At 40.2% G+C, this 72,089-nt stretch overlaps 1 protein-coding gene across 1 annotated transcript; it reads left to right on the top strand.

Moving 5' to 3' along the window:
* Nucleotides 1-11,422: 11,422 nt before the first annotated feature.
* On the top strand, nt 11,423-48,705 carry LOC108348097 (vomeronasal type-2 receptor 116-like). Its single transcript, XM_087559635.1, has 6 exons — nt 11,423-12,026; nt 28,131-28,431; nt 31,848-32,654; nt 33,046-33,273; nt 33,582-33,705; nt 47,801-48,705. Exons 1-6 carry the CDS (start codon nt 11,812-11,814, stop codon nt 48,703-48,705), a joined length of 2,580 nt encoding a protein of 859 aa, XP_087415761.1. The 5' UTR covers nt 11,423-11,811.
* The last annotated feature ends 23,384 nt before the right edge of the window (nt 48,706-72,089 follow it).

Here is a 72,089-nt window from a genome sequence, read left to right on the forward strand (position 1 = left end):
GTGGGTTCATTTCTGGGTCTTCGATTCTATTCCATTGGTCTATCTGTCTGTCTCTGTAACAATTCCATGCAGTTTTTGTCACTATTGCTCTGTAATACTGCTTGAGTTCAGGATAGTGATTCCTCCTGAAGTCCTTTTATTGTTGAGGATAGTTTTAGCTATCCTGGGTTTTTTGTTATTCCAGATGAATTTGCAAATTGTTCTGTCTAACTCTTTGAAGAATTGGATTGGTATTTTGATGGGGATTCCATTTAATCTATAGATCGCTCTTGGTAAAATGGGCATTTTTACTATAATAACCCTGCCAATCAATGAGCATGGGAGATCTTTCCATCTTCTATGGTCTTCCTCAATTTCTTTCTTCAGAGTCTTGAAGTTCTTATTGTACAGATCTTTTACTTGCTTGGTTAAAGTCACACCGAGGTATTTTATATTATTTGTGACTATTATGAAGGGTGTCGTTTGCCTAATTTCTTTCTCGACTTGTTTCTCTTTTGTGTAGAGGAAGGCCACTGATTTATTTGAGTTAATTTTATACCCAGCCACTTTGCTGACATTGTTTATCAGCTTTAGTCGTTCTCTGGTAGAACTCTTGGGATCACTTAAATATACTATCATATCATCTGCAAATAATGTTATTTTGACTTCTTCTTTTCCAATCTGTATCCCCTTGATCTCCTTTTGTTGTCTGATTGCTCTGGCTAGAACTTCAAGAACCATAATGATTAAATAGGGAGAGAGTGGGCAGCCTTGTCTAGTCCCTGATTTTCGTGGGATTGCTTCAAGTTTCTCTCCATTTACTTTAATGTTAGCCACTGGTTTGCTCTGTATGGCTTTTAGTATGTTTAGGTATGGGCCTTGAATTCCTATTCTTTCCAGGATTTTTATCATGAAGGGGTGTTGAATTTTGTCAAATGCTTTCCCAGCATCTAATGAAATGATCATGTGTTTGTTCTTTCAGTTTGTTTTTATAATGGATGGTGTTGATGGTTTTCAGTATATTAAACCATCCCTGCATGCCTGGGATGAAGCCTACTTGATCATGGTGGATAATTGATTTGATGTGTTCTTGGATTCAGTTTGCCAGAATTTTATTGAGTATTTTTGAGTCCATATTCATAAGGGAAATTGGTCTGAAGTTCTCTTTCTTTGTTGCGTCTTTGTGTGGTTTAGTTATAAGTGTAATTGTGGCTTCATAGAAGGAATTCAGTAGTGCTCTGTCTCTTTCAATTTTGTGGAATAGTTTAGATAATATTGGTATGAGGTCTTCTATGAAGGTCTGATAGAATTCTGCACTAATCCGGTCTGGACCTGGGCTCTTTTTGGCTGGTATACCTTTAATGACTGCTTCTATTTCTTTAGAAGTTATGGGGTTGTTTAAATGGTTTATCTGTTCCTGATTTAACTTTGGTACCTGGTATCTGTCTAGGAAATTGTCCATTTCCTGAAGATTTTCAAGTTTTGTTCAATATAGGCATTTGTAGTAGGATCTGATGATTTTTTGAATTTCCACTGATTCTGTAGTTATGTCTCCCTTTTCATTTCTGATTTTGTTAATTTCTACACACTCTTTGTGCCCTCTCCTTAGTCTGGCTAAGGGTTTATCTATCTTGTTGATTTTCTCAAAGAACCAACTTTTGGTTCTGTTGATTCTTTCTATGCTTCTTTTTGTTTCTATTTGGTTGGTTTCAGTTCTGAGTTTGATTGCTTCCTGCCTTCTACTCCTCCTGGGTGTATTTGCTTCTTTTTGTTCTAGAGCTTTTAGGTGTGCTGTCACGCTGCTGACATATGCTCTCTCCTGTTTCTTTCTGCAGGCACTCAGAGCTATGAGTTTTCCTCTTAGCACAGCTTTCATTGTGTCCCATAAGTTTGGGTATGTTGTACCTTCATTTTCATTAAATTCTAAGAAGTCTTTAATTTATTTCTTTTTTTCTTCCTTGACCAGGTTATCTTTAAGTAGAGCATTGTTCAACTTCCATGCATATGTGGGCGTTCTTTCCTTATTTTTATTGAAGACCAGCTTTAGCCCATGGTGGTCTGATAGCACGCATGGGATTATTTCTATCTTTCTGTACCTGTTGAGGCCCGTTTTTTGACCAATTATATGGTCAATTTTGGAGAAAGTACCATGAGGAGCTGAGAAGAAGGTATATCCTTTTGCTTTAGGATAGAATTTTCTATAAATATCTGTTAAGTCCATTTGGCTCATGACTTCTCTTAGTCTGTCTACGTCTCTGTTTAATTTCTGTTTCCATGATCTGTCCATTGATGAGAGTGGGGTGTTGAAATCTCCCACTATTATTGTGTGAGGTGCAATGTGTGTTTTGAGCTTAATAAGGTTTCTTTTACGTATGTAGGTGCCCTTGTATTTGGGGCATAGATATTTAGGATTGAGAGTTCATCTTGGTGGATTTTTCCTTTGATGAATATGAAGTGTCCTTCCTTATCTTTTTTGATGACTTTTAATTGAAAATTGATTTTATTTGATATTAGAATGGCTACTTCAGCTTGCTTCTTCTGACCATTTGCTTGGAAAGTTGTTTTCCAGCCTTTCACTCTGAGGTAGTGTCTGTCTTTGTCTCTGAGGTGTGTTTCCTGTAGGCAGCAGAATGCAGGGTCCTCGTTGCGTATCCAGTTTGTTAATCTATGTCTTTTTATTGGGGAGTTGAGGCCATTGATGTTGAGAGATATTAAGGAATAGTGATTATTGCTTCCTGTTATATTCATATTTGGATGTGAGGTTATGTTTGTGTGCGTTTCTTCTCTTTATTTTGTTGCCAAGACGATTAGTTTCTTGCTTCTTCTAGGGTATAGCTTGCCTCCTTATGTTGGGCTTTACCCTTTATTATCCTTTGTAGTGCTGGATTTGTAGAAAGATATTGTGTAAATTTGGTTTTGTCATGGAATATCTTGGTTTCTCCATCTATGTTAATTGAGAGTTTTGCAGGATACAGTAACCTGGGCTGGCATTTGTGTTCTCTTAGGGTCTGTATGACATCTGTCCAGGATCTTCTGGCCTTCATAGTTTCTGGCGAAAAGTCTGTTGTGATTCTGATAGGTCTGCCTTCATATGTTACTTGACCTTTTTCCCTTACTGCTTTTAATATTCTTTCTTTATTTTGTATATTTGGTGTTTTGACTATTATGTGATGGGAGGAGTTTCTTTTCTGGTCCAATCTATTTGGAATTCTGTAGGCTTCTTGTATGTTTATGGGCATCTCTTTCTTTAGGTTAGGGAAGTTTTCTTCTATGATTTTGTTGAAGATATTTATTGGTCCTTTGAGCTGGGAGTCTTCACTCTCTTCTATACCTATTATCCTTAGGTTTGATCTTCTCATTGAGTCCTGGATTTCCTGTATGTTTTGGACCAGTAGCTTTTTCTGCTTTACAGTATCTTTGACAGTTGTGTCGAATTTCTATGGAATCTTCTGCTCCGGAGATTCTCTCTTCTATCTCTTGTATTCTGTTGGTGATGCTTGTATCTGTGGCTCCTGTGTCTTCCTTTGGTTTTCTCTATCCAGGGTTGTTTCCCTTTGTGCTTTCTTTATTGCTTCTATTTCTATATTTAATTCCTTTACCATTTGATTGTGTTGTCCTGGAATTCTTTTAGGAATTTTTGTGATTCCTCTTTATAGGCTTCTACTTGTTTATTTATGTTTTCCTGTGTTTCCTTAAGGGAGTTCTTCATGTCTTTTTTGAAGTCCTCTAGCATCATGATCAAATGTGATTTTAAATCTAGATCTTGCTTTTCTGGTGTGTTTGGGCATTCAGTGTTTGCTTTGGTGGGAGAATTTGGCTCTGATGATGCCATGTAGTCTTGGTTTCTGTTGTTTGGCTTCCTGTGCTTGCCTCTTGCCATCAGGTTGTTTCTGGTGTTACCTTGTTCTGCTATTTCTGACAGTGGCTATAGCTACTATAGTGACTTTAGTACTATAGATATAGTAGCCTGGGCTGGCATTTGTGTTCTCTTAGGGTCTGTATGGCATCTGCCCATGATCTTCTGGCTTTTAGAGGCTGTATTGAGAAATCTGGTGTAATTCTGATAGATCTGCCTTTATATGTTTCTTGACCTTTTTCCCGTATTGCTTTTAATATTCTTTCTTTGCAAACAGAATTTTCATTTTGTGTGTGTGTGTGTGTGTGTGTGTGTGTGTGTGTGTGTGTATGTTTTTATTAAACAGTAAGCTGATAAACCAGTAGTCACTTTCTTCCTGGCTCTGCAGCTTCACTGACCTGTTAGGTTCTAAGACCCTGGGTCAGTGGTTTCCACCACTGGATGCTTTGACTTGGATGGGTTTTCCATGAAGCCCAAAGTGATTCCTGTGAGTGCTGTCCATGTGTTTTTGCACTCTAGCTGGGGCCTTGTCCTCCTTTTTCGCTCTTCACTCTTGCTTCAAGGGGTCTGTCTGGACCTGGTTATGTTTTTTTGGTCCAGCAACCTTAACTAATTACATTATGCCTCCCTCTATGCCATCACTTCTGGCACATCATGCCCATGTCTGTGTCCATGCCACACTTTTGAAATTCTCAAGCACAGTCCTTTTGCTTCTTTGTCTACTCTCAAAGTCATCACTGTGGTCATGGAGGTGAATGTCCCATTCTGTACTGAGAACCCTTGCTTCTACTCTGCCTATGGCTCCCTACCAAAGATCTGCAGTCATCAGGCTTTCTCCTGTACAATTGCACCACATGGTTGCTCCTTGCTTAGACCAGACCGTGATCCACGAGTCCTGTCCCCTTACCCTTGGTAGTGACCACACTGGGTGCTGATGACTTGAGATACAAGATATGCAGTCCTATGTCCCATGTTAGTATCCTAGCCCTTTAGGGAAAATGTCTACAAAAGCCCCCATCTGTCTTAGGCTCACTAGTGAGCCTTGGTGAAAAACCTGAGGCAGCAGATTCACTGGCAGTGCCTATGTACTTCTGCTGCTTCCCACATCGGACAAATGATATGACCCCTTTCTTTTCTACTTAACCTGACACAGCAGCAGCCCAGCTTCCCACAGAGCCTTACTTTCCTCAGGGGCACAGGACATACCACATTCCTGCCCACCTTGGTTAGAGGAACCCACAGACCCTGAGCCTAGAGTTTGCTAAGGCCAACACTAAGATGGTCAAGATCAAACTAATAGGGACATCAGATTCCTTATGACCTGATGGAGGATCTCTTATTTCTGTGTCCCCAGAGGCCTGGGTCCCTTACACTTTCTACACTGCCAAGCTGACACCAGCCATTTCACATAGTACTTTCACCTACCCAGCTGCCATTAGTGCTGCTGCTGCCTCCCTATGTGCTCAGAAGCACTGGTACCATTCCTCTGTTACCACTCAGCAAGGATGGATGTATTGACAGTTCTTTTAGCTTCTCAGTCTTCTCACCCTGGAGTTGGTCCTGGGTTGTTTGGAACCCAAACAGGGCTCTGCCATCACTGACACTTGAAGACAATGTGGAATTGATCCTTCTCTCTAGACACTGTGAATTTTAACCCTGACTATATATATATATATATAGCTGTTGTTTTCTTCCTCAGTTCTCTTAGGCCTTCAGGAGCATTGGGAGGGGCCTTCTTACTGGGATACATAGGCCCAGTTTACAAGCCTCACTTGTACCCAGCACAGTCTGACCTACTCAAACTTGTTTCTGTAGTTTCTCATCAAGGGACATTTAATTTAGCATGTTTATATATTGTGACAGGTATGAATATGTGTGTAAGATCTATTCCCACATTGTCACCATAGCAACAGGTCTTGGTACTGGAGACTTGCCAAGCCTAGTTCCTCCCTCCACTTTTGACTACTACACTTAGCCTCTCTCAAGGAGGCCTGACCCTTGTGGCCCCTTCTGCCTTGAGGGCCCAGGTTAGTTGACTGTGTAGGTCTCCTTTTGGTGTCCTTGACCACTCTGTCTAGTGAATTCTCTCCTCCATTTGTCCACAAGATTCATTGAATTCCACATTGTATTTGGCTGTGGGTCTCTGTATCTGCCTCCATCTACTGCTGGATGAAGCCTCTCAGGAGACAGATATACTATGTTACTGTCCGAAAGCATAGGAAAATATCATTAGTAGTGCCAGAGGTTGGTACATATGATCGGTCTTAAGTTGAGGCATTCATTGGATGTCTCTGCTTTGTCTTTATCACTGCATATCTTGGAAGACACCACAAATTTTGGGTTGAAGATGTTTGGGTGGAATGATGATCTCCTCCCTTCTTTGGAAGTCTTTCCTTGCTACAAGGGGTGGCCATGTTCTCTGCACCCAAATCCCGTGGGAGGGAGAGCTAAACCTTCAGAGAGGCAGACACCCCTGGGAAGCCAGAAGAGACTACACTCTGCCCACATTTCTGACTGCAGAGGAAAACACCAAATGCCATCTGGGACCCTGGTGCACAGGGGTTCCCAGAAAGGGAAGCCCAGGTTCTCCTGGTTGCTGTCCTGCAGAGAGCTCAAAAGCAACAACCATGAGCAAACTTGAGCCACGGGACCGCAGGAAAGACCAACTTTTCTGCTCCAAGCGACCTGACTGGTGGTCTCAGGACACACAGAGGCAAAATTCCTCTAGGACCAGAAACTTCCGGTTTTTAGCTGGATTCGCAACCTTGATGATCCCCACCCGCAGCTCACTGCTCCCAAACCCCATGGGAGAGAGAGCTCACCGCCCTGACAGGTGGGCACTCCTGAGACTGCACAGCAGAAGAGACCACAAATACTGCCCACGCCTGCCCAAAAGCATACAAGAAGCCTACAGAACTCCAAATAGTTTGGACCAGAAAAGAAACTCCTCCTGTCACATAATAGTCAAAACACCAAATGCACAATATAAAGAAAGAATATTAAAAGCAGTAAGGGAAAAAGTTCAAGTAACATAAAGGCAGACCTATCAGAATCACACCAGACTTTTTGCCAGAGACTATGAAAGCCAGAAGATCCTGGACAGATGTCTTACAGACTCTAAGAGAACAAAAAGGACCATAGAAAGAATCAACAGAACCAAAAGTTAGTTCTTTGAGAAAATCAACTTAGGTGTGTGGTTTCCTTTCTGGGTCTTCAATTCCATTCCACTCATCTACCTGTCTGTCTCTCTACCAATACCATACAATTCTTATCAGTATTGCTCTGTAATATTGCTTGTGGTCAGGGATGGTGATTCTCCTGGAAATTCTTTTATTGTTGAGGATAGTTTTCACTATCCTAGGTTTTTTGTTATTCCAAATTAATTAGCAAATTGCTCTTTCTGACTCTGTGAAGAATTGAGTTGGCATTATGATGGGGATTACATTGAATCTGTAGATTGCATTTGGTAAAATGGTCATTTTTCCTATAATAATCCTGCCAATCCATGAGCATGGGAGATCTTTCCATCTTCTGAGATCTTTAATTTCTGCTTTTAGGACTTGAAGTCCAGTTTATACAGGTCTTTCACTTTCTTGATTAGAGTCACATCAAGGTGTATTACTTGCCACTAGGGTCTGTTTCTCTAATATCTTTTTCAGTCTGTTTATCCTTTGAGTAGAGGAAGGCTACTGATTTGTTTGAGCTAATTTTATATCCAGCCCCTTTGCTGAAGTTGTTTGTCATGTTTATGAGTTCTCTGGTGGAATTTTTGGGGTTACTTAAGTATACTATCATATCTTCTTCTCCTTCTTTTTCTCCTTCTCCTTCTCCTTCTCCTCCTCCTCCTCCTCCTCCTCCTCCTCCTCCTCCTCCTCCTCCACATCCTCCTCCTCCTTCTCCTTCTTCTTCTCCTTCTTCTTCTCCTCCTTCTCCTTCTCCTTCTCCTTCTCCTTCTCCTTCTCCTTCTCCTTCTCCTTCTCCTTCTCCTTCTCCTTCTTCTTCTTCTTCTTCTTCTTCTTCTTCTTCTTCTTCTTCTTCTTCTTCTTCTTCTTCTCCTCCTCCTCCTCCTCCTCCTCCTCCTCCTCTTTCTTCTTCTCCTTCTCCTCCTCCTCCTCCTCCTCCTCCTCCTCCTCTCCTCCTTCTTCTTCTTCTTCTTCTTCTTCTTCTTCTTCTTCTTCTTCTTCTTCTTCTTCTTCTTCTTCTTCTTCTTCTTCTTCTTCTTCTTCTTCTTCTTTCTCCTTCCTTCTTCTCCTTCTTCTCCTTCTTCTCCTTCTCCTCCTTCTCCTCCTTCTCCTCCTTCTCCTCCTTCTCCTCCTTCTCCTCCTTCTCCTCCTTCTTCTCCTTCTCCTTCTCTTCTCCTTCTCCTCCTCCTCCTCCTCCTCCTCCTCCTCCTCCTCCTCCTGCTCCTCCTCCTCCTTCTTCTTCTTCTTCTTCTTCTTCTTCTTCTTCTTCTTCTTCTTCTTCTTCTTCTTCTTCTTCTTACCTTTCCTTTCTCATTTATTCCCAGATGGATCATTAATATTAATATCACAGTATTAAACATAAATAACTTTAAAAGCTGCCCACTATTTACAAATTAAACTAGCTCAAACTAGTCCAGTCTCTTTTAAAATATCAACTCTTTAAAAATCCAAAATCTCTTTTAAAAGTTGAGTCTTTCAGCTGTGGGTTCCTGTAAAAATTAAAATCAAGTTCTTCCCTTTTTCTTCAAAAGAGAAGAATCAGGGTACAATCACAATCTGAACCAAACAAAACCAAACTCCAACAGTGTAAATAACTTGATGTTCAGGATCTGTGATTGACTTCACAATCTTCTTGTCTCCTCCAAAGGCTTAGGTCACTTCTCCAGCTCTGCCCTCTACAGCACACACAGCTTGTCTCCTAGGCTGAGGCTGGCTCCACACTATTGCTGTTACTGTTCTTGGTGATCATCCCATGGTACTGGCATCTCCATAACTGTTGGGGTACCTTGCTTCAACTAGGCTGCATTTTCACCAATAGCCTCTCCTGGGCTTTCCACAGGGTCTCCAGCACTGCCATACAGCATGAAGCCTCAGCTGTTGCACATGGCCCCTCCATGCCTTCAACACTAGTACCACCTGGGTGACTCTTAAACTACCAAGTTCAACTGCAGCGTGAGGTACAAACTTGGACAATTCTGGATGAAGACTTCTGTGTAGTGACCCTGAGAAACACTTTCCAAAAGATTTCACATTGGTGATGCTGGTCTCTTCTTTCTTTCTTTCTTTCTTTCTTTCTTTCTTTCTTTCTTTCTTTCTTTCTTTTGTCATCTTTATTAACTTGGGTATTTCTCTTTTTTTCTTCATCTTTATGAAATTGGGTATTTCTTATTTACATTTCAATTGTTATTCCCTTTTCTGGTTTTTGGCCCAACATCCCCTAACCCCTCCCCCTCCCCCACTCTACGGGTGTTCCCCTCCCCGTCAAGAATCGACAAATGGGATCTCATAAAACTGCAAAGCTTGTGTAAGGCAAAGGACACTGTTGTTAGGACAAAACCTACAGACTGGGAAAAGATCTTTACCAATCCTACAAAAGATAGAGGCCTTATATCCAAAATATTCAAAGAACTCAAGAAGGTAGACCACAGGGAGACAGATAACCCTATTAAAAATGGGGCTCAGAGCTAAACAAAGAATTCACACCTGAGGAATGCCGAATGGCTGAGAAACACATAAAGAAATGTTCAACATCTTTAGTCATAAGGGAAATGCAAATCAAAACAACCGTGAGATTTCACCTCATACCAGTGAGAATGGCTAAGATCAAAAACTCAGGGGACAGCAGATGCTGGCGAGGATGCAGAGAAAGAGGAACACTCCTCCATTGTTGGTGGGATTGCAGACTGGTAAAACCATTCTGGAAATCAGTCTGGAGGTTCCTTAGAAAATTGGACATTGAACTACCTGAGGACCCAGCTATACCTCTCTTGGGCATATACCCAAAAGATGCCCCAAGATATAAAAAAGACACGTGCTCCACTATGTTCATTGCAGCCTTATTTATAATAGCCAGAAGCTGGAAAGAACCCAGATGCCCTTCAACAGAGGAATAGATACAGAAAATGTGGTACATCTACACAATGGAATATTACTAAAACAATGACTTTATGAAATTCATAGGCAAATGTTTGGAACTGGAAAATATCATCCTGAGTGAGGTAACCCAATCACAGAAAAACACACATGGTATGCACTCATTGATAAGTGGCTATTAGCCCAAATGCTTGAATTACCCTAGGTGCACAGAACACATGAAACTCAAGATGGATGATCAAATTGCGAATGCTTCACTCCTTCTTTAAAAGGGGAACAAGAATACCCTTGCCAGGGAATAGGGAGGCAAAGATTAAAAGAGACAGAAGGAACACCCATTCAGAGCCTGCCCTACATGTGGCCCATACATATACAGCCACCCAATTAGACAAGATTGATGAAGCAAAGAAGTGCTGGCCGACAGGAACCGGATGTAGATCGCTCCTGAGAGACATACCCAGAATACAGCAAATACATAGACTAATGCCAGCAGCAAACCACTGAACTGAGAATGGGACCCTCGTTGAAGGAATCAGAGAAAGGGCTGGAAGAGCTTGAAGGGGCTTGAGACCCCATATGAACAACAATGCCAACCAACCAGAGCTTCCAGGGACTAATCCACTACCCAAAGACTATACATGGACTGACCCTGGACTCTATCCTCATAGGTAGCAATGAATAGCCTAGTAAGAGCACCAGTGGAAGGGGAAGCCCTTGGTCCTGCTAATACTGAACCCCAGGTGAACGTGATTGTTGGGGGGAGGGAGGTAGTGGGGGGAAGAATGGGGAGGGGAACACCCAAATAGAAGGGGAGGGGCAGGGGCTAGGGGATGTTGGCCTGGAAACCGGGAAAGGGAATAACATTCGAAATGTAAATAAGAAATACTCAAGTTAATAAAGAAAAAAAGGAAAAAAAAAGAGGTGGCCATGAGGGAAAGGAAATTTGAATGGAAAGATATGTATAATGCATTGGAGATGGGTAGCTGGTAAGAAGTATGTAGTCTGCTACAAATCTGGATATGAGACTGGGGGTGAATTTGAAGGAATCAAGGAAGCAATGAAGATGTAAATTTAGCCTACCTGCTTCCCAGGCCAATTGGACAGTGGGTTCAGAGTGATATGTGTTCCATTATAAGAAGTTTATCCTTAGAAGGGGACAAGCAGTAATGCATATGACATTTTAGAAGTCATATGAATGAAGTTTAGTGTCTGCATTGACATTGATGCACAGACTAGAAGTTACTAGACCAAGTATTAGATTAACTTCTGAATTTTATTTATGATTGGTTATCTGTGTTACAAAATGGCATTAATTTTCGGTAGAATCCATAAGTGTGATTACTGTGAAAGAATATACCCATACAGGATACTTTGCTGAATGCTGAAAAGTCAGTATGTGAGACTACCTCTGCATATAATGGATGATGACATCATAATGGGTCAGGTGTTTGCATAGGCCCTGTGTGGAATGGATATGTATGACTTTTTAACCTCATTAACCTCATTTCTTACTTTGGATCCCATGATGAAATTCACATATGAGATTTCAAATGGCTTTCTGACAGAGGCCTGGGACTAACTATCCCCAGAACATCTATGCCATGAACATTAATCAATTAACTACCCTAAGGAAAGAATGGACGATCTTAAAAACATATTTTCCATCTTATGGTTCATATTTACTTCAAATGTAAAGCCCTTGGGCCAATTGTTTGCATTCCTCTAAGGACAGTTGGACAGAGTCAGAAGAAAGTAACTCAGGGAGTTTGTGGTCAGATTGAATGACAAGGATTCATGACCAATTTGAGTTGCCTCTCTAGTCAGTAATGGTAATAAAAACCAGGCACACACGTGTCCATGACTAAATGATCAGAGTGTGTCCATGGGACTGCACATGTAACCTCTGTTCAGGCTTACTGAATGGCAGACATGGAAAAGGCGTACACTTTGATTGTGTTCTTCCTGCTGCTGAGACTTTCTTTCATCTTGTGCAGTTTTCCAGAAGCCAGTTGTTTTTGGAGAATAAATCACAATGAACATCTTGAGAGCAACATGAGGAAGGACTGTGGTTTCATCCTTTTCACAATACCTGTTCATCTAGTGGAAGATTACTTCAGGGTGCTGCTGGATTTTCCGTGAGTGCTTCCGTTGTGTGTTCATGTTTCTGTTACTGAAATATAACTGGGAAGACAGGCATTAAGTGACTCTCCCCGTTTCAAACTCATATCAATTTAGGAAACACTTGTAATTTAGTTTTTCTTTTTTCCCTTCTAGAAATGGATCAGTTTGTTTTGTCTTTCTTTCTTATAGACTTTCATTTATAAAGATGGGATGTAGGAGAGATAGCACCCCCATATTTCTTCTTTATAGATTCCTCCCTTTCTCAAGAGTTGCCATTGTATGCTTGGGGCACAGTTATCTCACTTAGAAATACAATTCAAACCACTGGAATTAGTTTAGCATTAGAAGGCAAAATGTTCCTTCACCTGTCTAACATAATTATGAAATATACAAATCCCAAAAAAGGAGCTAATTGATATTTGTTTTCTTCCTTTGAATAAGTGTATTCATACATATTATGTATTCTTTCAGACAATTTGTATCCCAGGACATCCTGCCATCTATGTCCTGTGGCTTTTAGAGATGAAGTTTACTATAGTTATGAGAGGACTATACACTGATATTTCATGGTTTTTGTTTTCTTTTATTTGTCCCTAGCGTGTAATATCACAATCACTCATTTGTGGAATTCTCAGTGTCAGGTTTTGTTGGGTAGTCTACCTTTGAAAATTCAAATAATTATAAAGTTAATACTTGGAGTTCTGAGAAAACAGAAGATGTCAATGAAAGAAATGATAGCTCTCTTTCAAGTATCTTATATCACAGATGTTACTATGGATAGGTGCCAACATTTTAGAGTAAAAATGGATGTTATAAGTTGTCTTATCTTTGTCACTACCGAATATTCTTACTGTATTATTTTAAAAATACTTTCATGTTATTAATTCTTTTGATTATAATACATTTAATTTTCTTCTTTTGGTGACTTACACACTGTACATGCAAATTTTGTACATTTTGCCCTGTGTACATTTTGATTCTGGTGGCTCATACAAACATTTCTTATGTTAGGTCTGAAGTATCTACCCTTTACCTATTTAAGTCCTGTTCTCCATGCACAAAGGTGGATAATTTTGTTAAAGATGCATATAGTGTGGGGTAATATCTGTTTACTAAAGGTACTATGGTGTAACTTATTCTTTTGAAAGATATTTGAGGATTTTTTGTTCCTCTCTAAATATACCATGGGCAATACATACAATATATACAGAGAAACAGCAGTTTTAAGATGTCTTGGTCAGCTAATAAATTACCCTACGAAGAAATAGAGAGGCAATGGGAGATTGTGGTGAGGTAGAACTGACAAATTTCATGGCCAATGACTTTTGAAACAAATTAGACATCATTTAAATGATAGTGAATGACAATTAAAGTGTACACATTCAGAGTGAATACTTTGTATTGTTTGTGGCTATAGCTTTGGAAGCAAAAATAGAACAGCTTTGATAATTCCCATGTTTCTGTTTTCTATATTCACTCTCAATTTCCTTTGCAAAGGATACAGAACATATTTACTTTAAATATTCCTTTGAATCAGGTACAAACTATAACTGGTAGGCATTCTGTTTCAAAAATGTCAACTTAAATTTTGTAAAAGTATTTTTCATTCTCCTGTTATAATTGCTGTCTTAGTGGCTTAATGCGTCTGCTAACCTAGGTCTGGTCTTGGAAGATTCTAGACTCTGTACAATCTAATCTCAGTCTTTGAGATTTGCTGCTGTGTAACGTTTTCATTTTCCCGAGGAGCTGCATATTTCCATTCATTCTCCCGGCCCTCTGGGCCTCTCTCCTGTTCTTCCTCTACCCTCAGACCTGATCTTTCTTCTTTTCCTTCTCCTCCTTCCCTCTCCCATCCAGGTCTTTCCCTCTCTGACTCATATGATTATTTGGTTCCCCTTTCTAAGTGGGAATAAAGTGTCCTCCCTTGGGTAATGCATGTACTTTTGGTCTAGGATACCTCTCTCAGGATGATCTTTTCTAGTTCTTTAAATTTGCCTGCAAAACTCATAATGTTTTCATTATTTATAGCTGAATAGTATTCCATTGTGTAAATGTACCACATTTTCTGATTCCATTGTTCTGTTGAGGGAGATCTGGGTTGTATCCAGGTTCTGGCAATTATAAATAAGGCTGTTTTTAACATAGTGGAGCAGGTGTCCTTGTTAAATGTTGGAACTTTTTTTTTATTAACTTGAGTATTTCTTATTTACATTTCGAGTGTTATTCCCTTTCCCGGTTTCCAGGCAATCATCCCCCTAATCCCTCCCCCTCCCCTTCTTTATGGGTGTTCCCCTTCCCATCCTCCCCCCATTGCTGCCCTCCCCCCAACAATCACGTTCACTGGGGGTTCCGTCTTAGCAGGACCCAGGGCTTCCCCTTCCACTGGTGATCTTACTAGGATATTCATTGCTACCTATGAGGTCAGAGTCCAGAGTCCAGGGTCAATCCATGTATAGTCTTTAGGTAGTGGCTTAGTCCCTGGAAGCTCTGGTTGCTTGGCATTGTTGTTCATAAGGGGTCTCGAGCTCTTCAAGCTCTTCGAGTTCTTTCTCTGATTCCTTCAACGGGGGGTCCCGTTCTCAGTTCAGTGGTTGCTGCTGGTATTCGCCTCTGTGTTTGCTGTATTTTGGCTGTGTCTCTCAGGAGCGATCTACATCCATCTCCTGTTGGCCTGCACTTCTTTGCTTCATCCATCTTGTCTAATTGGATGGCTGTATATGTATGGGCCACATGTGGGGCAGGCTCTGAATGGGTGTTCCTTCTGTGTCTGTTTTAATCTTTGCCTCTCTATTCCCTGCCAAGGGTATTCTTGTTCCCCTTTTAAAGAAGGAGTGAAGCATTCACATTTTGATCATCTGTCTTGAGTTTCATTTGTTCTAGGCATCTAGGGTAATTCAAGCATTTGGGCTAATAGCCACTTATCAATGAGTGCATACCATGTGTGTTTTTCTGTGATTGGGTTACCTCACTCAGGACGATATTTTCCAGTTCCAACCATTTGCCTATGAATTTCATAAAGTCATTGTTTTTGATAGCTCAGTAATATTCCATTGTGTAGATGTACCACATTTTCTGTATCCATTCCTCTGTTGAAGGGCATCTGGGTTCTTTCCAGTTTCTGGCTATTATAAATAAGGCTGCTATGAACATAGTGGAGCACGTGTATTTTTTATATGTTGGGGCATCTTTTGGGTATATGCCCAAGAGAGGTATAGCTGGATCCTCAAGCAGTTCAATGTCCAATTTTCTGAGGATCCTCCAGACTGATTTCCAGAATGGTTGTACCAGTCTGCAATCCCACCAACAATGGAGGAGTGTTCCTCTTTCATGTTGGAACATTTTTTAGGTATATGCTCAGAAGTGGTATAGATTTGTCTACAGGTAGAACTATTTCCAATTTTCTGAGGAACCTCCAGACTGATTTTCAAAGTTCTTGTACCAGCTTGCAATTCCACTAGCAATGGAGGAGCGTTCCTCTTTCTCCACATCATGTCAGCATCTGCTGTTGCCTGAGTTTTTTGATCTTAGCCATTCTGATGGGTGTGAGTTGGAATCTCAGGGTCGTTTTGAGTTGCATTTCCCTGATAACTAGGGATGTTGTACATTTATTTAGGTGCCTCTCAGCCATTCAAGATTCCTCAGGTGAGAATTCTTTGTTTAGCTCTGTACCCCATTTTTAATAGGAATGTTTGTTCTCTAGAGTCTAACTTTTTGAGCTCTTTGTATATTTTGCATATTCACCATTTAAAGAGTTTTTATTATATATTTCTGTACTTACATTCCAAAGGTCATTCCCCTTCCTAGTTTCCTGTCCGTAACCCCCATTCCCTTCCCTCCCCCTCCCCGATACGGGTTTCCCCCCTGTACATTCCCCTTATTGCCCTTCCCCATATTTCCCTGCACTGGGGGTCCAACCTTGGTAGGACCAAGGGCTTTCCCTTCCACTGGTGCCCCAACAAGGCTATTCTCTGCCACATATGCAGTTGGAGCCCTTGGTCTGTCCACGTGTAGTATTTCGGTAGTGGTTTATTCCCTGGAAGCTCTGCGTGGTTGGTATTGTTCTTTTTATGAGGTTGCAAGCTCTTTTAACTCTTTCAATACTTCCTCTAATTCTTTTCAAGGGGTCCTATTCTCAGTTTTCTGGTTTGCTGCTAGCATTGATCTCTGTATTGGACATGCTGTGTGGATGTGTTTTTCAGGAGAGATATATATCCAGTCCCTTTCCGCATGCATTTTTTCTTAGCTTCATCAATCTTATCTAATTTTGGTGGCTGTATATATACAGGCCACATGTGTGTCAGGCTCTGAATGGTCATTGCTTGAGTCGCTGCTCTAAACTTTGCTTCTATATTCCTTCCTATGAATATTTCCCTCCTTTTAAGAAGGAGTGGGAGCATCTGAATGGATATTAACCCTTTAATGGATGCAGGTTTGGTAAAGATCTTTTCCTTTTATTTATTTATTTTTTTATTAACGAGTATTTCTTATTTATATTTCGAATGTTATTCCTTTTCCTGGTTTCCGGGCAAACATCCCCCTAGCCCCTCCCCCTCCCCCTCTATATGGGTGTTCCCCTCTCCATCTTCCCCCCATTACTGCCCTCCCCCCAACAATTCTGTTCATTTGGGGTTCAGTCTTGGCAGGACCAAGGGCTTCCCCTTCCACTGGTCCTCTTACTAGGCCATTCATTGCTACCTATGAGGTTAGAGCCCAGGGTCAGTCCATGTATACTCTTTGGGTAGTGGCTTAGTCCCTGGAAGCTCTGGTTGGTTGACATTGTTGTTCATATGGGGTCTCGAACCCATTCAAGCTCTTTCAGTCCTTTCTCTGATTCGTTCAACGGGGGTCCCTTTCTCAGTTCAGTGGTTTGCTGCTGGCAATCGCCTATGTATTTGCTGTATTCTTGCTATGTCTCTTGGGAGAGGTCTACATCCAGTTCCTGTTGGTCCTTTTAAGAAGGAGTGGGAGCAACAGAATGGATATTAACCCTTTAATGGATGCAGGTTTGGTAAAGATCTTTTCCTAATCTATAGGTTGCTGTTTTGCCCTATTGACTGTGTCCTTTGCCTTACAGAAGCTTTCCTATTTTATGAAGTCCCATATGTCAATTTTTGATCTTAGAGCCTGAGCCATTAGTGTTCTGTTCATGAAATTCCCCTTGTGCCAATATGTTTGAGGCTTTTCCCCATTTTCTCTTTTATTATATATTTGGTTTTATGTTGAGGTCCTTGATCCACTTGGATTTGAACTTTGTACAAGGAGATAAAATAGATCAATTTGCATTCTTCTACATGCTGATCACCCATTGAACCAGCATCATTTGTTGAAAATGTCTTTTCTTTCCAATGGATGGTTTTGGCTTCTTTGTCAAAGATCAAGTAACCATAGGTTTGTAGGTTTATTTCTGGGTCTTCAATTCTATTCTATTGATCTATTGGTCTTTTTCTGCATTAAAAAATCAGTAGCCTTTCTCTACACAAAGGATAAATGGGTTAAGAAGGAAATTAGGGAGACAGTGCCCTTTAAAATAATCACAAATAATGTAAAATATTATATGTATAAAATGTATAATGAAGCAAGTGAAAGATCTATATAACAAGAACTTCAAGTTTGTGAAAAAGGAAATCGAAGAAGACCTCAGAGGATAGAAAGATCTTCCATGCTCATGGATCAACAGAATTAACCTAATAAAAATGACTATCTTACTAAAACCAATATATAGATTTAATGCAATCCCATCAAAGTTCCAACTCAATTCTTCACAGAGATAGAAAATTTAATTCTCAAATTTATCTGGAATAACAATAACCTAGGATGGTAAAAATAGTTTTCAACAATAAATGAACTTGTAGAGGCATCACCATTCCTGACTTCAAGATCTACTACAAGAGCAAGAGTGGTAGTGTCCACTTGTAAGTGAGTACATACCATAAATGTCTTTCTGGGTCTGGTTACATCATTCAGGGTGATATCTTCTTGTTCTACCCATTTTTTCCTGCAAATTTCATGATGCCTTTGTTTTTAATACCTAAGTAGTAGTCCTTTGAGTAAACGAACCACATTTTCTTTATCCTTTCTTCATTTGAGGGAGACCTGGATTATTTCTAGTTTCTGGTTTCCAGGTTTTTTTAAATCATTTAAATTTATCTATTTATTCATTTATTTATTTATACACTCCAGATTTTATTCCCTTCCTAGTTCACCTACCTTCTCCTCCCCCTCACACTTCCTTCTTCACAAGGATTTCCCCACCTCACCCAGCCCATCAGACCTCTAAACTTCCTAGGGTCTCCATTCTCTTTAGGATTAGGTCCATCTTTTCTGAATGAACCCAGACCCGGGGACCCCTCGGCTGTATATGTGTTGGAGGCTTCATCTTACCTTGTGCATGCTGCCTGGTTTGGTAATCCAGTGTATTAGAGATACCAGGGGTCCAGGTTAATTGAGACTGCCGGTCCTTCTACAGAGTTGCCCTCTTCCTTAGAATCCTCAAACTTTTCCCTAATTAAACCAGAGGGGTCAGCTTTCTGTTCATGGGTTGGGTACACATATCTGCATCTGACTCTTTCAGCTCCTTGTTGGGTCTTTTGGAGAGCAATCATGGTAGTCCCTTTTTGTGAATGCTCCATAGCTTCAGTAGTGTCAGGTCTTCAGGCCTCCCTTTGAGCTAGATCCTACTTTGGGCCTGTTCCTGGACCTTCTTTTCCTCAGGCTCTTCTCCATTTCCATCCCTGCATTTCTTTCAGACAGGAATAATCATGGGTCAGAGCTTTGGCTGTGGGATAAAAACTCCATCCCTCACTTGGTGCCCTGTCTTTCTGCTGGAGGTGGATTCAATTAGTTCTCTCTCCCCACTGTAGGGCCTTTCATTTAGGGTCTCCCCCACTTTGAGTTCTGAGAGTCTCTCACTTCCCAGATCTATGGTACATTCTAGAGGGTCTTCCTAACCTCCTTCCTCTCGAGGTTACCTGTTTCCATCCTTTCTGTTGGCCCTCAGGGCTTCGGTCCATTTCCTCTTCCCAATACAAGATCATGTTCTCCTCTCACCCACCCCCATACTTTTTCCCTGTTTTCCAGTTTTTTTACTTCATACATAGCAGTGTAAAAGCCCTCATGAATCTCTTAAAAATTAAATTTAAGATGGTGCACATGGCTTAAAAATATACTTACAGCTAACAGAGAAACTGTTTTTACCAAATTATTCATCCAACATACTAACCTTTATAGAGTAATATGAGGCCCAAAAAGCTTTACTTTGCCAGGATCAAAGGTCGTTCTCATACTCTTCTTTTGATCACAAAATAGTAGACAGAATATTGTACTTAAGCTCAGAAAATAAATGAATGATAGAAGTTAAAGAATTTAACAGTAATCGAAGAAATAAAGAGAAGTTCTTTGAAAAGATCAACCATAAAAATTAAACATTTTGGTAAACCATTAAAATTAAGTGAAATAAAAAGAAGAATCAATCAATAAGACGAAAGGAAGAAAGAAAAAGGGCGAATGAAAGAGCAAGAGATACCCTTTAAAACAAAGACCAATGAAATATAGAAAACAACACAAACATCTGAAAATACGCTTTATAACAGATTACAGATTCTGAAAAATGATATATCTCTTGATTTATATGCTGTTCAAGTGTTGAACTAAGATGATATAATTTATTTAAATATTTTTTTTCTAGTTTCAATCATTTACCTATAAACTTAATTTTTTTTTTAGTTTTTTTTTTATTAATTTGCGTATTTCTTATATACATTTCGAGTGTTATTCCCTTTCCCGGTATCCGGGCAAACATCCCCCTCCCCCCTCCCCTTCCTTATGGGTGTTCCCCTCCCAACCCTCCCCCCATTGCCGCCCTCCCCCCACCAGTCTAGTTCACTGGGGGTTCAGTCTTAGCAGGACCCAGGGCTTCCCCTTCCACTGGTGCTCTTACTAGGATATTCATTGCTACCTATGAGGTCAGAGTCCAGGGTCAGTCCATGTATAGTCTTTAGGTAGTGGCTTAGTCCCTGGAAGCTCTGGTTGCTTGGCATTGTTGTACATATGGGGTCTCGAGCCCCTTCAAGCTCTTCCAGTTCTTTCTCTGATTCCTTCAACGGGGGTTCTATTCTCAGTTCAGTGGTATGCTGCTGGTATTCGCCTCTGTATTTGCTGTATTCTGGCTGTGTCTCTCAGGAGCGATCTACATCTGGCTCCTGTCGGTCTGCACTTCTTTGCTTCATCCATCTTGTCTAATTGGGTGGCTGTATATGTATGGGCCACATGTGGGGCAGGCTCTGAATGGGTGTTCCTTCAGGCTCTGTTTTAATCTTTGCCTCTCTCTTCCCTGCCAAGGGTATTCTTGTTCCCCTTTTAAAGATGGAGTGAAGCATTCACGTTTTGATCATCTGTCTTGAGTTTCATTTGTTCTAGGCATCTAGGGTAATTCAAGCATTTGGGCTAATAGCCACTTATCAATGAGTGCATACCATGTATGTCTTTCTGTGATTGGGTTAGCTCACTCAGGATGATGTTTTCCAGTTCCAACCATTTGCCTAAGAATTTCATAAAGCCGTTGTTTTTGATAGCTGAGTAATATTCCATTGTGTAGATGTACCACATTTTCTGTATCCATTCCTCTGTTGAAGGGCATCTGGGTTCTTTCCAGCTTCTGGCTATTATAAATAAGGCTGCAATGAACATAGTGGAGCACGTGTCTTTTTTATATCTTGAGGCATCTTTTGGGTATATGCCCAAGAGAGGTATAGCTGGATCCTCAGGCAGTTCAATGTCCAATTTTCTGAGGATCCTCCAGACTGATTTCCAGAATGGTTGTACCAGTTTGCAACCCCACCAACAATGGAGGAGTGTTCCTCTTTCTCCGCATCCTCGCCAGCATCTGCTGTCCCCTGAGTTTTTGATCTTAGCCATTCTCACTGGTGTGAGGTGAAATCTCAGGGTTGTTTTGATTTGCATTTCCCTTATGACTAAAGATGTTGAACATTTCTTTAGGTGTTTCTCAGCCATTCGGCATTCGTCAGCTGTGAAATCTTTGTTTAGCTCTGAGCCCCATTTTTTAATAGGGTTATTTGTTTCCCTGCGGTCTAACTTCTTGAGTTCTTTGTATATTTTGGATATAAGGCCTCTATCTGTTGTAGGATTGGTAAAGATCTTTTCCCAATCTGTTGGTTGCCGTTTTGTCCTAACCACAGTGTCCTTTGCCTTACAGAAGCTTTGCAGTTTTATGAGATCCCATTTGTTGATTCTTGATCTTAGAGCGTAAGCCATTGGTGTTTTGTTCAGGAAATTTTTTCCAGTGCCCATGTGTTCCAGATGCTTCCCTAGTTTTTTTTTTTAATTAACTTGTGTATTTCTTATATACATTTCGAGTGTTATTCCCTTTCCCGGTTTCCGGGCAAACATCCCCCTCCCCCCTCCCCTTCCTTATGGGTGTTCCCCTCCCAACCCTCCCCCCATTGCCACCCTCCCCCCATAGACTAGTTCACTGGGGGTTCAGTCTTAGCAGGACCCAGGGCTTCCCCTTCCACTGGTGCTCTTACTAGGATATTCATTGCTACCTATGAGGTCAGAGTCCAGGGTCAGTCCATGTATAGTCTTTAGGTAGTGGCTTAGTCCCTGGAAGCTCTGGTTGCTTGGCATTGTTGTACTTTTGGGGTCTCGAGCCCCTTCAAGCTCTTCCAGTTCTTTCTCTGATTCCTTCAACAGGGGACCTATTCTCAGTTCAGTGGTATGCTGCTGGTATTCGCCTCTGTATTTGCTGTATTCTGGCTGTGTCTCTCAGGAGCGATCTACATCAGGCTCCTGTCGGTCTGCACTTCTTTGCTTCATCCATCTTGTCTAATTGGGTGGCTGTATATGTATGGGCCACATGTGGGGCAGGCTCTGAATGGGTGTTCCTTCAGTCTCTGTTTTAATCTTTGCCTCTCCCTTCCCTGCCAAGGGTATTCTTTTTCCTCATTTAAAGAAGGAGTGAAGCATTCACATTTTGATCATCTGTCTTGAGTTTCATTTGTTCTAGGGATCTAGGGTAATTCAAGCATTTGGGCTAATAGCCACTTATCAATGAGTGCATACCATGTATGTCTTTCTGTGATTGGGTTAGCTCACTCAGGATGATATTTTCCAGTTCCAACCATTTGCCTACGAATTGCATAAACTCGTTTTTGATAGCTGAGTAATATTCCATTGTGTAGATGTACCACATTTTCTGTATCCATTCCTCTGTTGAAGGGCATCTGGGTTCTTTCCAGTTTCTGGCTATTATAAATAAGGCTGCGATGAACATAGTGGAGCACGTGTATTTTTTATATGTTGAGGCATCTTTTGGGTATATGCCCAAGAGAGGTATAGCTGGATCCTCAGGCAGTTCAATGTCCAATTTTCTGAGGAACCTCCAGACTGATTTCCAGAATGGTTTTACCAGTCTGCAATCCCACCAACAATGGAGGAGTGTTCCTCTTTCTCCACATCCTCGCCAGCATCTGCTGTCACCTGAGTTTTTGATCTTAGCCATTCTCACTAGTGTGAGGTGAAATCTCAGGGTTGTTTTGATTTGCATTTCCCTTATGACTAAAGATGTTGAACATTTCTTTAGGTGTTTCTCAGCCATTCGGCATTCCTCAGGTGTGAATTCTTTGTTTAGCTCTGAGCCCCATTTTTTAATAGGGTTATTTGTTTCCCTGCGTCTAACTTCTTGAGTTCTTTGTATATTTTGGATATAAGGCCCCTATCTGTTATAGGATTGGTAAAGATCTTTTCCCAATCTGTTGGTTGCCGTTTTGTCCTAACCACAGTGTCCTTTGCCTTACAGAAGCTTTGCAGTTTTATGAGATCCCATTTGTCGATTCTTGATCTTAGAGCATAAGCCATTGGTGTTTTGTTCAGGAAATTTTTTCCAGTGCCTATGTGTTCCAGATGCTTCCCTAGTTTTTCTTCTATTAGTTTGAGTGTGTCTGGTTTGATGTGGAGGTCCTTGATCCACTTGGACTTAAGCTTTGTACAGGGTTATAAGCATGGATCGATCTGCATTCTTCTACATGTTGCCCTCCAGTTGAACCAGCACCATTTGCTGAAAATGCTATCTTTTTTCCATTGGATGGTTTTGTCTCCTTTGTCAAAAATCAAGTGACCATAGGTGTGTGGGTTCATTTCTGGGTCTTCAATTCTATTCCATTGGTCTATCAGTCTGTCTCTGTACCAATACCATGCAGTTTTTATCACTATTGCTCTGTAATACTGCTTGAGTTCAGGGATAGTGATTCCCCCTGAAGTACTTTTATTGTTGAGGATAGCTTTAGCTATCCTGGGTTTTTTGTTATTCCAGATGAATTTGCAAATTGTTCTGTCTAACTCTTTGAAGAATTCATTGGTATTTTGATGGGGATTGCATTGAATCTGTAGATTGCTTTTGGTAAAATGGCCATTTTTACTATATTAATCCTGCCAATCCATGAGCATGGGAGATCTTTCCATCTTCTGAGGTCTTCTTCAATTTCCTTCTTCAGTGTCTTGAAGTTCTTATTGTACAGATCTTTTACTTGCTTGGTTAAAGTCACACCGAGGTACTTTATATTATTTGGGTCTATTATGAAGGGTGTCGTTTCCCTAATTTCTTCCTCGGCTTGTTTCTCTTTTGTGTAGAGGAAGGCTACTGATTTATTTGAGTTAATTTTATACCCAGCCACTTTGCTGAAGTTGTTTTTCAGCTTTAGTAGTTCTCTGGTGGAACTTTTGGGATCACTTAAATATACTATCATATCATCTGCAAATAGTGATATTTTGACTTCTTCTTTTCCGATCTGTATCCCCTTGACCTCCTTTTGTTGTCTGATTGCTCTGGCTAGAACTTCAAGAAGTATATTGAATAAGTAGGGAGAGAGTGGGCAGCCTTGTCTAGTCCCTGATTTTAGTGGGATTGCTTCAAGTTTCTCTCCATTTAGTTTAATGTTAGCAACTGCTTTGCTGTATATGGCTTTTACTATGTTCAGGTATGGGCCTTGAATTCTTATTCTTTCCAGGACTTTTATCATGAAGGGGTGTTGAATTTTGTCAAATGCTTTCTCAGCGTCTAATGAAATGATCATGTGGTTTTGTTCTTTCAGTTTGTTTATATAATGGATCACGTTGATGGTTTTCCGTATATTAAACCATCCCTGCATGCCTGGGATGAAGCCTACCTGGTCATGGTGGATGATTGTTTTGATGTGCTCTTGGATTCGGTTTCCAGAATTTTGTTGAGTATTTTTGCGTCAATATTCATAAGGGAAATTGGTCTGAAGTTCTCTTTCTTTGTTGTGTCTTTGTGTGGTTTAGGTATAAGAGTAATTGTGGCTTCGTAGAAGGAATTCGGTAGTGCTCCATCTGTTTCATATTTGTGGAATAGTTTGGATAATATTGGTATGAGGTCTTCTATGAAGGTTTGATAGAATTCTGCACTAAACGTCTGGACCTGGGCTCTTTTTGGTTGGGAGACCTTTAATGACTGCTTCTATTTCCTTAGGAGTTATGGGGTTGTTTAACTGGTTTATCTGTTCCTGATTTAACTTCGATACCTGGTATCTGTCTAGGAAATTGTCCATTTCCTGAAGATTTTCAAGTTTTGTTGAATATAGGTTTTTATAGTAAGATCTGATGATTTTTTGAATTTCCTCTGAATCTGTTGTTATGTCTCCCTTTTCATTTCTGATTTTGTTAATTTGGACGCACTCTCTGTGTCCTCTCGTTAGTCTGGCTAAGGGTTTATCTATCTTGTTGATTTTCTCAAAGAACCAACTTTTGGTTCTGTTGATTCTTTCTATGGTCCTTTTTGTTTCTACTTGGTTGATTTCCGCTCTGAGTTTGATTATTTCCTGCCTTCTACTCCTCCTGGGTGTATTTGCTTCTTTTTGTTCTAGAGCTTTTAGGTGTGCTGTCACGCTGCTGACATATGCTCTTTCCTGTTTCTTTCTGCAGGCACTCAGCGCTATGAGTTTTCCTCTTAGCACAGCTTTCATTGTGTCCCATAAGTTTGGGTATGTTGTACCTTCATTTTCATTAAATTCTAAAAAGTTTTTAATTTCTTTCTTTTTTTCTTCCTTGACCAGGTTATCTTTAAGTAGAGCATTGTTCAACTTCCATGCATATGTGGGCGTTCTTTCCTTATTTTTATTGAAGACCAGCTTTAGCCCATGGTGGTCTGATAGCACGCATGGGATTATTTCTATCTTTCTGTACCTGTTGAGGCCCGTTTTTTGACCAATTATATGGTCAATTTTGGAGAAAGTACCATGAGGAGCTGAGAAGAAGGTATATCCTTTTGCTTTAGGATAGAATGTTCTATAAATATCCGTTAAGTCCATTTGGCTCATGACTTCTCTTAGTCTGTCTACATCTCTGTTTAATTTCTGTTTCCATGATCTGTCCGTTGATGAGAGTGGGGTGTTGAAATCTCCCACTATTATTGTGGTGCAATGTGTGTTTTGAGGTTTAGTAAGGTTTCTTTTACATATGTAGGTGCCCTTGTATTTGGGGCATAGATATTTAGGATTGAGAGTTCATCTTGGTGGATTTTTCCTTTGATGAATATGAAGTGTCCTTCCTTATCTTTTTTGATGACTTTTAGTTGAAAATTGATTTTATTTGATATTAGAATGGCTACTCCATCTTGCTTCTTCTGACCATTTGCTTGGAAAATTGTTTTCCAGCCTTTCACTCTGAGGTAATGTCTGTCTTTGTCTCTGAGGTGTGTTTCCTGTAGGCAGCAGAATGCAGGGTCCTCGTTGCGTATCCAGTTTGTTAATCTATGTCTTTTTATTGGGGAGTTGAGGCCATTGATGTTGAGAGATATTAAGGAATAGTGATTATTGCTTCCCGTTATGTTCATGTATGGATGTGAGGTTATGTTTGTGTGCTTTCATTCTCTTTCTTTTGTTGCCAAGACGATTAGTTTCTTGCTTCTTCTAGGGTATAGCTTGCCTCCTTATGTTGGGCTTTACCATTTATTATCCTTTGTAGTGCTGGATTTGTAGAAAGATATTGTGTAAATTTGGTTTTGTCATGGAATATCTTGGTTTCTCCATCTATGTTAATTGAGAGTTTTTCAGGATACAGTAACCTGGGCTGGCATTTGTGTTCTCTTAGGGTCTGTATGACATCAGTCCAGGATCTTCTGGCCTTCATAGTTTCTGGCGAGAAGTCTGGTGTGATTCTGATAGGTCTGCCTTTATATGTTACTTGACCTTTTTCCCTTACTGCTTTTAATATTCTTTCTTTATTTTGTGCGTTTGCTGTTTTGACAATTATGTGACGGGACGTGTTTCTTTTCTGGTCCAATGTATTTGGAGTTCTGTAGGCTTCTTGTATGCCTATGGGTATCTCTTTTTTTAGGTTAGGGAAGTTTTCTTCTATGATTTTGTTGAAGATATTTACTGGTCCTTTGAGCTGGGAGTCTTCACTCTCTTCTATACCTATTATCCTTATGTTTGATCTTCTCATTGAGTCCTGGATTTCCTGTATGTTTTGGACCAGTAGCTTTTTCCGCTTTACATTATCTTTGACAGTTGAGTCAATGATTTCTATGGAATCTTCTGCTCCTGAGATTCTTCCATCTCTTGTATTCTGTTGGTGAGGCTTGTATCTACAGCTCCTTGTCTCTTCTTTTGGTTTTCTATATCCAGGGTTGTTTCCATGTGTCCTTTCTTGATTGCTTCTATTTCCATTTTTAGTTCCTTCAACTGTTTGATTGTGTTTTCCTGGAATTCTTTCAGGGATTTTTGCGATTCTTTCAGGGATTTTTGCGATTCCTCTCTGTAGGCTTCTTCTTGTTTATTAATGTTTTCCTGTGTTTCCCTAAGGGAGTTCTTCATGTCTTTCTTGAAGTCCTCCAGCATCATGATCAAATATGATTTTGAAACTAGATCTTGCTTTTCTGGTGTGTTTGGATATTCCATGTTTGTTTTGGTGGGAGAATTGGGCTCCAATGATGCCATGTAGTCTTGGTTTCTGTTGCTTGGGTTCCTGCGCTTGCCTCTCGCCATCAGATTATCTCTAGTGTTACTTTGTTCTGCTATTTCTGACAGTGGCTAGACTGTCCTATAAGCCTGTGTGTCAGGAGTGCTGTAGACCTGTTTTCCTCTCTTTCAGTCAGTTATGGGGACAGAGTGTTTGCTTTCGGGCGTGTAGTTTTCCTCTCTACAGGTCTTCAGCTGTTCCTGTGGGCCTGTGTCTTGAGTTCACCAGGTAGCTTTCTTGCAGCAGAAAGGTTGGTCTTACCTGTGGTCCCGAGGCTCATGTTCGCTCTCGGGGTGCTGCCCACGGGCTCTCTGTGGCAGCAGCAACCAGGAATACCTGGGCCGCCCCTTCCGGGAGCTTCAGTGCACCAGGGTTCCAGATGGCCTTTGGTGTTTTCCTCTGGCGTCCGAGATGTGTATGCAGAGTGCAGTCTCTTCTGGTTTCCCAGGCGTGTCTGCCTCTCTGAGGGTTTAGCTCTCCCTCCCACGGGATTTGGGTGCAGAGAACTGTTTATCCGGTCTGTTTCCTTCAGGTTCAGGCGGTGTCTCAGGCAGGTGTCCTGCCGCTCCTGGGCCCTCCCCCACGGGAGCCCAGAGGCCTTATACAGTTTCCTCTTGGGCCAGGGATGTGGGCAGGGGTGGGCAGTGTTGGTGGTCTCTTCCGCTCTGCCGCCTTAGGAGTGCCCACCTGACCAGGCGGTGAGGTCTCTTTCCCGCAGGGTCTGGGAGCAGAGACTTATTTAAATATTTATAACAAGCACTGATACAGAAGCAGTAATAACAATGCTCTCAGTTTTGTTATTTCTATAATGACGACATGAGGCAATTAACTGTATATTAAGAGGATACTTCTGATTCAAGAATGGAATTAGTTCATTTTACAACATTCCAGTGTGAATAGTAGAGGAAAAGTTATTATGAACTTTCACAATGAAACAGTTCTGAATGGTCCCATTTATCAACTATTAGTTCCTAAAAGCATACTGTATATTAATTTACCCTTAAAGTGGATTGTATCAACACAGGAAATTAGGGGATTAATATCATTAGTACATAACACTCATTGTATTCGATTTGAAGATTATTATGTTTGGAGCCATGTCAGTAATTACTGTGTCTTGTTTTCAGTTTGCCAGTGAACACATACCCATATGTTCTGGTAATGCTTTTTGCCATAGAAGAGATCAACAAGAACCCTAATCTTTTACCTAACTCTACCTTGGGATTTACCTTTCTTGGTGACCAGTGTGATATTACATCAACAAATCTCAATAACCTAAACATGCTCTCAAAGTCTGGTGAGATTATTCCTAATTATATCTGTGAGTATAGTGACTGTGATGTAGCACTCACAGGACCAACATGGACAGTTTCTGCCCGAGTGGCAACACTCCTGCAGCTCTTCAAAATTCCACAGGTGATGTTAAATGCATTGGGTAGAGTTTATAACATATGTTCTTTCTTAGTTTCTTTCTTTCTTTCCTTCTTTCTTTCTTTCTTTCTTTCTTTCTTTCTTTCTTTCTTCCTTCCTTCCTTCCTTCCTTCCTTCCTTTCTTTCTTTCTTTCTCTTCCTTCATTCTTTACTTGTTGATATTTTATTTGTTTACATCACAAATGCTGATCCTTCACTGAGTCCTTTGCCATCCCTTCTCTGAGAGGATGGAAACCCCCTGGGTGTCTCCCCACCCTGGCATATCAAGTCTCTGTCAGATTAGTTGCTTCCTCTCCCACTGAGGCCAGATAGAGGATCCAAGAATACTGAGCTGCCTTACTGTTTTATATACATGCATACATACATACATACCACAATATATGCTGGTGGGCCTCATTCCAGGCAGTGTATGTTCTTTTGTTGGTGGCTCAGATTCTGAGAACTGCCAGGGATTTAGATTTGTTGACTCTTTTGGTCTTCCTGCAAAATTCTCATCTTGTACTGGGCCTTTAATATATCCTCCAACACTTCCATTTGTGTCCCCTATCTTCCGTTTAATATTTGGCTGTGGGTAAATGCTTGTTTCCACCCACTGCTGGGTACAGCAACTCAGAGGATTATTATGCTAAATTTCTGTCTGCAAACATAACAGAGCATAATTAATAATGTCTGGGATTAATGCTTGCCCATGGGATGGGTTTCAAGTTGGGCTGTTTATTGATTGGTCTTTCCCTTAGCCTCTTTTCCATCCCTGCACTTCTTTTGGATAGGACAAATTTTACATTGAAATTTCAGTGAGTGGGTTGGTGTCCTTATCCTTCCACTATGGGGTCTTGCATGGCTAAAGGAGTTGGCCTCTGCAGGTTCCATGTCTCTACTGTTAGACATCTCAGGTAAGGTCAGCCACATTGACTTCTGGTAGCCTTCGCTATCTCAGGTCTCTGGGACTTCCTAGAGATCCTCCAAAGCAGCTAAAGATTCCCATTCCTTCCCCTGGTCCACTGGGCCTTTCTCCTGTCTCTTTCTGCACCTGATACATTTTCTTGGAATACTTTTTTCCAGCCCTTTCTACTACTCTGAGGTAGTGTCTATCTTTGTTGCTGAGGTGTGTGTTTCTTGTATGCAGCAGAGTGATTGATCCTGTTCACGTAATTAGTCTGTTAGTCTGTGTTGTTTTTTAATTGTGGAATTGAGTTTATTGATGTTGAGGGATATTAATAATCAATGTTTGTTAGTTCCTGCCATTTTTGTTGTTGTTTGATGTGGTATTCTCTCTCTCTCTCTCTCTCTCTCTCTCTCTCTCTCTCTCTCTCTCTCTCTGTGTGTGTGTGTGTGTGTGTGTGTGTTTGTGATTCTCTTCTATTGTTTTTGTTATGAGATGATGCAATTCTTGTGTTTTCTTGGGTGTAGTTACCCTCCGTTTTTTTAAATTTTCATTCTCATATTCTTTGTAGGGCTGGATTCATAGAAAGATACTGTTTAAATTTTGTTTTGTCATGGAATATCTAGCTTTTTTCCCCATCTATAGTGATTGAGGGTTGTGAGGGAGTATCATAGCCTGGTCTGGAAATTGTGTTCTCTTATAGACTGTATGATATCTGTCTAGGATCTTTTGCATTTTAGAGTCTCTGTTGAGAAATCTGCTGTAATTCTGAGAGATCTGCTTTAATATGTTTCTTAGACTTTTTCTTATAGCTTTTAATATTCGTTATTTTTCTTTATATTTAGTATTTTGACTTTTATGTGGCATGAGAATTTTCTTTTCTTGTCCAACTATCTGGTGTTCTGTAGCCTTTTTTAAAAAATGTGTATGACTATCTCTTGGGTTAGGGAAGGTTTCCTTTATGATTTTGTCAAAGATGTTTTCTGGCCCTTTGCCCTGGAAGTATTCACTCTCTTCTATTCTTACTATTCTTGGGGTTTAGTCTTTCCATTGTGTCCCAAATTTTCTGGATGTTTTGAGTTAGAAACATTTATACTTGGCAGTTTCTTTGAGCAATGTATCAATTTCTTCTATGGTATCTTCTATGCCTGAGATTCTCCCTTCCTTCTCTTGTATTCTGTTGGTAATGCTTAGGTCTGCAGTTCTTGCTCTTTTTCTTAGGTTTTACATCTTCAGGCCTCCTTCAATTTGCATTTATTTTTTTATTGCTTCTATTTCCAATTTTAGGTCTTGGGCTGTTTTTTTAAATTTCCTTTACCTGTTTGCATTTTCCTGCATTTCTTTGAGAGATGTATTTGTTTGCTCTTTAATGGCTTCTGTAGTTTGATTGTGTTTTGAACGGGAATTATTTTCTCCTCTTTAAGGCTTCTATCACATTCAAGAGACAGTAGTTAAGGCTTGCTTTTCAGGTGTGTTGGGAGATCTAAGGCTTGCTGGAGTAGGAGAGATGGGTTCTGATGTTGCCATATTGCTTTGGCTTCTGTTGATTATATTCTTGACTTGCCTTTCACCATCAAGTTGTCTCTGGTGTTAGTTAGCATGAGTGTCCTACATTGAAACAGGACTCCTTCCAGGCATGTGGGGCTGTATGTCTTGGGTTTGAGCAGACTTCCTGAGAGCCAGGAAGAGCTGTGGACTGGGAAGTGGTGTGATGATCTGTGAATGCTGTGTGCCAGGTTAGAACCAGAGTCTTGGGAGATAGCCAGGGCTATAGGGTATGGCATGATATGCTGCTCCCTGACCATTGCTGCTACAGGTTTGGAGTGGAAGGAAGATGGAACTCTGGCTGCTAGGCTTGGGTCCCTGAAGGGGTGGGATAGTGGTCGGGTCTCATCTCTGTGTGTCTTGTTGGAGCCTACCTTGTAGGTCGCAAATACAGCTGTGGGTTGGTGTGCTGTGTGTGGCTCTGTGTCCCTCTGGTTCAGGCTCAGTCAAGAGGCATTCAGAGCTCAGGAGATGCTGTTTGTGGATATTTCAAGGATCCTGAGATAGTGTCTGTGCAGATTTTCATAACCATAACAGTTTACAAAGAAGAGAAAAAGAAACACATCTCTGCTGTCAAACCATCTAGTCCTGGTTTTTGTTTGTTTGTTTGTTTGTTTTTGTTTTCGAGATTTTTAATGGGAAGTTATGGGACTGTTTACATGATTTATCTGATCCCAATTTAACTTTGGTACCTGGTATCTGTCTATCATTTAAATTGTAAATAAATTAAAAAAGAAAACACTTCTCATGTAATATTAATGCTTTAATTTTGATAGAAAAATGGGAAATTTAGAAATAAGAATTTTATAGACTATGGAGAAAGTCAGTAGTTTTCCAACTTACAGGAAGGAAAACATTATTTCAATGTGGTAAACAAATAGTCCTTTCTCCTATTTGCAAATGAGGCTTTTAAATTTCAGACCTTAAAGTTAACTTCTTGCCAGTGTCATTTCTCATGTTACTTCTGGTGTTCTATTTTATTTAGGTTACATATGGACCATTTCATGATAGTCTGAGTGACCATGATCTGTTTCCTCATCTATATCAGATCGCCCCAAAGGACACAAGCCTCGTTCTTGCCATGGTATCCTTGATGATTCATTTCATCTGGAAATGGGTGGGACTGGTTATCTTAGATGATGACCAGGGTGTTCAGTTTCTCTCAGATATGAAAGAAGAAATGAAGATAAATGAAATTTGTTTAGCTTTTGTGAATATGATCCCAGCAAACATGCAGTTATACATAGAAAGGGCTGAGACTTATTATTTTCAAATAATGACATCATCAGCAAAAGTTGTCATCATTTATGGTAATGTGAACTCTACTCTAGAAGTGAGCTTTAGAAGATGGGAAATGTTAGGCATATGGAGATTGTGGATCACTACCTCACAATGGGATGTCATCTCAAGGTCCAGAGACTTCACCATTGACTCTTTCCATGGGACTTTGTCTTTGTCCCACCATTATCGGGAGATTTCTACTTTTAAGCATTTTATTCAGAAAACAAACTTTTCTGCTTACCCAGAAGCTGTTTCTCTGGTGAGATTGGGATGGATCTATTTTAACTGTTCAGTATCTGTATCTGAATGCAAGACACTGAATCATTGCTTATCTAATACTATATTGGAATTATTACCATGGCACAGTTTTGACATGGCCATGAATGATGAACGTTACAACATATATAATGCTGTTTATGCTGTGGCCCATGCCTTTCACAATATGCATCTCCAAGAAGTAGACATAAAAGTATGGGAAAGTTGGGAAGGGCTAATACCTAGATGCATGCAGGTAAATATGACTCTAGGTTGTTGCAAGTTGACATTTAAAATTAACATACTTCACATCAATTAGGACCTAAATTGGATACCATCATCTTAGTTACAAACTGGGCAAGGATGAATCCCAGTACAGGAAAGGAAAAAAATTGTTAAAAAATATATACTTTAATGACTAATGAGCAAAGCCAGAAAACCATGAGGTTTATGTCAAGTGAGAAACTCAATACATATAAATGAAACACACACCCCCCCCACACAAACAATATAATTTTAATATGTTTGTTAGTTACTTTGCATTAAAGAATTTCGAATGAGAGATTAAAGAGTAAAAAAAAACTCTATATAAAACATTTTTCCTTAAAGTGTTAGTATATTTATTAATAAGCTTATACACTTTTTAGGTAAATCACTTTCTGAAGAATGTAAGATTTATTAATCCTATAGGAGACCCAGTGAATATCAATCAAGGAAGAAATTTAGATGCAATGTATGACATTCTCAACGTTTTGCATTTTCCACAAGGTTATGTACTAAAGGTGAAAGTAGGACAGTTATCTCCTTATTTTGCACATGATCAACAACTGTTCTTATCTGAAGACATGATAGAGTGGGCCACAGGAAGTAGACAGGTAAGTTGCATCAAATTTTAATTTTAGTCAAACTTCTAAGCAGCACTTTTTGGTTGTAATTATTTCCTTTTTTGTTTTTGAGAAGGATTATATATTTTCTTGAAATAATTTACATATTCATGCTATTACTTTATTATTATTTTATACATTTATTATTTAATATATATACATGTTTATACATTGGTAACATTGCATTTTATTTAAAGTATACTGAAAATAAGTTCATTTATATGTCAATATTTTGAAAAATACTAGATGTTGAAGGAGAAAGAGATTTCTGTTATTTACACATATCTGATTTTTCTCAGTTTTCCACTTCTGTGTGCAGTATGCCTTGCTATCCTGGTTTCAAGAAATCCCATCAGGAAGGAAAAGCAGACTGCTGTTTTGATTGTTCCCGATGTCCTGCCAATGAGATTTCTAACACCACAGGTCATTGCATACTTTGGGAGGAAATTCTTCAGACTGACTATCTTGTTCCACATGCATTATGTATATGAAAAACCCCGAAAAGAACCTTACAGATAAAATCTCCTTTTATTTTAATCAATTTATATGATAAGTAGTATTTCCCCTAGATAAAACACTCAGTATTGCTTCAGTCACATTTCTTGACTATTACTAGACCCATGAAAGAGTGTATTTTTTCAGAGAAATAGGCTTGAGAGCTAATTATGGTATTACTTTTCTCAGAAATTTCACATATTTTATTACTTGTTATTGTTTCTACCAATATGTAGATCACACTGAAAATAGAAATCTTTCATAGCCCTATCATACTAATTCCCAGATAGGTTACTGAAAATGATCTGGTGCTTAAAGATTCTATGTTCAGTTTAAGAAGCATGCATTCTTTTGGAGGTCGACTATCCTGTCAAGCATAAAATCAATGGATATGTTGTATTTTATGTTGTCATCTTGTTCACAGGTCAGTGATGAAGGTAACACATGGAAATAAACTTTGTGATTAAGGCATAACACTGACATGAATATAAGCAAATCAGTTATGAGATGATATAAAGAGTTGTCGTTACATGCTTGTGAGGCAAGGGTCAGTTTTTAGATTAATACTATTAATTATATATTAGGCGAGTGAAGTAATTTTTAATAGTATCATTACAAAAATTGACTATTACAAAATATTGTGTCTAGAAATATATTAAAATTAATGTAGTTTAAAATCAAGGTGAAGCCAGATATAGAGATACCATGCGGAAAAAGGATGATCAATTTTTTCTAAAGGTTTTAAATTGTTTTATATATTAGAAAATCATTTTTATACTTTTAGTACTATTTATATAAATTTCCTTTATACTTTAATCCTTCAATCAGTCTTTTCTTATGAGATATATTTCTTTTTTTCCCATCTTTAATAGATTGGGTATTTCTTTTTTTTTCCCTCCATCTTTTTTTTTTTTATTAACTTGAGTATTTCTCATATACATTTCGAGTGTTATTCCTTTTCCAGGTTTCCGGGCAAACATCCCCCTCCCTCTCCCCTTCTTTTTTTTTTTTTTTTTTATTGGTATGTATGTTTTTTTTTTTTTTATTAACTTGAGTATTTCTTATATACATTTCGAGTGTTATTCCCTTTCCCGGTTTCCGGGCAAACATCCCCCTCCCCCCTCCCCTTCCTTATGGGTGTTCCCCTCCCAACCCTCCCACCATTGCCGCCCTCCCCCCATAGACTAGTTCACTGGGGGTTCAGTCTTAGCAGGACCCAGGGCTTCCCCTTCCACTGGTGCTCTTACTAGGATATTCATTGCTACCTATGGGGTCAGAGTCCAGGGTCAGTCCATGTATAGTCTTTAGGTAGTGGCTTAGTCCCTGGAAGCTCTGGTTGCTTGGCATTGTTGTACTTTTGGGGTCTCGAGCCCCTTCAAGCTCTTCCAGTTCTTTCTCTGATTCCTTCAATAGGGGACCTATTCTCAGTTCAGTGGTTTGCTGCTGGCATTCGCCTCTGTATTTGCTGTATTCTGGCTGTGTCTCTCAGGAGCGATCTACATCCGGCTCCTGTCGGTCTGCACTTCTTTGCTTCATCCATCTAGTCCAATTGGGTGGCTGTATATGTATGGGCCAAATGTGGGACAGGCTCTGAATGGGTGTTCCTTCAGTCTCTGTTTTAATCTTTGCCTCTCCCTTCCCTGCCAAGGGTATTCTTTTTCCTCATTTAAAGAAGGAGTGAAGCATTCACATTTTGATCATCCGTCTTGAGTTTCGTTTGTTCTAGGGATCTAGGGTAATTCAAGCATTTGGGCTAATAGCCACTTATCAATGAGTGCATACCATGTATGTCTTTCTGTGATTGGGTTAGTTCACTCAGGATGATATTTTCCAGTTCCAACCATTTGCCTACGAATTTCATAAACTCGTTGTTTTTGATAGCTGAGTAGTATTCCATTGTGTAGATGTACCACATTTTCTGTATCCATTCCTCTGTTGAAGGGCATCTGGGTTCTTTCCATTTTCTGGCTATTATAAATAAGGCTGCGATGAACATAGTGGAGCACGTGTCTCTTTTATATGTTGAGGCATCTTTTGGGTATATGCCCAAGAGAGGTATAGCTGGATCCTCAGGCAGTTCAATGTCCAATTTTCTGAGGAACCTCCAGACTGATTTCCAGAATGGTTTTACCAGTCTGCAATCCCACCAACAATGGAGGAGTGTTCCTCTTTCTCCACAACCTCGCCAGCATCTGCTGTCACCTGAGTTTTTGATCTTAGCCAATCGCACTGGTGTGAGGTGAAATCTCAGGGTTGTTTTGATTCCCTCTCCCCTTCTTTATGGGTGTTCCCCTCCCCATCCTCCCCCCATTGCCGCCCTCCCCCCAACAATCTAGTTCACTGGGGGTTCAGTCTTAGCAGGACCCAGGGCTTCTCCTTCCACTGGTGCTCTTACTAGGATATTCACTGCTACCTATGAGGTCAGAGTCCAGGGTCAGTCCATGTATAGTCTTTAGGTAGTGGCTTAGTCCCTGGAAGCTCTGGTTGCTTGGCATTGTTGTACATATGGGGTCTCGAGCTCCTTCAAGCTCTTCCAGTTCTTTCTCTGATTCCTTCAACGGGGGTCCTATTCTCAGTTCAGTAGTTTGCTGCTGGCATTCGCCTCTGTGTTTGCTGTATTCTGGCTGTGTCTCTCAGGAGCAATCTACATCCATCTCCTGTTGGCCTGCACTTCTTTGCTTCATCCATCTTGTCTAATTGGATGGCTGTATATGTATGGGCCACATGTGGGGCAGGCTCTGAATGGGCGTTCCTTCTGTGTCTGTTTTAATCTTTGCCTCTCTATTCCCTGCCAAGGGTATTCTTGTTTCCCTTTTAAAGAAGGAGTGAAGCATTCACATTTTGATCATCCGTCTTGAGTTTCATTTGTTCTAGGCATCTAGGGTAATTCAAGCATTTGGGCTAATAGCCACTTATCAATGAGAGCAAAACATGTGTGTTTCTCTGTGATTGGGTTACCTCACTCAGGATGATATTTTCCAGTTCCAACCATTTGCCTACGAATTTCGTAAAGTCATTGTTTTTGATAGCTGAGTAATATTCCATTGTGTAGATGTACCACATTTTCTGTATCCATTCCTCTGTTGAAGGGCATCTGGGTTCTTTCCAGCTTCTGGCTATTATAAATAAGGCTGCTATGAACATAGTGGAGCACGTGTCTTTTTTATATGTTGGGGCATCTTTTGGGTATATGCCCAAAAGAGGTATAGCTGGATCCTCAGGCAGTTCAATGTCCAATTTTCTGAGGAACCTCCAGACTGATTTCCAGAATGGTTGTACCAGTCTGCAATCCCACCAACAATGGAGGAGTGTTCCTCTTTGTCCGCATCCTCGCCAGCATCTGCTGTCACCTGAGTTTTTGATCTTAGCCATTCTCACTGGTGTGAGGTAAAATCTCAGGGTTGTTTTGATTTGCATTTCCCTGATGACTAAAGATGTTGAACATTTCTTTAGGTGTTTCTCAGCCATTCGGCATTCCTCAGCTGTGAAATCTTTGTTTAGCTCTGAACCCCATTTTTTAATAGGGTTATTTGTCTCCCTGCAGTCTAACTTCTTGAGTTCTTTGTATATTTTGGATATAGGGCCTCTATCTGTTGTAGGATTGGTAAAGATCTTTTCCCAATCTGTTGGTTGCTGTTTTGTCCTAACCACAGTGTCCTTTGCCTTACAGAAGCTTTGCAGTTTTATGAGATCCCATTGTCAATTCTTGATCTTAAAGCATAAGCCATTGGTGTTTTGTTCATTTTTCCTCCATCTTTATTACCTTGGGTATTTCTTATTTACATTTCAAATGTTATTCCCTCTCCTGGGTTCCAGGCCAACACCTCCCTAACCTGTCCCATTCCTCTTCTATATTGGTGTTCCCTTTCCCATCCTCCCCCCCATTACCGCCCTCCCCACAAGAATTCCATTCACTGGGGGTCCAGCCTTGACGGGACCAAGGACTTCCCCATCCACTGGTGCCTTTACTAGGCTATTCTTAGCTACCTATGCAGTTGAAGCCCAGGGTCAGTCCATGCATAGTCTTTGGGTAGTGGCTGAGACCCTGGAAGCTCTGGTTGGTTGGCATTGTTGTTCATTTGAGGTCTCAATCCCTTCAAACTCTTTCACTCCTTTCTCTGATTCCTTCAACAGGGTCCCGTTCTCAGTTCAGTGGTTTGTTGCTGGTAGTCCCTTATGTATTTGCATATAGTGGCTGTGTCTCTCAGGAGAGATCTACATCCGGTTCCTGTCAGCCTGCACTTCTTTGCTTCATCCATCTAATCTAGTTGGTGGCTGTATATGTATTGGCTAAATGTGGGGAAGGCTATGAATGTGTGTTCTTTCAGCCTCTGTACTAAACTTTGCCTCCCTATCCCCTACCAAGGGTATTCTTGTTCCCTTTTAAGGAAGGAGTGAAGCATCCACACTTTGGTCATCCCTCTTGAGTTTCATGTATTCTGTGCATCTAGGGTAATTGGAGCATTTGGGGTAATATCCATTTATCAGTGAGTGCATACCATGTGTATTTTTCTGTGATTGGGTTACTCCACTCAGGATGATATTTTCCAGTTCCATCCATTTGCCTACAAATTTCATAAAGTCGTTGCTTTTGATAGCTGAGTAGTATTCCACCGTGTAGATGTACCACATTTTCTGTATCCATTCCTCTGTTGAAGGGCATCTGGGTTCTTTCCAGCTTCTGACTATTATAAATAAGCCTGCTATGAACATAGTGGAGCTTGTGTCCTTGCTGTATGTTGGAGCATCTTTTGGGTATATGCCCAAGAGTGGTAGAGCTGGCTGCTCAGTTACTGCAATGTCCAATTTTCTGAGGAACCTCCAGACTGATTTCCAGAATGGTTGTACCAGTCTACAATAACACCAACAATGGAGGAGTGTTCCTGTTTCTCCACATCCTTGCCAGCATCTGCTATTGCCAGAGTCTTTGTTCTTAGCCATTGTGACTGGTATGAGATGGAATCTCAGGGTTGTTTTGATTTACATTTCCCTTATGACTACAGATGTTGAACACTTCTTTAGGTGCTTCTCAGCCATTTGACATTCCTCAGCTGTGAATTCGTTGATTAGCTCTGAACACCATTTTTAATAGGGTTATTTGTCTCCCTGCAGTCTAACTTCATAGATATAAGCTCTCTATTACTTGTAGGATGGGTAAAGATCTTTTCTCAATCTGTTGGTTGCCATTTTGTCCTAACAATAGTGTTCTTTGCCTTACAGAAGTTTGTAGATTTATGAGATCCCATTATTTCAATTTTGATCTTAGAGCATAAGCCATTTTGTTTAGGAAATTTTCTCTAGTGCCCATGAGTTCAAGATTCTTCCACACTTTTTCTTCTATTAGTTTGAGTGTATGTGGTTTGATGTGGAGGTCCTTGATTCACTTGAACTTAATCTTTGTATAGGGTGATAAGCATGGATTGATCTGCCTTCTTCTATATGCTGATCTCCAGTTGAACCAGCACCATTTGCTGAAAATTCTATCTGTTTTATACATCAGGGGTTCTGGCTCCTTTGTCAAAAATCAAGTGACAATAGGTATGTGGGTTCATTTCTAGGTCTTCAATTCTATTCCACTGGTCTATCTGCCTGTCTCTGTAACATACAGTTTTTACCACTATTGTCCTGTAATACTGCTTGAGTTCAGGTATAGTGATTCCCTCAGAGGTCCTTTTATTGTTGAGGATAGTTTTAGCTATCCTGGCTTTTTGTTATTCCTGATGAATTTGCAAATTGTTCTGTCTAACTCTCTGAAGAATTGGATTGGTATTTTGATGGGGATTGCATTGAATATGTAGATTGCTTTTGGTAAAATGGCCATTTTTACTATATTAATCATGCCAATCCATGAACATGGGAGATCTTTCCATCTTCTGAGATCTTCTTCAATTTCTTTATTTTTTTTTATTAACTTGAGTATTTCTTATATACATTTCGAGTGTTATTCCCTTTCCCGGTTTCCAGGCAAAAATCCACCTCCCCCCTCCCCTTCCTTATGGGTATTCCCCTCCCAACCCTCCCCCCATTGCCGCCCTCCCCCCAACAGTCTAGTTCACTGGGGGTTCAGTCTTAGCAGGACCCAGGGCTTCCCCTTCCACTGGTGCTCTTACTAAGATATTCATTGCTACCTATGTGGTCAGAGTCCAGGGTCAGTCCATGTATAGTCTTTAGGTAGTGGCTTAGTCCCTGGAAGCTCTGGTTGCTTGGCATTGTTGTACATATGGGGTCTCGAGCTCCTTCAAGCTCTTCCAGTTCTTTCTCTGATTCCTTCAACGGGGGTTCTATTCTCAGTTCAGTGGTTTGCTGCTGGCATTCACCTCTGTATTTGCTGTATTCTGGCTGTGTCTCTCAGGAGCGATCTACATCTGGCTCCTGTCGGTCTGCACTTCTTTGCTTCATCCATCTTGTCTAATTGGGTGGCTGTATATGTATGGGCCACATGTGGGGCAGGCTCTGAATGGGTGTTACTTCAGTCTCTGTTTTAATCTTTGCCTCTCTCTTCCCTGCCAAGGGTATTCTTGTTCCCCTTTTAAAGAAGGCGTGAAACATTCACATTTTGATCATCTGTCTTGAGTTTCATTTGTTCTAGGCATCTAGGGTAATTCAAGCATTTGGGCTAATAGCCACTTATCAATGAGTGCATACCATGTATGTCTTTCTGTGATTGGGTTAGCTCACTCAGAATGATATTTTCCAGTTCCAACCATTTGCCTACGAATTTCATAAGGCCGTTTTTTTGATAGCTGAGTAATATTCCATTGTGTAGATGTACCACATTTTCTGTATCCATTCCTCTGTTGAAGGGCATCTGGGTTCTTTCCAGCTTCTGGCTATTATAAATAAGGCTGCGATGAACATAGTGGAGCATGTGTCTTTTTTATATGTTGGGGCATCTTTTGGGTATATGCCCAAAAGAGGTATAGCTGGATCCTCAGGCAGTTCAATGTCCAATTTTCTGAGGAACCTCCAGACTGTTTTCCAGAATGGTTGTACCAGTCTGCAATCCCACCAACAATGGAGGAGTGTTCCTCTTTCTCCGCATCCTCGCCAGCATCTGCTGTCACCTGAGTTTTTGATCTTAGCCATTCTCACTGGTGTGAGGAGAAATCTCAGGGTTGTTTTGATTTGCATTTCCCTTATGACTAAAGATGTTGAACATTTCTTTATGTGTTTCTCAGCCATTCGGCATTCCTCAGCTGTGAATTCTTTGTTTAGCTCTGAACCCCATTTTTTAATAGGGTTATTTGTCTCCCTGCGGTCTAACTTCTTGAGTTCTTTGTATATTTTGGATATAAGGCCTCTATCTGTTGTAGGATTGGTAAAGATCTTTTCCCAATCTGTTGGTTGCCGTTTTGTCCTAACCACAGTGTCCTTTGCCTTACAGAAGCTTTGCAGTTTTATGAGATCCCATTTGTTGATTCTTGATCTTAGAGCATAAGCCATTGATGTTTTGTTCAGGAAATTTTTTCCAGTGCCCATGTGTTCCAGATGCTTCCCTAGTTTTTCTTCTATTAGTTTGAGTGTGTCTGGTTTGATGTGGAGGTCCTTGATCCACTTGGACTTAAGCTTTGTACAGGGTGATAAGCATGGATCGATCTGCATTCTTCTACATGTTGACCTCCAGTTGAACCAGCACCATTTGCTGAAAATGCTATCTTTTTTTCCACTGGATGGTTTTGGCTCCTTTGTCAAAAATCAAGTGACCATAGGTGTGTGGGTTCATTTCTGGGTCTTCAATTCTATTCCATTGGTCTATCTGTCTGTCTCTGTACCAATACCATGCAGTTTTTATCACTATTGCTCTGTAATACTGCTTGAGTTCAGGGATAGTGATTCCCCCTGAAGTCCTTTTATTGTTGAGGATAGCTTTAGCTATCCTGGGTTTTTTGTTATTCCAGATGAATTTGCAAATTGTTCTGTCTAACTCTTTGAAGAATTGGATTGGTATTTTGATGGGGATTGCATTGAATCTGTAGATCGCTTTTGGTAAAATGGCCATTTTTATTATATTGATCCTGCCAATCCATGAGGATGGGAGATCTTTCCATCTTCTGAGGTCTTCTTCAATTTCCTTCTTCAGAGGCTTGAAGTTCTTATCATACAGATCTTTCACTTGCTTGGTTAAATTCACATTGATGTATTTTATATTATTTAGGACTATTATGAAGGGTGTCGTTTCCCTAATTTCTTTCTCAGCTTGTTTCTTTTGTGTAGAGGAAGGCTACTGATTTATTTGAGTTAATTTTATACCCTGCCACTTTGCTGAAGGTGTTTATAGGTTTAGTAATTCTTTGGTGGAACTTTTTGGATCACTTAAGTATATAATTATGTCGTCTGCAAATAGGGATATTTTGACTTCTTCCTTTCCAACCTATATCCATTTGATCTCCTTTGTTGTCTGATTATTCTGGCTAGGACTTTGAGAACTATAGTGAATAAGTAGGGAGAGAGTGGGCAGCCATGTCTAGTCCCCGATTTTAGTGGGATTTCTTCAAGTTTCTCTACGTTTAGTTTAATTTTAGCTACTGGTTTGCCATATATGGCTTTTACTATGTTTAGGTATGGCCCTTGAACTCCAGTTCTTTCCAGGACTTTTGTCATGAAGGGGTGTTGAATTTTGTCAAATGCTTTCTTGGCATCTAATGAAATGATCATGTGGTTTTTATCTCTTACTTTGTTTTTATGCTACATTATGTTGATGGTTTTCTGTATATTAAACCATCCCTGCATACACGGGATGAAGCCTACTTGATCATGATCGATGATTGTTTTGATGTGTTCTTGGATTCCATTTACATGAATTTTATTGAGCATTTTTGTGTCGATATTCATAAGGGAAGTTGGTCTCCACTTCTCTTTCTTTGTTTGGTTTAGGTATAAGAGTAATTGTGGCTTCATAGAAGGAATTCGGTAGCACTTCATCTGTTTAATTTTGTGGAAAAATTGGATAATATCGGTATGAGGTCTTCTATGAAGGTCTGATAGAATTCTGCACTGAACCCATCTGGACCTGGGCTCTTTTTGCTTGGCATACTTTTAATGACTGCTACTTTTTCTTTAGGAGTTATGGGGTCGTTTAACTGGTTTATCTGTTCCTGGTTTAACTTTGGTACCTGGTATCTTTCTAGGAAATTGTCTATTTCCTCCAGATTTTCAAGTTTGGTTGAATATAGGCTTTTGTAGTAGGATCTGTTGATTTTTTGAATTTCCTCTGATTCTCTTGTTATGTCTCCCTTTTCGTTTCTCATTTTGTTAATTTGGACACACTCTCTGTATCCTCTGGTTAGTTTGGCTAAGGGTTTATCTATCTTGTTGATTTTCTCAAAGAACCAGCCTTTGCTTCTGTTGGTTCTTTGTATAGTCCTTTTTTTGTTTCTACTTGGTTGATTTCAGCTTTGAGTTTGATTATTTCCTGCCTTATATTCCTCCTGGGTGTATTTGCTTCTTTTTGTTCTAGAGCTTTCAGGTGTGCTGTCAAGCTGCTGATATATGGTCTTTCCTGTTTATTTCTGAAGGCACTCAGAGCTATGAGTTCTCCTCTTGGCACAGCTTTCACTGTGTCCCATAAGTTTGGGTATGTTGTACCTTCATTTTCATTAAATTCTAGGAAGTGTTTAATTTTTTTCTTTATTTCTTCCTTGACCAGGTTATCGTTGAGTAGGGCACTGTTCAACTTCCACGTGTATCTGGGATTTCTGTCGTTTTTTTTTTTTTTTGTTTCGTTTTGTTTTGTTTTTATTGAAGTCCAACCTTAATCCATGGTGATCTAATAGGACGCATGGGATTATTTCAATCTTCTTGTATTTGTTGAGGCCTGTTTTTTTTTTTTTTTACCAATTATGTGGTCAATTTTGGGGTAGGTACCATGGGTTGCTGAGAAGAAGGTATATATATCCTTTTGTTTTAGGATATAATGTTCTACAAATGTCTGTTAAGTCCTTTTGGTTCATAACTTCTGTTATTCTGTCTCTATCTCTGTTTCATTTCTGTTTCCATGGTCTGTCCATTGGTGGAGGAGTGTTGAAATCTCCTACTATTATTGTGTGAGGTGCAATATGTGCTTTGAGCTTTAGTAAGGTTTCTTTTATGTAGGTAGGTACCCTTGTATTTGGAGGCTAGATATTTAGGATTGAGAGTTCATCTTGGTGGATTTTTCCTTTGATGCATATGAAGCGTCCTTCCTTATCTTTTTTGATGACTTTTGGTTGAAAATCGATTATTCAATATTAGAATCGCTACTCCAGCTTGTTTTCCAGACCATTTGCTTGGAAAGTTGTTTTCCAGCCTTTTTCTCTGAGGTAGTGTCTGTCTTTGTCTCTGAGGTATGTTTAGTGTAGGCAGCAAAATGCTGGGTCCTCATTACGTATCCAGTTTGTTAATATGTGGTTTTTTTGTTGGGAAATTGAGTCCATTGATGTTGAAATATATTAAGGATTGGTGATTGTTTCTTCCTGTTATCTTCATATTTGGAGGTGAATTGTGTTTGTGTGCTCGTCTTCTCGTTATTTTGTTGCAAAACAATTAGGTTCTTGCTTTTTCTAGGATGTAGCTTGCCTCCTTGTGTTGGGCTTTACCATTTATTATCCTTTGTAGGGCTGGACTTGTAGATAGATATTGTGTATATTGGTTTTGTAATGGAATATCTTGGTTTCTCCATCTATGTTAATTGAGAGTTTTGCTGGATACAATAACCTGGGCTGGCACTTGTGTTCTGTTAGTGTCTGTGATACATCTGTCCAGGATTCTGGCTTTAATAGTCTCTGGTGAGAAGTCTGGTGTAATTCTGATAGGTCTGCCTTTATATGTTGCTTGACCTTTTTCCCTTACTGCTTTTAATATTCTTTGTTTTGTGCATTTGGTGTTTTGACTATTATGTAACAGGAGGAGTTTCTTTTCTGGTCCAATCTATTTGGAGTTCTGTAGGCTTCTAGTATGTTTAAGGGCATCTCTTTCTTCAGGTTAGAGAAGTTTTCTTCTATGATTTTGTTGAAGATATTTACTGGTCCTTTGAGCTGGGAGTCTTCACTCTCTTCTATACCTATTATCCTTAGGTTTGATCTTCTCATTTTGTCCTAGATTTCCTGTATGTTATGGGCCATTATCTTTTTCTGTTTTACATTATCTTCAACAGTTGTGTCGATGATTTCTATGGAATCTTCTGCTCCAGATATTCTCTCTTCTATCTATTTTATTCTGTTGGTGATACTTGTATCAATGGCTCCTTGTCTCTTCCTTTGGTTTTCTATATCCAGGGTTGTCTCCCTTTGTGTTTATTTTTATTTTTTCTATTTCCATTTTCAATTCCTTCAACTGTTTGATTATGTTTTCCTGGAATTCTTTCAGGGATTTTTGTGTTTCTTCTCTAAGGCTTCGACTTGTTTACTAGTGTTTTCCCGCATTTCTCTAAGGGAGTTCATTATGTCTTTCTTGAAGTCCTCCATCATCATGATCAAATGTGATCTTAAATCTAGATCTTGCTTCTCCGGTGTGTTTGGATATTCACTGTTTGCTTTGGTGGGAGAATTGGGGTCTGATGATGCCATGTAGTCTTGGTTTCTGTTGCTTGGGTTCCTGCGCTTGGCTCTCGCCATCAGGTTGTCTCTGGTGTTACCTTTTTCTGCTCTTTCCAACAGTGGCTTGACTGTCGTATAGGCCTGTGTGTCAGGAGTGCTATAGACCTGTTTTCCTGTTTTCTTTCAGCCAGTTATGGGAACAGGGTGCTCTGTTTTCAGGCCTATATTCATTCCTGTGCACTGGCTTTCAGCTCTTCCTGTGGGCACGTGTCCTGAGTCCACCAGGCAGGTCACTTGGAGTAGAAAAGTTGGTCTTACCTCTGGTCTGGGGCTTGAAGTTGCTTCTCAGGGCTGGATTTCAGGTCTCTGTGAGGGCAGCAACCAGAAGGGCTTGCCCCTACTTCTGGGTCCCTGTGTGCAGGGGTTCTGTTGGCGCTAGGTGTTTTTCTTTAGAGTCAGAAATGTGGGCAGAGAGTAGTCTTCTCTGGCTTCCCAGGAGTGTTGGCCCCTCTGAAAGTCCAGCTCTCCCTCCCATGGGATTTGGGTGCAGGGAGCTGTTAGACCTGGTCTATTCAGATCTGGGAGCAGTCTGGACTGCAGGGCTCCTGTAGCTTGACTGCCCCTATCTTCCTGTTCCCAGAGGCCCTATACATTTTCCTCTTGGGCCAGGAATGTGGGCAAAGGTGGCCAGATGTGGTGGTCTCTTCTGTTCTGCAGGGTCAGGATTACCCAGACGTCTGGGTGATGGGCTCTCTCTCCCACGGGGTTTGGGAGAAGGGAGCTGTGGACCGGGATCAGCGAGCCGCGGGCACCAGATAGAAATTGGAAGTTTCCGGTCCCAGAATAATTTTGCCTTTGTGTGTCCTGAGTCCACCAGGATGTCACTTGGAGCAGAAAAGTTGGTCTTACCTCTGGTCTCAGGCCTGAAGTCGCTCCTTGGGGCAAGGTTTCAGCTCTCCTTGAGGGCAGCAACCCCATATATTTCTTCACTTACATTTCCAATGTTATCCTCTTTCCTGGTTTCCTGTTCATATGTCCCCATCCATTATCCTTCCCTCATACAGGTATTCCCCCCATCCATTCTCCTTTCTGCCCCCCCCCATATTCCCCTGCACTGGGTGTCCAACCTTTGCAGGACCAAGGGCTTCCCCTTCTACTGGTGCCCCAACAAGTCTATTGTTTGGCACATATGCTGTTGGATCCCTGGGTCAGTCCATGTATAGCCTTTTGGTGGTGGTTTAGTTCCTGGAAGCTCTCGTTGGTTGGCATTGTTGTAAAGATGATCAATATTAATGAGTTTTTGTGAAGTGGTTAGTGCATAATGCCAGAAGAATAAGAGCTAAAGATAATATAGTATATGAAATACGTCATATAATTTTATGATTATGATTCTATCCCATAAATATACAGCCAATGTTAATTAGTTATCAACTCACTGTTGACTAAATATGAAATTATTGGATAGAATTTTTTCATATTTTTATTTTTTAATATTCTATATGAATTCTAAAATAGGAATTCTGGTATTTATAAGTAGTTAAATAATGATATGCCTAAACATAAATGCAATGCATGTGCTTATGATTTTATTTAATATTATTGAGAAAAAAGAAAGTGAAAAAATATATTTCTCAGTGGAAAGCATCATCATTGAAAATACATAATTCTTCAATTTAATGTAACATGTGTGAATTACCATAAAAGTTACAGCACATATCTAAGTTGAATATATAACTTTTAGGCGTGAAAAATTATTCCCATTTCTCTTACCATGTGTCATCTCAATTTGGTAGAATTTAGAAAATTATGTCTTTTATGTTGTTTTTTCAGGAAGTTCTTTCTTTTGTATGTTAATATAGATCAGCTTTCATAATTGTAGAACTGAAAGATATATGTAAATGCCACGCCCCCTAAAGTGAATATCTGTAAACAGAAACCCAAAGTGGTGGAAATGTGAAGTAGTTCTTTGTAAGGCAATAATTTCACAATATCTCAACTTTGAGGAATAGAATCATTACTCCTTATAAATAAACCTTTGGGGGAGAGAATCCTATGTCCTAATCACCATATGAAAACAGACCCATAGGTTACTAATTCAGACAGTTTAGCTAACATAAATCCAACTTTCTCTGAGAACCCAACTGGCACATTCTCATGAGCACTATGTATAAAATTGAGACAACTACAAATGGCCAAGTATTAGCTATATTTTATACAATACCAAATTACTAAGCAACAATATACATTTTCTTACTCTCAAGATAATAAAAAAATCTCATAAATATGCAAGGTAAATAAAAATTTTTATTTGTAACACAAACACCAAAGGCTTTCCTTTACCACATATATGAAAGATACTGTAAAATATAAAATGCTGCTTTAGAGCTATGTTTATTTATAGCAACAAAGAAGGAAGATTGTGCTAAGGTTCTTCAAAATCTTTGGCTAAGATATCCTATGAATTAGAGACAATGTAGAGCTATGCTGGTGATTCTTTGCTTTGCCAATAGACTCAGAGGAGTGTGTGAAGTGTCCAGAAGATTGGTATGCCAACACAGAGCAAACCCACTGCCTGCCAAAAGCTGTGACATTTCTGGCTTATGAAGATCCTTTGGGGATGGCTCTTGTCTGCCTGGCCCTGTGCTTCTCTGTACTTACAGCTCTTGTCCTTGGGGTCTTTCTGAAGCACAGAGAAACTCCCATTGTGAAGGCTAATAACCGTACTCTCAGCTATATTCTACTAACGGCCCTTATATTTTGCTTTCTCTGCTCCTTGCTCTTTGTTGGAAATCCAAATACTACAACATGTATCCTACAGCAGACTACATTTGGAATTCTGTTCACTGTGTCCGTGTCCACAGTCTTGGCCAAAACTCTTACTGTGGTTCTGGCCTTCAGGATCACTGTTCCAGGCAGAAGAATGAGGGGATTGATGGTATCAAGGATATCTAAATACATCATTCCCATCTGTACAGTTGTCCAAATAATTCTCTATGGAATATGGCTATGGACATCACCTCCCTTTGTTGACATCGATACACACTCTGAACATGGCTGCATTACCATCACATGCAGCAAAGGCTCAGTTACGGCATTCTATTGTGTTCTTGGATACTTAGGATCTCTGGCCCTAGTGAGCTTCACAGTGGCTTTCTTGGCCAGGAATCTACCTGACACATTCAATGAAGCCAAGTTCCTGACATTTAGCATGCTGGTGTTCTGCAGTGTCTGGATCACCTTCCTTCCTGTCTACCATAGCTCCAAGGGAAAAGTCATGGTAGCAGTTGAAGTGTTTTCTATTCTGGCCTCCAGTATGGGCCTGCTAGGGTGTATCTTTATCCCGAAATGCTACATTATTTTGTTAAGACCAGACAGAAACTCAATTCAAAAGTTCCGAGACAAAACACACAGTTGAATCAATGAATATTTCTTAAATTTTAAATCATGTGTGAAGTTATTGCATAGCTTGAAGAAAATTGTTTTATTACAAACCTCAAATATTAGATTTAACATGTTATTTGTATGCATACAAGTTAATCATATTTAATTATATTTGTTTTAATTATTTTTTATTAATCATTTTACTCATTGACATTTCATATGATATCCCACTTCCTGGTGATCCCTCCACAAACATTTCATCCCATTCATTCTGTCTCCCTTCCCCTTTGCCTCTATAAGTGTGCTCCTCTAATCACTTACATACACCTGCCTCACAACTCCCGCATCTCCCTACACTGGGGCATCAATCCTCCACAGGACCAAGGACCTCTCCTCCAACTGATGTCAAATAAGGCCATCCTGTTCTACATATGTATTTGGAGCCATGAATCCCTCCATGTATACTGTTTGGTTTGTGGTTTAATCTCTAGGTGCTCAGGGTGGTCTGGTTAGTTGATATCCTTCTTCATACAGGGTTATGATTCCCTTGATCTTTTCAGTCCTACCCTTAGCTCCGACACTAGGGTCCCTGTGCTGAGTCCAATGGTGAGTTGTGAGTATCTGTATCTGTATTAATCAGGTGCTGGTAGAACCTCTCAGAGAACATCCATACCAGGTTCCTGTCAGCAAGCACGTCTTGGCATCAGCAAGAGTGTGTGGGGTTGCTATCTGCAGATGAAATCCAACCCTAGGTGGGGTGGTCTCTGGCTGGTCTTTAATTTAGTCTCTGTTCCATTTTCTCCTGTCTTTCCTTTGCACAGGAACATTTCTGGGTTAACAGTTTGAGATGGGTGCATCCTCCCATCTCTCCACTGGGGGTCGTGTCTGTCTACCTGAGGTGTTCTCTGCAGGTTGCAGCTCCCCTTTGCTGAATATTTTGGTGAAAATGATGGACAGTGGGTCCTGGAAGCCTTTGACTTTCCTGGGATTTGGGACATCCTAGTGCCTACCTCCAGGTCCCCATATCTCAGTGCTACATATTTCTCTAATAGTTTTGGCCCTCTGTACTTCTCTCTTATCCTTTCCAATATCTGCCCCTGCTCCCCCATTTTCCCTTCCCCTGCCTCCCTCCCTCTACCTCCTATGATTATTTTGTTCCCCCATCTTGTAGGATTGATGCACCTACACTTTGGTCTTCTTAAGCTCCATATAGTTCTGAAGTTGTATAGTGGATATTTTGCGCTTTTGGGCTAATGTCCACTCATCAGCGAGTGTATTCCATGTGTGTTCTTTTGTGTATTGGTTACTTCACTCATGATGATATTTTCTTGTTCCATCCATTTGCCTGTGAATTTCATGGAACTATTAATTTTAATAGCTGAGTAATACTCTATTATGTAAATACTATATTTTCTGTTTGGATTCTTCCTTTAAGTGACATCCAGGTTCTTTCCAGCTTCTGGCTATTGTACATAAGGCTGTTATGAACACAGTGGAGCATGTACCTTTGTTGTATGTTGGAACATCTTTTGGGTATATGCCAAAGAGTGGTATAGCTGAGTACTCAGGTAGTACTTTATTCAATTTTCTGAGGAAACTACAGACTGATTTCCAGAGTGGTTGTAACAGCTTGCAATTCTACCTGAAATGGAAGAGTCTTCCTTTTTCTCTACACCCTCAGTAGCATCTATTGTCACCTGAGTTTTTAATCTTAGCCATTCTGACTAGCATGATGTGGAACCTCTGGATTGTTTTAATTCACATTTCCCTGACGACTAAGGATGTTCAACATTTCTTTAGGTGCTTCACAGCCATTAGATATTCTTAAGTTGAGGATTCTTTGTTTAGTTCTGTACATCAATTTTAAAAGGGTTATTTGGTTCTCTGAAGTCTAACTTTTTGAGTTCTTTGTATATTGGATATTAGCCCTCTTTCAGATGTAGGACTGGTAAAGAGCTTTTCCCAATGTGGTGGTTGTCATTTTGTCCTAATGACAATGTCTTTTGCTTTACAGAACCTTGCTAATGTATGAGATCCCATTTGTTGATTCTTGATCTTAGAGCGTAAGCGATTGGTGTTCTGTTAAAGAAAATGTCCCCAGTGCCCATGTTTTTGAGTATCTTTCCCATTTTATCGTCTATTAGTTTGAGTGTATCTGGTTTTATGTGGATATTCTTGATCCACTTGGACTTAAGCTTTGTACAGGGTGGTAAGTATGGATCGATTTGCATTCTTCTACATGCTGACATCCAGTTGAACCAGCACCATTTGTTGAAAATGCTATCTTTTGTCCACCAGATGATTTTAGCTCCTTTGTCCAAGAACAAGTGACCATAGGTGTGTGGTTTCCTTTCTGGGTCTTCAATTCCATTCCACTCATCTACCTGCCTGTCTCTCTACCAATACCATACAATTTTTATCAGTATTGCTCTGTAATATTGCTTGAGGTCGGGAATGGTGATTCTCCTGGAAATTCTTTTATTGTTGAGGATAGTTTTCACTATCCTAGGTTTTTTGTTATTCCAAATTAATTAGCAAATTGCTCTTTCTGACTCTGTGAAGAATTGAGTTGGCATTATGATGGGGATTACATTGAATCTGTAGATTGCATTTGGTAAAATGGTCATTTTTCCTATAATAATCCTACCAATCCATGAGCATGGGAGATCTTTCCATCTTCTGAGATCTTTAATTTCTGCTTTTAGAGACTTGAAGTCCAGTTTATACAGGTCTTTCACTTTCTTGATTAGAGTCACATCAAGGTGTATTACTTGCCACTTGGGTCTGTTTCTCTAATTTCTTTTTCAGTCTGTTTATTCTTTGAGTAGAGGAAGGCTACTGATTTGTTTGAGCTAATTTTATATCCAGCCCCTTTGCTGAAGTTGTTTGTCATGTGTATACTATCATATCTTCTTCTCCTTCTCCTTCTCCTTCTTCTCCTTCTTCTCCTTCTCCTCCTTCTCCTCCTCCTCCTCTTCCTCCTCTTCCTCCTCCTCCTCCTCCTCCTCCTCCTCCTCTTCTTCTTCTTCTTCTTCTTCTTCTTCTTCTTCTTCTTCTTCTTCTTCTTCTTCTTCTTCTTCGTCTTCTTCTTCTTCTTCTTCTAACCTTTTCTTTCTCATTTACTCCCAGATGGATCATTAATATTAATATCACAGTATTAAACATAAATAACTTTAAAAGCTGTCCACTATTTACAAATTAAACTAGTTCAAACTAGTCCAGTCTCTTTTAAAATATCAGCTCTTTAAAAATCCAAAATCTCTTTTAAAAGTTCAAAGTCTTTCATCTGTGGGTTCCTGTAAAAATCAAAATTAAGTTCTTCCCTTTTTCTTCACAAGAGAAGAATCAGGGTACAATCATAATCTGAACCAAACAAAACCAAACTCCAACAGTGTAAATAACTTGATGTTCAGGATCTGTGATTGACTTCACAATCTTCTTGTCTCCTCCAAAGGCTTAGGTCACTTCTCCAGCTCTGCCCTCTACAGCACACACAGCTTGTCTCCTAGGCTGAGGCTGGCTCCACACTATTGCTGTTACTGTTCTTGGTGGTCATCCCATGGTACTGGCATCTCCAAAACTATTGGGGTATCTTGCTTCAACTAGGTTGCATTTTCACCAATAGCCTCTCCTGGGCTTTCCACAGGGTCTCCAGCACTGCCATACAGCATGAAGCCTCAGCTGTTGCACATGGCCCCTCCATGCCTTCAACACTAGTACCACCTGGGTGACTCTTAAACTACCAAGTTCAACTGCAGCGTGAGGTACAAACTTGGATAATTCTGGATAAAACTTCTGTGTAGTGACCCTGAGAAACACTTTCCAAAAGATTTCACATTGGCGATGCTGGTCTCTTCTTTTTCTTTTTTTTCTTTCTTTTTTTTGTCATCTTTATTAACTTGGGTATTTCTTTTTTTTTTCCTCCATCTTTGTGAAATTGGGTATTTCTTATTTACATTTCCATTGTTATTCCCTTTTCCGGTTTTTGGGTCAACATCCCCTAACCCCTCCCCCTCCCCTACTCTATGGGTGTTCCCCTCCTCATCCTCCCCCATTACCACCCTCCCCCCAACAATCACTTTCACTGGGGGTTCAGTGTTGGCAGGACCAACGGCTTCCCCTTCCACTGGTGCTCTTACTAGGCTATTCGTTGCTACCTATGAGGTTGGAGCCCAGGGTCAAGTCCTTGTATAGTCATGGCTTATTCCCTGGAAGCTCTGGTTGGTTGGCATTGTCGTTCATATGGGGTCTCAAGCCCCTTCAAGCTCTTTCAGTCCTTTCTAAGATTCCTTCAACGAGGGTCCCATTCTCAGTTCAGTGGTTTAATGATGGCACTCGCCTATGTATTTGCCATATTCCAGCTGTGTCTCTCAGGAGAGATCTGCATGTGGTTTCTGTCTGGCTGGACTTTTTTGCTTCATCCATCTTATCTAGTTTGGTGGCTGTATATGTATGGGCCACATGTGGGGCAGGCTCTGAATGGGTGTTCCTTCTGCCACTGTTCTAAATTTTATCTCCCTATTCCCTCCCAAGGCTGTTCTTGTTCCCCTTTTAAAGGAGTGAGGCATTTGCATTTTGGACATCCTTCTTAAGTTTCGTGTGTTCTGTGCATCTAGGGTAATTCAAGCATTTGGGCTAAATATCCACGTATCAATGTGTGCATACCATGTGTGTTTTTCTGTAATTGGGTTACCTCACTCAGGATGATATTTTCTAGTTCCATCCACTTGCCTGTGAAATTCATAAATTCATTGTTTTTGATAGGTGAGTAATATTCCTTTGTATAGATGTGCCACATCTTCTGTATCCATTCCTCTGTTGAAGGGCATCTGGGTTCTTTCCAGCTTTTGGCTATTATAAATAAGGCTGTTATGAACATAGTGGAGCATGTGTCTTTGTTATATTCTGCAAAATTAAAACTGATGGAGCACTACCAAATTCCTTCTATGAAGCCACGTTACTCTTATACCAGAACCATATAAAGACCCAACAAAGAAAGAGAACTTCAGACCAATTTTCATTATGAATATCGACACAATGATCCTCAATAAAATTCTTGCAAACCGAATCCAAGAACACATCAAAACAATCATCCATCATGAACAAGAAGGCTTCACTCCAGGGATGCAGGGATGGTTTAATATACAGAAAACCATCAACATAATCCACTATATAAACAAACTGAAAGAACAAAACCACATGATCATTTCATTAGATGCTGAGAAAGCATTTGACAAAATTCAACACCCCTTCATGATAAAAGTCCTGGAAAGAACAGGAATTCAAGGCCCATGCCTAAACTAAGTAAAAGCCATATACAGCAAACAAGCAGTTAATATTAAACTAAATGCAGAGAAACTTGAAACAATCTCACTAAAATCAGGGACGAGACAAGGCTGCCCACTCTCTCCCTACTTATTCAATATAGTTCTTGAAGTTCTAGCCAGAGCAATCAGACAACAAAAGTAGGTCAAAGGGATACAGGCTCAAAGGAAGAAGTCAAAATATCACGATTTGCAGATGATATGATAGTATACTTAAGTGATCCCAAAAGTTCCATCAGAGAACTACTAAACCTGATAAACACTTTCAGCAAAGTGGTTGGGTATAAAATTAACTCAAATAAATCAGTAGCCTTCCTCTACACAAAAGAGAAACAAGCTTAGAAAGAAATTAGGGAAATGACACCCTTCATAATAGTCCCTATAATATAAAATACCTCGGTGTGACTCTAACCAAGCAAGTGAACGATCTGTATGATAAGAACTTTAAGCCTCTGAAGAAAGAAATTGAAGAAGATCTCAGAAGATCAAAATATCTCCCATGCTCATGGATTGGCAGGATTAATATAATAAAAATGGCCATTTTACCAAGAGCGATCTACAGATTCAATGCAATCCTCATCAAAATTCCAACCCAATTCTTCATATAATTAGACAGAACAATTTGCAAGTTCATCTGGAATAACAAAAAAACCCAGGATAGCTAAAACTATCTTTAACAATAAAAAGACTTCCAGGGGAATCAGTATACGTGAACGCAAGTAGTGTTACAGAGCAATAATGATAAAAATGTATGGAATTGGTACAGAGAAAGGCAGATAGACCAGTGGAATAGAATTGAAGACCCAGAAATGAACTTACAAACCTATGGTCACTTGATTTTTGACAAAGGACCAAAACCATCCAATGGAAAAAAGATAGCATTTTCAGCAAATGGTGCTGGTTCAACTGGAGGTCAGGATGTAGAAGAATGCAGATTAGTCCATGCTTATCACTCTGTAGAAAGCTTAAGTCCAAGTTGAGCAAGGACCTTCACATCAAACCAGATACACTAAAACTAATAGAAGAGAAAGTGGGGAAGTATCTCGAACATATAGGCACTGGAGAAAATTTCCTGAACAAACACCAATGCCTTACACTTTAAGATAAAGAATGGACAAATGGGATCTCATAAAACTGCAGAGCTTTTGTAAGGCAAAGGACACTGTTGTTAGGACAAAACGGCAACCAACAGATTGGGAAAAGATCTTTACCAATCCTACAACTGATATGTATATGAAGTTAGACTGCAGCAAAACAAATAACCCTATTAAAAATGGGGTTCAAAGAATACCCTTGGGAGGGAATAGGGAGGCAAAGTTTAGAACAGAGGCAGAAAGAACACCCATTCTGAGTCTGACCCACATGTGGCCCATACACATACAGCCATCCAATTAGATAAGATGGATGAAGCAAAGAAGTGCAGGCTAACAGGAACCAGATGTAGATCTCTCCTGAGAGACACAGCCAGAATACAGCAAATACATAGGCGAATGCCAGCAGCAAACCACTGAACTGAGAACAGGACCCCCATTCAAGGAATCAGAGAAAGGAATGGAAGATTTTGAAAGGGCTCAAGACCCCATTTGAACAACAAAGCCAAGCAACCAGAGCTTCCAGGGACTAAGCCACTACCCATAGACTATGCATGGACTGACCCTGGACTCCAACCTCATAGGTAGCAAAGAATAGCCTACTAAGAGCACCAGTGGAAGGGGAAGCTTTTGGTCCTGCTAACACTGTACCCCCAGTGAAGGTGATTGTTGGGGGGAGGTCGGTAATGGGGGGAGGATGGGGAAGGGGAACACTCATAGAGAAGACAAAGGGGAGGGTTTAGGGGAATGTTGGCCTGGAAATGGGGAAAGGGAATAACAATTGAAATGTAAATAAGAAATAACAAAGTTAATAAAGATAAAAAAGAAATTGAAATAAATTTATATTCTTGAGAAAAATTGAACAGCTGAAGACCTGTAGATAGGAAAAACTACACACCCAAAAGCAGAACACTCTGTTCACATAAGTGGCTGAAAGAAAACAGGAAGGCAGGTCTACAGCACTCCTGATACACAGGCCTATAGGACGGTCTAGCCACTGTCAGAAATAGCAGAACAAGGTAAGACCAGAGACAATCTGATGGCGAGAGGCAAGCTCAGAAACCCAAGCAACAGAAACCAAGACAACATGGCGTCATCGGAGATCAAGTCTCCCACCAAAGCAAACACTGAATATCCAAATACACCCGAAAAGCAAGATCTAGATTTAAAATCACATTTGATCAAGATGATGGAGGGCTTCAAGAAAGACATAATGAACTCCCTTAGGGAAGCACAGGAAAACATAAATAAACAAGTAGAAACCTATAAAGAGGAATCACAAAAATCACAAAGAATTCCAGGAAAAGACAATCAAACAGGTAAAGGAATTAAAAATGGAAATAGAAGCAATAAAGGGAGACAATCCTGGATATAGAAAACCAAAGGAAGAGACAAGAAGCCGTAGATACAAGCATCACCAACAGAATACAAGAGATAGAAGAGAGAATCTCAGCAGCAGAAGATTCCATAGAAATCATCGACACAACCATCAAAGATAATGTAAAATGGAAAAAGCTACTGGTCCAAAACATACAGGAAATCCAGGACTCAATGAGAAGATCAAACCTAAGAATAATAGGTATAGAAGAGAGTGAAGACTCCCAGCTCAAAGGACCAGTAAATATCTTCAACAAAATCATAGAAGAAAACTTCCTAACCTAAAGAAAGAGATGCCCATAAACATAAAGAAACCTACAGAACTCAAAATAGATTGGACCAGAAGAGAAACTCCTCCCGTCACATAATAGTCAAAATATCAAATGCACAAAACAAAGAAAGAATATCAAAAGCAGTAAGGGAAAAAGGTCAAGTAACATATAAAGGCAGACCTGTCAGAATCACACCAGACTTCTCACCAGAGAGTATGAAAGCCAGAAGATCCTGGACAGATGTCATCCAGACCCTAAGAGAACACAAATGCCAGCCCAGGTTACTGTATCCAGCAAAACTTTCAATTAACATAGATGGAGAAACCAAGATATTTCACGATGAAACCAAATTTACACAATATCTTTCTACAAATCCAGCACTACAAACGATAATAAATGGTAAATCCCAATCTAAGGAGGCAAGCTAGACCCTAGAGAAAGCAAGAAACTACTCATCTTGGCAACAAATCAAAGAGAAGAAAAGTGCACAAACATAATCTCACATCCAAATACAAATATAACAGGAAGCAACAATCACTATTCCTTAATATCTCTCAATATCAATGGACTCAACTCCCCAATAAAAAAGACATAGATTAATAAACTGGGCAGGCAAGGAAGACCCTTCATTCTGCTGCCTACAGGAAACACACCTCAGAGATAAAGACAGACACTACCTCAGAGTGAAAGACTGGAAAACAATTTTCCAAGCAAATGGTCTGAAGAAGCAAGCTGGTGTAGCCATTCTAATACTGAATAAAATCGATTTCCAACCAAAAGTCATCAAAAAAGATAAGGAAGAACACTTCATATTCATCCAAGAAAAAATCCACTAAGATGAACTCTCAATCCTAAATATCTATGCTCCAAATACAAGGGCATCTACAAACATAAAAGACACTTTACGATCCCGGCCCGCAGCAGCTCTCTGCTCCCAGACCCGGTGAGAGAGAAACCCAACCGCCTGGTCAGGTGGGCACTCCTGAGGCTGCAGAGCGGAAGAGACCACCAACACTGCTCACCCCTGCCCACATCCCTGGCCCAAGAGGAAACTGTATAAGGCCTCTGGGCTCCCGTGGGGGAGGGCCCAGGAGCAGCAGGACCCCTGCCAGAGACACCGCCTGAACCTGAAAGAAACAGACCGGATAAACAGTTCTCTGCACCCAAATCCCGTGGGAGGGAGAGCTAAACCTTCAGAGAGGCAGACAAGCCTGGGAAACCAGAAGAGACTGCTCCCTGCACACACATCTCGGACGTCAGAGGAAAAAGCCAAAGACCATCTGGAACCCTGGTGCACTGAAGCTCCCGGAAGGGGCGGCACAGGTCTTCCTGGTTGCTGCTGCTGCAGAGAGCCCCTGGGCAGCACCCCACGAGCAAACCTGAGCCTCGGGACCACAGGTAAGACCAACCTTTCTGCTGCAAGAAAGCTGCCTGGTGAACTCAAGACACAGGCCCACAGGAACAGCTGAAGACCTGTAGAGAGGAAAAACTACACACCCGAAAGCAGAACACTCTGTCCCCATAACTGACTGAAAGAGAGGAAAACAGGTCTACAGCACTCCTGACACACAGGCTTATAGGACAGTCTAGCCACTGTCAGAAATAGCAGAACAAAGTAACACTAGAGATAATCTGATGGCGAGAGGCAAGCGCAGGAACCCAAGCAACAGAAACCAAGACTACATGCCATCATCGGAGCCCAATTCTCCCACCAAAACAAACATGGAATATCCAAACACACCAGAAAAGCAAGATCTAGTTTCAAAATCATATTTGATCATGATGCTGGAGGACTTCAAGAAAGACATGAACACACTTAGGGAAGCACAGGAAAACATTAATAAACAAGTAAAAGCCTACAGAGAGGAATCGCAAAAATCCCTGAAAGAATTCCAGGAAAACACAATCAAACAGTTGAAGGAATTAAAAATGGAAATAGAAGCAATCAAGAAAGAACACATGGAAACAACCAAGGATATAGAAAACCAAAAGAAGAGACAAGGAGCTGTAGATACAAGCTTCACCAACAGAATACAAGAGATGGAAGAGAGAATCTCAGGAGCAGAAGATTCCATAGAAATCATTGACTCAACTGTCAAAGATAATGTAAAGAGGAAAAAGCTACTGGTCCAAAACATACAGGAAATCCAGGACTCAATGAGAAGATCAAACCTAAGGATAATAGGTATAGAAGAGAGTGAAGACTCCCAGCTCAAAGGACCAGTAAATATCTTCAACAAAATCATAGAAGAAAACTTCCCTAACCTAAAAAAAGAGATACCCATAGACATACAAGAAGCCTACAGAACTCCAAATAGATTGGACCAGAAAAGAAACACCTCCCGTCACATAATAGTCAAAACACCAAACGCACAAAATAAAGAAAGAATATTAAAAGCAGTCAGGGAAAAAGGTCAAGTAACATATAAAGGGAGACCTATCAGAATCACACCAGACTTCTCGCCAGAAACTATGAAGGCCAGAAGATCCTGGACTGATGTTATACAGACCCTAAGAGAACACAAATGCCAGCCCAGGTTACTGTATCCAGCAAAACTCTCAATTAACATTGATGGAGAAACCAAGATATTCCATGACAAAACCAAATTTACACAATATCTTTCTACAAATCCAGCACTACAAAGGATAATAAATGGTAAAGCCCAACATAAGGAGGCAAGCTATACCCTAGAAGAAGCAAGAAACTAATCGTCTTGGCAACAAAACAAAGAGAATGAAAGCACACAAACATAACCTCACATCCAAATATGAATATAACGGGAAGCAATAATCACTATTCCTTAATATCTCTCAATATCAATGGCCTCAACTCCCCAATAAAAAGACATAGATTAACAAACTGGATACGCAACGAGGACCCTGCTTTCTGCTGCCTACAGGAAACACACCTCAGAGACAAAGACAGACACTACCTCAGAGTGAAAGGCTGGAAAACAACTTTCCAAGCAAATGGTCAGAAGAAGCAAGCTGGAGTAGCCATTCTAATATCAAATAAAATCAATTTCCAACTAAAAGTCATCAAAAAAGATAAGGCAGGACACTTCATATTCATCAAAGGAAAAATCAACCAAGATGAACTCTCAATCCTAAATATCTATGCCCCAAATACAAGGGCAGCTACATACGTAAAAGAAACCTTACTAAAGCTCAAAACACACATTGCACCTCACACAATAATAGTGGGAGATTTCAACACCCCACTCTCATCAATGGACAGATCATGGAAACAGAAATTAAACAGTGATGTAGACAGACTAAGAGAAGTCATGAGCCAAATGGACTTAACGGATATTTATAGAACATTCTATCCTAAAGCAAAAGGATATACCTTCTTCTCAGCTCCTCATGGTACTTTCTCCAAAATTGACCATATAATTGGTCAAAAAACGGGCCTCAACAGGTACAGAAAGATAGAAATAATCCCATGCGTGCTATCGGACCACCACGGCCTAAAACTGGTCTTCAATAACAATAAGGGAAGAATGCCCACATATACGTGGAAATTGAACAATGCTCTACTCAATGATAACCTGGTCAAGGAAGAAATAAAGAAAGAAATTAAAAACTTTTTAGAATTTAATGAAAATGAAGATACAACATACTCAAACTTATGGGACACAATGAAAGCTGTGCTAAGAGGAAAACTCATAGCGCTGAGTGCCTGCAGAAAGAAACAGGAAAGAGCATATGTCAGCAGCTTGACAGCACACCTAAAAGCTCTAGAACAAAAAGAAGCAAATACACCCAGGAGGAGTAGAAGGCAGGAAATAATCAAACTCAGAGCTGAAATCAACCAAGTAGAAACAAAAAGGACCATAGAAAGAATCAACAGAACCAAAAGTTGGTTCTTTGAGAAAATCAACAAGATAGATAAACCCTTAGCCAGACTAACGAGAGGACACAGAGAGTGCTTCCAAATTAACAAAATCAGAAATGAAAAGGGAGACATAACTACAGATTCAGAGGAAATTCAAAAAATCATCAGATCTTACTATAAAAACCTATATTCAACAAAATTTGAAAATCTTCAGGAAATGGACAATTTCCTAGACAGATACCAGGTATTGAAGTTAAATCAGGAACAGATAAACCAGTTAAACAACCCCATAACTCCTAAGGAAATAGAAGCAGTCATTAAAGGTCTTCCAACCAAAAAGAGCCCAGGTCCAGACGGGTTTAGTGCAGAATTCTATCAAACCTTCATAGAAGACCTCATACCAATATTATCCAAACTATTCCACAAAATTGAAACAGATGGAGCACTACCGAATTCCTTCTACGAAGCCACAATTACTCTTATACCTAAACCACACAAAGACACAACAAAGAAAGAGAACTTCAGACCAATTTCCCTTATGAATATCGACGCAAAAATACTCAATAAAATTCTGGCAAACCGAATTCAAGAGCACATCAAAACAATCATCCACCATGATCAAGTAGGCTTCATCCCAGGCATGCAGGGATGGTTTAATATACGGAAAACCATCAACGTGATCCATCATATAAACAAACTGAAAGAACAAAACCACATGATCATTTCATTAGATGCTGAGAAAGCATTTGACAAAATTCAACACCTCTTCATGATAAAAGTCCTGGAAAGAATAGGAATTCAAGGCCCATACCTAAACATAGTAAAAGCCATATACAGCAAACCAGTTGCTAACATTAAACTAAATGGAGAGAAACTCGAAGCAATCCCACTAAAATCAGGGACTAGACAAGGCTGCCCACTCTCTCCCTACTTATTCAATATACTTCTTGAAGTTCTAGCCAGAGCAATCAGACAACAAAAGGAGATCAAGGGGATACAGATCGGAAAAGAAGAAGTCAAAATATCACTATTTGCAGATGACATGATAGTATATTTAAGTGATCCCAAAAGTTCCACCAGAGAACTACTAAAGCTGATAAACAACTTCAGCAAAGTGGCTGGGTATAAAATTAACTCAAATAAATCAGTTGCCTTCCTCTATACAAAAGAGAAACAAGCCGAGAAAGAAATTAGGGAAACGACACCCTTCATAATAGACCCAAATAATATAAAGTACCTCGGTGTGACTTTAACCAAGCAAGTAAAAGATCTGTACAATAAGAACTTCAAGACACTGAGGAAAGAAATTGAAGAAGACCTCAGAAGATGGAAAGATCTCCCATGCTCATGGATTGGCAGGATTAATATAGTAAAAATGGCCATTCTACCAAAAGCAATCTACAGATTCAATGCAATCCCCATCAAAATACCAATTTAATTCTTCAAAGAGTTAGACAGAACAATTTGCAAATTCATCTGGAATAACAAAAAACCCAGGATAGCTAAAGCTATCCTCAACAATAAAAGGACTTCAGGGGGAATCACTATCCCTGAACTCAAGCAGTATTACAGAGCAATAGTGATAAAAACTGCATGGTATTGGTACAGAGACAGACAGATAGACCAATGGAATAGAATTGAAGACCCAGAAATGAACCCACACACCTATGGTCACTTGATTTTTGACAAAGGAGCCAAAACCATCCAATGGAAAAAAGATAGCATTTTCAGCAAATGGTGCTGGTTCAACTGGAGGTCAAAATGTAGAAGAATGCAGATCGATCCATGCTTATCACCCTGTACAAAGCTTAAGTCCAAGTGGATCAAGGACCTCCACATCAAACCAGACACACTCAAACTAATAGAAGAAAAACTAGGGAAGCATCTGGAACACATGGGCACTGGAAAAAATTTCCTGAACAAAACACCAATGGCTTATGCTCTAAGATCAAGAATCGACAAATGGGATCTCATAAAACTGCAAAGCTTCTGTAAGGCAAAGGACACGGTGGTTAGGACAGAACGGCAACCAACGGATTGGGAAAAGATCTTTACCAATCCTACAACAGATAGAGGCCTTATATCCAAAATATACAAAGAACTCAAGAAGTTAGACCGCAGGGAAACAAATAACCCTATTAAAAAATGGGGTTCAGAGCTAAACAAAGAATTCACAGCTGAGGAATGCCGAATGGCTGAGAAACACCTAAAGAAATGTTCAACATCTTTAGTCATAAGGGAAATGCAAATCAAAACAACCCTGAGATTTCACCTCACACCAGTGAGAATGGCTAAGATCAAAAACTCAGGTGACAGCAGATGTTGGCGAGGATGTGGAGAAAGAGGAACACTCCTACGTTGTTGGTGGGATTGCAGACTGGTAAAACCATTCTGGAAATCAGTCTGGAGCTTCCTCAGAAAATTGGACATTGAACTGCCTGAGGATCCAGCTATACCTCTCTTGGGCATATACCCAAAAGATGCCTCAACATATAAAAGAGACACGTGCTCCACTATGTTCATCGCAGCCTTAATTATAATAGCCAGAAAATGGAAAGAACCCAGATGCCCTTCAACAGAGGAATGGATACAGAAAATGTGGTACATCTACACAATGGAATATTAGTCAGCTATCAAAAACAACGAGTCTATGAAATTCGTAGGCAAATGGTTGGAACTGGAAAATATCATCCTGAGTGAGCTAACCCAATCACAGAAAGACATACATGGTATGCACTCATTGATAAGTGGCTATTAGCCCAAATGCTTGAATTACCCTAGATCCCTAGAACAAACGAAACTCAAGACGGATGATCAAAATGTGAATGCTTCACTCCTTCTTTAAATGAGGAAAAAGAATACCCTTGGCTGGGAAGGGAGAGGCAAAGATTAAAACAGAGACTGAAGGAACACCCATTCAGAGCCTGCCCCACAGGTGGCCCATACATATACAGCCACCCAATTGGACAAGATGGATGAAGCAAAGAAGTGCAGCCCGACAGGAGCCGGATGTAGATCGCTCCTGAGAGACACAGCCAGAATACAGCAAATACAGAGGCGAATGCCAGCAGCAAACCACTTAGTTGAGAATAGGTCCCCCGTTGAAGGAATCAGAGAAAGAACTGGAAGAGCTTGAAGGGGCTCGAGACCCCAAAAGTACAACAATGTCAAGCAACCAGAGCTTCCAGGGACTAAGCCACTACCTAAAGACTATATATGGACTGACCCTGGACTCTGACCCCATAGGTAGCAATGAATATCCTAGTAAGAGCACCAGTGGAAGGGGAAGCCCTGGGTCCTGCTAAGACTGAACCCCCAGTGAACTAGACTATGGGGGGAGGGCGGCAATGGGGGGAGGGTTGGGAGGGGAACACCCATAAGGAAGGGGAGGGGGGAGGGGGATTTTGCCCGGAAACCGGGAAAGGGAATAACACTCGAAATGTATATAAGAAATACTCATTTTAATAAAAAAAATAAAAAAATTAAAAAAAAAAAGAAAAAAGACCTCCAAATGCCATATGTTTATATACATGGTTTATAAAATGAGATTTTTAACCCGTGAAGTACTTTGCAAATGATAGAACAGCATTATTATCTATTATGTGAAGACTTTAAAAACATAATTGAATAATGGGGGTAACTGTGTATTATCTTAATAAAGAAATAAAATATCTCCATAAAGAATTCATTTATTATTAAACTGAAAAAGTAATTTTTTGAGGAAACCTCAAATTCAGTAGATCTCAGAATTTCATATAGGAATTAATTTGGAGACAAAATGTCATAAAAAATAAAACAAAATCAGAAATGAAAAGGGAGACATAACTACAGATTCGGAGGAAATTCAAAAAATCATCAGATCTTACTATAAAAACCTATATTCAACAAAATTTGAAAATCTTCAGGAAATGGACAATTTCCTAGACAGATACCAGGTATCGAAGTTAAATCAGGAACAGATAAACCAGTTAAACAACCCCATAACTCCTAAGGAAATAGAAGCAGTCATTAAAGGTCTCCCAACCAAAAAGAGCCCAGGTCCAGACGGGTTTAGTGCAGAATTCTATCAAACCTTCATAGAAGACCTCATACCAATATTATCCAAACTATTCCACAAAATTGAAACAGATGGAGCACTACCGAATTCCTTCTACGAAGCCACAATTACTCTTATACCTAAACCACACAAAGACACAACAAAGAAAGAGAACTTCAGACCAATTTCCCTTATGAATATCGACGCAAAAATACTCAATAAAATTCTGGCAAACCGAATTCAAGAGCACATCAAAACAATCATCCACCATGATCAAGTAGGCTTCATCCCAGGCATGCAGGAATGGTTTAATATACGGAAAACCATCAACGTGATCCATTATATAAACAAACTGAAAGAACAGAACCACATGATCATTTCATTAGATGCTGAGAAAGCATTTGACAAAAATCAACACCCCTTCATGATAAAAGTCCTGGAAAGAATAGGAATTCAAGGCCCATACCTAAACATAGTAAAAGCCATATACAGCAAACCAGTTGCTAACATTAAACTAAATGGAGAGAAACTCGAAGCAATCCCACTAAAATCAGGGACTAGACAAGGCTGCCCACTCTCTCCCTACTTATTCAATATAGTTCTTGAAGTTCTAGCCAGAGCAATCAGACAACAAAAGGAGATCAAAGGGATACAGATTGGAAAAGAAGAGGTCAAAATATCACTATTTGCAGATGACATGATAGTATATTTAAGTGATCCTAAAAGTTCCACCAGAGAACTACTAAAGCTGATAAACAACTTCAGCAAAGTGGCTGGGTATAAAATTAACTCAAATAAATCAGTTGCCTTCCTCTATACAAAAGAGAAACAAGCCGAGAAAGAAATTAGGGAAACGACACCCTTCATAATAGACCCAAATAATATAAAGTACCTCGGTGTGACTTTAACCAAGCAAGTAAAAGATCTGTACAATAAGAACTTCAAGACACTGAGGAAAGAAATTGAAGAAGACCTCAGAAGATGGAAAGATCTCCCATGCTCATGGATTGGCAGGATAAATATAGTAAAAATGGCCATTTTACCAAAAGCAATCTACAGATTCAATGCAATCCCCATCAAAATACCAATCCAATTCTTCAAAGAGTTAGACAGAACCATTTGCAAATTCATCTGGAATAACAAAAAACCCAGGATAGCTAAAGCTATCCTCAACAATAAAAGGACTTCAGGGGGAATCACTATCCCTGAACTCAAGCAGTATTACAGAGCAATAGTGATAAAAACTGCATGGTATTGGTACAGAGACAGACAGATAGACCAATGGAATAGAATTGAAGACCCAGAAATGAACCCACACACCTATGGTCACTTGATTTTTGACAAAGGAGCCAAAACCATCCAATGGAAAAAAGATAGCATTTTCAGCAAATGGTGCTGGTTCAACTGGAGGGCAACATGTAGAAGAATGCAGATCGATCCATGCCTATCTCCCTGTACAAAGCTTAAGTCCAAGTGGATCAAGGACCTCCACATCAAACCAGACACACTCAAACTAATAGAAGAAAAACTAGGGAAGCATCTGGAACACATGGGCACTGGAAAAAATTTCCTGAACAAAACACCAATGGCTTATGCTCTAAGATCAAGAATCGACAAATGGGATCTCATAAAACTGCAAAGCTTCTGTAAGGCAAAGGACACTGTGGTTAGGACAAAACGGCAACCAACAGATTGGGAAAAGATCTTTACCAATCCTATAACAGATAGAGGCCTTATATCCAAAATATACAAAGAACTCAAGAAGTTAGACCGCAGGGAAACAAATAACCCTATTAAAAAATGGGGTTCAGAGCTAAACAAAGAATTCACAGCTGAGGAATGCCGAATGGCTGCGAAACACCTAAAGAAATGTTCAACATCTTTAGTCATAAGGGAAATGCAAATCAAAACAACCCTGAGATTTCACCTCACACCAGTGCGATTGGCTAAGATCAAAAACTCAGGTGACAGCAGATGCTGGCGAGGATGTGGAGAAAGAGGAACACTCCTCCATTGTTGGTGGGATTGCAGACTGGTAAAACCATTCTGGAAATCAGTCTGGAGGTTCCTCAGAAAATTGGACATTGAACTGCCTGAGGATCCAGCTATACCTCTCTTGGGCATATACCCAAAAGATGCCCCAACATATAAAAGAGACGCGTGCTCCACTATGTTCATCGCAGCCTTATTTATAATAGCCAGAAGCTGGAAAGAACCCAGATGCCCTTCAACAGAGGAATGGATACAGAAAATGTGGTACATCTACACAATGGAATATTACTCAGCTATCAAAAACAACGAGTTTATGAAATTCGTAGGCAAATGGTTGGAACTGGAAAATATCATCCTGAGTGAGCTAACCCAATCACAGAAAGACATACATGGTATGCACTCATTGATAAGTGGCTATTAGCCCAAATGCTTGAATTACCCTAGATCCCTAGAACAAATGAAACTCAAGACGGATGATCAAAATGTGAATGCTTCACTCCTTCTTTAAATGAGGAAAAAGAATACCAATACTAAGCCACTACCTAAAGACTATATATGGACTGACCCTGGACTCTGACCCCATAGGTAGCAATGAATATCCTAGTAAGAGCATCAGTGGAAGGGGAAGCCCTGGGTCCTGCTAAGACTGAACCCCCAGTGAACTAGTCTATGGGGGGAGGGCGGCAATGGGGGGAGGGTTGGGAAGGGAACACCCATAAGGAAGGGGAGGGGGGAGGGGGATGTTTGCCCGGAAACCGGGAAAGGGAATAACACTCGAAATGTATATAAGAAATACTCAAGTTAATAAAAAAAAATTAAAAAAAAATAAAAAAAAAGAAATACTCAAGTTAATTAAAAAAAAAGAAGTCCATGAAATAAAAAAAAAAGACACTTTACTAAAGCTCAAAGCACAAATTGCACCTCACACAATAATAGTAGGAGATTTTAACACCCCACTCTCATCAATGGACAGATCTTGGAAACAGAAATTAAACAGAGACGTAGATATAATAACAGAAGTCATGAACCAAAGGGACTTAACAGATATTTATAGAACATTCTATCCTAAAACAAAAGGACATACCTTCTTCTCACGAATTCAAAACTGACCATATAATTGGACATAAAACAGGCCTCAACAGATACAGAAAGGTAGAAATAATCACATGCGTCCTATCAGACCACCACGGGCTAAAGCCAGTCTTCAACAATAAGGGAAAAAAGTCCACATATACATGGAAGTTGAACAGTGCTCTACTCGATGATAACCTGGTCAAGGAAGAAATAAAGAAATTAAAGACTTCTTAGAATTTAATGAAAATTAAGGTACAACATACCCAAACTTATGGGAAACAATGAAAGCTGTGCTAAGAGGAAAATCCATATCTCTGAGTGCCTGCAGATAGAAACAGGAGAGAGCATATATCAGCCGCTTGAAAACACATCTAAAAGCTCTAGAACAAAAAGAAGTAAATACACCCAGGAGGAGCAGAATGCAGGAAATAATCAAACTCAGAGCTGAAATCAACCATGTAGAAACAAAAAGTACTATACAAAGAATCAACAGAACTAAAAGTTAGTTCTATGAGAAAATCAAAAAGATAGATAAACCCATAGCCAGATTAATGAGAGGACACAGAGAGTGTGTCCAAATTTAAAAAATCAGAAATAAAAAGGGAGAAATAACTACAGAATCAGAGGAAATTCAAAAAATCATCAGATCCTACTACAAAAGCCTATATGCAACAAAACTTGAAAATCTGAAGGAAATGGACAATTTCCTAGAAAGATTCCAGGTACCGAAGTTAAATCAGGAACAGATAAACCATTTAAACAACCCCACAATTCTTAAAGAAATAGAAGTAGTCTCTAAATGTCTCCCAACCAAAAAGAGACCAGGTCCAAATGGGTTTAGTGTCGAATTCTACCAGACCTTCATAGAAGACCTTATATCAATACTATGCAAATTATTCTACAAAATTGAAACAGATGGAGTGCTACCAAATTCCTTCTATGAAGCCACAATTACTCTTTTACCTACACCACACAAAGACCCAACAAAGAAAGAGAACTTCAGACCAATTTCCCTTATGAATATCGATGCAAAAATACTCAACAAAATTCTGGCAAACCGAATCCAAGAGCACATCAAAACAATCATCCACCATGACCAAGTAGACTTCAATCCAGGCATGCAGGGATGGTATAATATACAGAAAACTATCAGCGTAATCCACTATGTAAACAAACTGAAAGATAAAAGCCCATGATCATTTCATTAGATACCGAGAAAGCATTTGACAAATTTCAACACCCCTTCATGATAAAAGTCCTGGACAGAACAAGAATTCAAGGTTCATACCTAAACATAGTAAAAGCCATATACAGCAAATCAGTAGCAAATTTTAAACTAAGTGGAGAGGAACTTGAAGCCATCCCACTAAAATCAGGGACAAGACAAGGCTGCACACTCTCTCCCTACTTATTCAATATAGTTCTTGAAGTCCTAGCCAGAGCAATTGGACAACAAAAGAAGATCAAAAGGATACAGATTGGAAAGGAAGAAGTAAAAATATAACTATTTGCAGACAATATGTTAGTATACTTAAGTGATCCCAAAAGTTCCACCAGAGAACTACTAAACCTGATAAACAACTTCAGCAAAGTGGTTTGGTATAAAATTAAATAAATCAGTAGCCTTCCTCTACACAAAAGAGAAACAAGCTGAGAAAGAAATTAGGGAAATGACACCCTTCAATATAGTCCCAAATAATATAAAATACTTCGATGTGACTTCAACCAAGCACGGGAAAGATGTGTATGATAAGAATTTCCAGCCTCTGAAGAAAGAAATTGAAGAAGATCTGAGAAGATGGAAAGATCTCCCATGCTCATGGATTGGCAGGATTAATATAGTAAAAACGGCGATTTTACCAAAAGCGATCTACAGATTCAATGCAATCCCGTTCAAAATACCAATCCAATTCTTCAAAGAGTTAGACAGAAAAATTTGCAAATTCTTTGGGAATAACAAAAAACCGAGGATAGCTAAAGCTATGCTCAACAATAAAAGGACTGCCCAGGGAAGCACTATTCCTGAACTCAAGCAGTATTACAGAGCAATAGTGATAAAAACTGCATGGTATTTGTACAGAAACAGATAGACCTGTGGAATAGAATTGAAGATCCAGAAATGAACCCACACACCTATGGTCACTTGATTTTTGACAAAGGAGCCAAAACCATCCAATGGAAAAAAGATAGCATTTTCAGCAAATGGTGCTGGTTCAACTGGAGGGCAACATGTAGAAGAATGCAGATAGATCCATTCTTCTCACCCTGTGCAAAACTTAAGTCGAAGTGGATCAAGGAACTCCACATCAAACCAGATATACTCAAACTAATAGAAGAAAAAGTGGGAAAAGAATCTCAAATGCATGGGCACTGGAGAAAATTTCCTGAACGAAACACCAAAGGCTTCTGCTCTAAGATCAAGAATCGACAAATGGGATCTCATAAATCTGTAAAGCCTCTGTAAGGTAAAGGATACTGTTGTTAGGAAAAAATCTCAACCAACAGATTGGGAAAAGATCTTTACCAAATCTACAACAGATAGAGGGCTTATATCGAAAGTGTACAAAGAACTCAAGAAGTGTGACTGCAGGGAGACAAATAACCTATTACAAAATGGGTTTCAGAGGTAAACAAAGAATTCACAGCTGAGGAATGCCGAATGGCTGAGAAACACCTAAAGAAATGTTCAACATCTTTAGTCATAAGGGAAATGCAAATCAAAACAACCCTGAGATTTCACCTCACACCAGTGAGAGTGGCTAAGATCAAAAACTCAGGTGACAGCAAATGCTGGCGAGGATGTGGAGAAAGAGGAACACTTCCCCATTGTTGTTGGGATTGCAACTGGTAAACCCATTCTGGAAATCAGTCTGGAGGTTCCTCGGAACATTGGACATTGAACTAACTGAGGACCCAGCTATACCTCTCTTGGGCATATACCCAAAAGATGCCTCAACATATAAGAAAGACACATGCTCTGGACATTGAACTGCCTGAGGATCCAGCTATACCTCTCTTGGGCATATACCCAAAAGATGCCCCAACATAGAAAAAAGGCACGTGCTCCACTATGTTCATAGCAGCCTTATTTATAATAGCCAGAAGCTGGAAAGAACCCAGATGCCCTTCAACAGAGAAATGGATACAGAAAATGTGGTACATCTACACAATGGAATATTACTCAGCTATCAAAAACAATGACTTCCCCAAATCCCGTGGGAGGGAGAGCTAAACCATCAGAGAGGCAGACACGCCTGGGAAACCAGAAGAGACTGCACTCTGCATACACATCAGGATGCCAGAGGAAAACACCAAAGGCCATCTGGAACCCTGGTGCACTGAAGCTCCCGGAAGGTGCGGCGCAGGTATTCCTGGTTGCTGCCGCCACAGAGAGCCCGTGGGCAGCACCCCGCGAGCAAACTTGAGCCTCGGGACCACAGGTAAGACCAACCTTTCTGCGGCAAGAAAGCTGCCTGGTGAAATCGGGACACAGAGGCAGAATTCCTCTAGGACCGGGCACGTCCTGTGTTTACCGGAAGTCCCACACCCACGGATCCCGGCCTGCAGCAGCTCTCTGCTCCCAGACCCTGTGGGAAAGAGACCTCACTGCCTGGTCAGGTGGGCACTCCTAAGGCTGCAGAGCGGAAGAGACCACCAACACTGCCCACCCCTGCCCACATCCCTGGCCCAAGAGGAAACTGTATAAGGCCTCTGGGCTCCCGTGGGGGAGGGCCCAGGGGCGGCAGGACACCTGCCTGAGACACCGCCGGAACCTGAAGGAAACAGACCGGATAAACAGTTCTCTGCACCCAAATGCCGTGGGAGGGAGAGCTAAACCCTCAGAGAGGCAGACACGCCTGGGAAACCAGAAGAGACTGCAGTCTGCATACACATCTCGGACGCCAGAGGAAAACACCAAAGGCCATCTGGAACCCTGGTGCACTGAAGCTCCCGGAAGGGGCGGCCCAGGTATTCCTGGTTGCTGCTGCCACAGAGAGCCCGTGGGCAGCACCCCGAGAGCGAACATGAGCCTCGGGACCACAGGTAAGACCAACCTTTCTGCTGCAAGAAAGCTGCCTGGTGAACTCAAGACACAGGCCCACAGGAACAGCTGAAGACCTGTAGAGAGGAAAACTACACGCCCGAAAGCAGAACACTCTGTCCCCATAACTGACTGAAAGAGAGGAAAACAGGTCTACAGCACTCCTGACACACAGGCTTATAGGACAGTCTAGCCACTGTCAGAAATAGCAGAACAAAGTAACACTAGAGATAATCTGATGGCGAGAGGCAAGCGCAGGAACCCAAGCAACAGAAACCAAGACTACATGGCATCGTCGGAGCCCAATTCTCCCACCAAAACAAACATGGAATATCCAAACACACCAGAAAAGCAAGATCTAGTTTCAAAATC

The sequence above is a fragment of the Rattus norvegicus genome, chromosome 7 (genome assembly GCF_021556685.1).
Source record: "Rattus norvegicus strain SHRSP/BbbUtx chromosome 7, alternate assembly SHRSP_T2T, whole genome shotgun sequence".
NCBI lineage: Eukaryota > Metazoa > Chordata > Mammalia > Rodentia > Muridae > Rattus > Rattus norvegicus.

Coding starts and splice junctions, on each gene's coding strand:
- LOC108348097 (XM_087559635.1), top strand. CDS start 11,812: ATGGCAGACATGGAAAAGGCGTACACTTTGATTGTGTTCTTCCTGCTG. Junction 33,274..33,581: donor GGGCCACAGGAAGTAGACAG/GTAAGTTGCATC, acceptor GATTTTTCTCAG/TTTTCCACTTCTGTGTGCAG. Junction 33,706..47,800: donor TGAGATTTCTAACACCACAG/GTCATTGCATAC, acceptor CTTTGCCAATAG/ACTCAGAGGAGTGTGTGAAG.